We start from the raw sequence: 71,785 nt of genomic DNA on the forward strand, positions 1-71,785 counted from the left end.
TGTGTATATGAGAAATAAATAAATCTTAAAAAAAGAATTCAATAATTAGCTTTTAAAAAGCCCACTAACATGTATATTTCTTATACTTTATTTGCACACATGCACACACAATTTTTGATGGTCATTTCTTGATTTATGTAATTTCCTATGATATATATATTCAATAATCAGCTTTAAAAAAGCTACTGACAAATATATTTCTTATATTTTATTTACATATATGCACATACATTTTTTTGGTGGTCATTTCTTGATATATGTAATTAGTATCATATATATATATATATAAATTCAATAATTAGCTTTATAAAAATCCCTCTGACATGCATATCTCTTATACTTTATTTACAGACACTCACACACATTTTTCGGCCATATTCTGGGTGGAGCCCAGGGCTGAAGGGTGCTAGGCAAGTGCTCTATAATATTTCCTCAGTGTGTTTTGTTTTTGTTTGTTTGTTTTGGTTTTTTGAGACAGGGTTTCTCTGTGTAGCCTTGACTGTCCTAAACTTGCTTTGGAAACCAGGCTGGCCTTGAACTCACAGAGAGCCGCTTGCCTCTGCCTCCGGAGTGTTGGGATTAAAGGCGTGCGCCACCATGACTGGCCTCATTTCTCCTATTTTAGACTGAAGATGACTCTGAGATTAAGCAGCATTCCTGCGTCTTTCCTGAATGTTTATTTGGAATGTATGTCCAATAAATATGAACCACAGTTTATAGTAATAGATGTTATTCGATTTAGCACAGGACACTTCTGTACAAACAAGCACAAGCTTATCGTCTGCCTGATCCGATCTCAGGCTTACTAACGCCTGTTAATAAGTCAGAGAATCAGCATACGATATTCTCTGGAAGAAAGAGGGTACTAATCTGATTGTTTGATAAAATCCATCTTTGGAATTACAACATAATCCCTCCACTGGGAAGAATGGTCTCCCCCACACCCGCCCACCTCGGATCTCAAAGAAAATAATCAAATCAAAAGCATATGTTACTGCTTAAGAGCCCAGCCCAGCCAGCACATCTTTAATCCCAGCACATGGGAGGTTCTAGAGGCAGGTGGATCTCTGTGAGTTTGAGGCCAGCTTGTTCTACAGAGTGAGTTCCAGGGCTACACAGAGAAACCCTATCTCAAAAACAAAACACCAAAAAAACCCAGTCGATCAATAACATTTTAGTTTGTCCGATCAGCTGGGGAATGGATCTTTGTACTTAAAACTGGATCAACCTCCTATTTCCCCACAAACACAAATGAGTTTTAAGTGAAAATGCTTTTTCACTTGCTAATCAATTTTTCCAGGGTCAAAGTTCTGGTCACCACAAACGCTAGCCAGCAGGAGGCTGACTGCAGGCAGGAAGCTAATCAGTAGGAAAGCAAGCTAGGCAGCGGCAAGTTTAGGATGGGAAGAGCAAGGGGTTCTTGCTCTAAAGAGTCCAGTGGTGGTGGGGCACACCTGTAGTCCCAGCACTCAAGAGGCAGAGGCAGGTGGATCTCTATGAATTCTAGGCCAGCCTGGTCAACAGAGTGTGTCCCAGGACAGCCAGGGCCACACAGAGAAAGCCCGTCTTGAAAAACTCAAACAACAACAGGAAACAGTTTTAGGCCAGGTGTGGTGGCACACGCCTGTAGTCCCAGCATTCAGGAGGCAGAGGCAGGGGGATCTACGTGAGCAGCTCAAGGTCAGCCTGGTTTACAGATCCAGTTCCAGGACAGCCTGGGCTACACAGAGACCTTGTTTTGAAAAGCAAACAAACCGAAGAAGAAAAGAAAAAGAAACATCCTCAGGAAAGCCGAGTTAGGGGGAAGTTTATGCAAGAGATGGGTGATTGCTGATGGGTGAGTGCCTTCTCGGGTCTGCAGGTTTGTGGCCAAATGACTCAAAACTAACCCTCATCGGTCGGAGGATGATTTTCAGTGATGCAGATCTTAAGAACACAGATGCTTATTTCTTCATCTATTCCACCCCCCCAGCCCCCCAAGACAGGGTTGTAGATCAGGCTGGCCTCGAACTCACAGAGATCCACCTGCCTCTGTCTCCCTGAGTGCCGGGATTAAAGGTATGAGGCATCATAGCCCAGTTCAAAGATTTATTTATCATTCTTTTAAATTATGCGTGTACTGATAGATGCCATAAGGAGTGGACATCCTGCAGCAGGAGTTGCACATGGCTCTGAGCTGCCCGAGGCGATGCTGGGTACAGAACCCAGGTCCTCTGGTAGAGCAGTGAGCGCTCTTAACTGCTGAGTCATCTCTCTAGCTCCTATTGTCTTCTCGGTCGGTGATTAGTTTGCAGAGGTTGTTGGCTTATTACATTCTGTCCAGCTAGAGGGTGTAGCTAGCCGCTCCAGTCCTCTTGTTGGTCACCAAAGTCAGGCTAATGAAAGAAAACAAGCCTCCCCTAGTCATTGTGAAAGACAAGGTCAGGTGAGGTTAAAACAGTGGAGCAGAGACCTGGCAGCTTAGGAATGCTATTATCTCCCTAGGCATAGGGACTCCCAGGAGGCATAGGGACTCCCAGGAGGCATAGGGACTCCCAGGAGGCATAGGGACTCCCATGAGTGCCCTTTGTTATAACTCCTGCCTTGATAGCGGCCAGAGGGTTTTCAGAGTGGCAGGTGTGTTGTACACATTTTAATCCATCGACATTTTTTTTTAAATTTTTGGTTTATTTTATTTATTTATTTTGGTTTTCCGAGACAGGGTTTCTCTGTGTAACCTTGGCTATCCTGGACTTGCTTTGTAGACCAGGCTGGCCTTGAATTCGCACCTGCCTCTGCCTCTCAAGTGCTGGGATTAAAGGTGTTAAAAAAAAAAGAAAAGAAAAAAAAAAGAGAGAGAATGTAGCTGGGTGGTAGTGGTACATGCCTTTAATCCCAGCACTCAGGAGGCAGAAGTGCCTGATCTACAATGCTAGTCTGGCACAATCAGGGCTACACAGAGAAACCCTGTCTCGAAAAACCAAAAGAAAAAAAGAAAAGAAAAAGAAAAAGAAAAGAGGCTGTGAATTTAGAGGAGAGCAAGGTTGGGGGGTGGGAGAAAAGGGAAATCAGAAATAAATTAACTATAATTTCAAAAAATAACTGAAAAGGGTTTAAAAAAAAAAGCGCCTAAAGATTTGCCGAGGCAGAGGCAGAGGCAGGCGGATCACTGTGAGTTGGAGGCCAGCCTGCTCCACAAAGTGAGTCCAGGGCAGCCAAGGCTACACAGAGAAACCCAGTCTGGAAAAACCAAAAAAAAAAAAAAAGAACCCAAGAGCTGCTTATCACTAGCTTTTTTGCTTCACCCCGCCTGCCCCAGCAAGGTCACCTGTTAGCTCATCTTTCACAGGGCAAGAAGAACACAGCCTTTTTTGCGACCACGCCCCCTTTGCCCGTCGAAAGTGAGGGGTACCCGGTATTTCTATTCTCGGAGGTTCCATTTCCCAGGATTCCTATGTAGACTCAGTTCTTCCCTTCGTAAGCAGAGGTGGGGCGGGGAGGGGGGGTTCCAACCTGAAGCTTGTCTTGTGCAACCTCGAGGTTTAGGGGCTATCCAGGAGGGTGGGGCGGAGAGGCGGGGCGAGAGCCGTGACGCAAGAGGCTCGGGCCAACCAGAACACTCCGCGGCGCCGGCAGAGTGGCCCAGCTATAAAAAGAGAGGCGCGGCTGGGCTTTCCAGCTGGTTGCTGCCCTGGACTTGGTAGAGTAGTGACTCTCCGGGCTGAACTCCTGTCCCGGTGCCGGCCACACAGGCCACTGCCGCCGGCGAAGCCGAGCCGCTGTGCTTGCGGCACCGCAGTGAGTCTCCGGGTCCATGGAGAAGGGCCCGGTACCGGCGGAGAAGCCGCGGGGAGCCAGGTGCACCAATGGGTTCCCCGAGCGGGAGCTGCCGCGACCCGGGGCGAGCCGGGCTGCCGACAAGTCCCGGCCACCCGAGGCCAAGGGCGCACAGCCGGCCGATGGCTGGAAGGCAGGGCGGCCCCGCAGCGAGGAGGACAACGAGCTGAACCTCCCCAACCTGGCGGCCGCCTACTCGTCCATTCTGCGCTCTCTGGGCGAGGACCCCCAGCGGCAGGGGCTGCTCAAGACGCCCTGGAGGGCGGCCACCGCCATGCAGTTCTTCACCAAGGGATACCAGGAGACCATCTCAGGTCCGTAGTGCCCAGGGGTGTGCGGGGCGCGGGGAGGCAGGTTCGGGAAGCGGGGTAGCTCCGGGAACTTTCCCGAGTTGCTTCACTTTTGGCACAGGGAGCCAACAAGCTGTCAGGTTCCAGCCCCAGCTGTGGCCCCGGAGACTCCACCTGGTTGAGGCGAGGGCTCCTCCTGGGTCGCGTGGCTGGCACCCAAGGGTCGGAGGTCGGGGCTTGCGTGGGCTTAGCCACTGACACCGAGCTCCGGGGCGGGAAGACATGTGCGACTCTCTCACCTGAGCGCCCACAGCTTGATGGCGCACTTGAAGCACACACCTTCCCCACACAGAGATTCCCTGGACACCTGTTGAAGCGACGCTTCTTGGATCAGTCTGAGATCCACGCGCTTTTCGGTGAAGCCATGTTTCCTGTACATCCAGGGAGCCTAGTAAACTCAGGCACTAGTAGAGTGTTGAAGTTGGGGGTCTTCTTTAGAGTGTTGTAATTCGCATCCGACCACCTCAAGTTTACTCCAGGTTAGGACTTTGCCAACATTTGGCACAATTCTGGGTTCGGAGTTACGCAGATTTCAGGTGTGGATTTTCTTGGGCTGGTAATGTTGCTGAAGGCTTCCTTCGCTTGCTCCCTCGAAAGAAATAAAAGGGACGCCTTGCTGCTGCTCTGAGATTTGAGGTTTGATGGACCCGGGGCTCCATGCTTGTGTGCCCCCCTGCTCTAAATCCGCTACCATCGTCACCATCGGTCTGCGCTTGCAGGCACCCAGCGACGGGGAGGCAGTTGCTGTGGGTGGAGGCAGGGTGAAAAGGAAGTTAAAAATGACGAGGACCTTGCTGCCTATTTGGTAAGCAGCATTGGTCTTTATTCTACAAGAAGCTTCTGGTTCTTTCGGCTCAGTTCAAAGGTCTTATTTTCGGTTTGCATTGTGCGTCTCTACGACGTGTTTCCTGGGGAAAAAACCAGTGCTGCTTTGAAAGGTAGTCACCCTGTCTGTCCTTGTCATTTTCCTGAAGGTTTTGAGAGACTGAGAATCAGTCCTAGAGAACAATTGCTTCTGCCAAACCTTCGCAGATCTCAAAGGAAGGGTGGGAAATCAGCGCCTGAGAAGGGCGGGGCCCCAAAGGAAATAACAAAACGACTTCCTGATAATGCTAGAAGAGGATCTAGAACGAGTTCTGAGTCTGGCTTTCACTGTTTCACATTTTGGTGGTGAAAGTTTGGGTCTCAAAAGCAGTTTGAAAACGCGGAAACTGAAGACCAATCCCTGGGTTTTCCTGGAGTTCAGTATCTGGGATCGGTGGCTGGAGTCCCTCCCTTCTGCACATCTCATGCTCCAAGCGGAAAGGCGGGTCTAGCCCCATCCCCACGTAGGTCTCCACAGAGACGTGCCTGTTACCTGAGAACTGGTTGCCACAGGCTTGCTCTTAAGCTGAGATTCAGCTCAGGAGGCCTAAGGACTCCAAAGTTCCTCTCTTCCAGTTTATTAATGAAAAGTCCCTTGGCTTGTAGACAGAAGACCGCTCAGATCGCTGAGGAAGACGGAGGGAGGGACAGCTTAAGGGGTGTGGGGTTTCCTTCTCCAGTGACAGAAATGTTCTGGAACTAGTCAGAGGCGATGGTTGGACAACATCTGTGAATACCACTGAACTACACAGTTGATAAATGGCTAAAAATTAGAATTTTATAGGTATTAAAAACATTTTAAAATGTATTTACCTTAATTTTATGTGCATTGGTGCTTTGCCTACACGTATAGCTATTTGAGTGTCAAATCTTGGAGTTATAGTTGTGAGCTGCCGTGTGAATGTTGAGATTTGAACCCAGGTCCACTGAAAGATCAGTCTGTGCCCTTAACCGCTGGTCCATCTCTCCAGCCCTTTAATAGTATTATTATTATTATTTTTTTGAGACAGGCTTTCTCTTTTAGTCCTGACTGTCCTGGACTCACTCTGTAGACCAGGCTGGCCTCGAACTCACAGAGATCCACCTGCCTCTGCCTCCTCCCGAGTGCTGGGATTAAAGGCGTGCACTACCATGCCCGGCTCTTTAGTAGGTATTTTATCACAACAAAATCATGAACTATTTAAGATTATTGATTAATTGATTTTCTTTTTATTATGTAGCCTTGGCTGTCCTGAAACTGTATATGAAGACCAGGCTGGTCTAGAACTCACAGAGATCTGCCCGTCTCTGCCTCAGGCACGCGGGGATTAAGGGTGTGGGTGACCATGCCCACCTCAATCGAATGGTCTTGGCTAAACCTGAACTTTGCAATTAAGTATATTCTTTTATCCCCACAATGAGGAAACTGGGCAGCAGCTGATAGATGGTGGGGGCCAGGCAGTCCGGCCACTGGTAGGTTGGCACTTCCTTATGTTGTAATACAGCAAGATGAGTCAGGGCACACTTTTCCATCGGGTGCTTCAGACATGTGCACAGAGGAAGGCGTGGACTGGGGTGAGATCAGCTTGTCACATGTAATAAAGTATAGTGAAGATAAGAGTTTAATTTTAAATATAATGATTTGATTATTTCCTTAAGAATTCTACCCATAGCTTAGTGGTGGTGGCACACACCTTTAATCTCAGCATTTGGGAGGCAGAGGCAGGTAGGTCTCAGAGTTTGAGGCCACTGTGGTCTACAGAATAAGTTCTAGGACAGCCAGGGTCACACAGAGAAAACCTATCTCAAGCAAGCAAGCACGCACGCAAGCCCAAAACAAAAGGAATTACATTCATGTATATAAAATATTTTGATCATATTCACTCTTTCTCCTAATGACTCCTAGACGTTCCTTCCCCCCATCCTTCCCCTACCCCACCTTTCTGTCTTTTTAATTAAAAAAAATTTTTTTTATAAGCTGGGTGTGGTGGCACACACCTTTGATCCTAGTACTCAGGGAGGCAGAGGCAGGCAGATCACTGAGTTTGAGGGCAGCCTGGTCTACAAAGATCTATAGAGTGAGTTCTAGGACAGCCAAGGCTACACAGAGACACCCTGTCTCAACAACAACAACAATAAATTATTTTTATTTTATAACCTATGGTATCCAATTTGTGCTGCGCATATACTTATGGTTATATGGTCATCCATTGAGCTGTTTTTGATCACAGAGTTCAAGGCCAGCCTGGTCTACAAAGTGAGTCCAGGACAGCCAAGGCTATACAGAGAAACCTTGTCTTGAAAAACAAAACAACAACAACAACAACAACAACAACAACCCCAAAAACAAAAAACTGACTCCATGTCCCTAGGAGCCATCAACTGTCAGAATTTTCTCCCTTAGGACTGGGCATGTGAGCTTCTATCCAGGCCAAGTCATGCTGAATTGTTGACAAATAACCAAAAATAATTTTATTTCCAAAATAAGATTTTTATTTACCTTTTGTTTTTTTCTAGAAAGGGTCTTTCTGTGTAAGGTTCTTTTTTGCTGTCCTGGACTCTCTTTGTAGATCAGGCTGGCCTTAAACTCACAGAGATCTCTCTGCCTCCCAAGTGCTGATTTTAAAGGCCACCATGTCTGGCCTGATTTAATTTATTTCACATGTGTCAGTGTATTTGCCTGGATGTAAGCACACCACATGTATGCAGGAGCCCTTAGTGGCCAGAAGAAGGCATCAGATCCCTTGGAACTGGAGTTATAGACAATTGTGAACCAACTTGTGGGTGCTGGTACCCTAGCCCTGGTCCTTTACAAGATTAGCAAGTGCTCTTTATGCTGAGCCATCCTTTGAGACCCTGAAATGTTGTTTTTTAAAATTTGTGGACAAGTATATGGATTTATAGCTTTTGTATGCCTGATACTCTATTAATTTCTTGTTGACTTAATGTCAGAAATTATGTGGTATTTCATATTCTCCACATTTTCCTTTATCTTCCAGTTTCTTTTCTGGCTTCATTCTTGGCTCTGGGGAGTTTGTCATTTTCCACCACCCTTCCCCGTTACATCTTTCTCCTCTTCCCAGTCCCTGCCTTTCCATGGGAGTGGTTGTCGTCATCTGTGACAGGGCTGTGTGTGGACCAAGTCTCCCTGTGGCTGTCACTAATGGGCTGCAACTTGTGGGCCAGGAGGTAGGATGGAGGAGATGGCCTGCACCCCTCCCAAGGGTGTCCATGCTTTGGCTGACCCTTGGTCACACTCAGACCAAGTCCTCTTCCTCCATTTCTGTGTCCTTTCAGTTTAGCCACATTCCTCTTCCAGACCTATGCAAGGCGCCTTCCCTCGTGTGTCCAACCCTCCCGACCTCACCTGAGTGCTGGGGTTGGGAGCGCAACACGCACACTCTGTCTACCTTTCTTCCATTCAGAACCCTCAGTTAAGCTGTGAGGTCCACTACCCAGCCCCTGAGGCCCTTTTGATCGACTCCCTCCATCCCCTGTCTTCTCCCAGATGTGAACAGCAGCAACCCTCGTGACAGCATTAGCCACCGAAGGATCCATGCTGGATTCTGTCCCATCATCATCACCTGTGTCTTCTCCTAGTTTATGGGGGGTAGTTCTTCTGTCACATTTCTTCATGACTGTGTTTTCACTTTTCCTACCTGCACTGCCAAGAGTTGGGAAGCGTGGGTATAATCCAGGCCGAGCTGGCGGTACTGGCAGGGGCAGCAAGCCATGGCTGCCTGTGTCTCATCCATCCCCACTGCAGTCGATTGCTCCTGCTCCCTACTGCTACTATTACTACACACACACACACACACACACACACACACACACACACACACACACACACACACACACACACTTTGTTTTGAGATACTTTGTTTTTATAAAAATAGTCTTCACAGCCTGGTGGTGGTGGCGCATGTCTTTAATCCCAGCACTTGGGAGTCAGCAGAGGCAGGTGGATCGCTGTGAGTTCGAGGCCAGCCTGGTCTACAAAATGAGTCCAGGATTAGCCGCACCTCCTAATCCTTCTCAAACAGTCCCACCAACTGGGGCATGGGCGGGGGCGGGGTGAGGCACTCCCATTCAAACCACCACCACAACATTGGTGTTGATAGTAGTTCCCTAGGCTGCCATAGAAAAAAATACCATAGCTGAGGATTTAAGCAGCAGAAATCAGTGATTTTACAGCCCTGGAGGCCAAGTCTGGACTTGGCGGAACCAGCAAGCCCCAGCCCCCTGAAAGTCCTAATGCCGGGTTCTGGTAGTGGAACTCAATGCACCGTCCTTGGTTTGCAGCCACCACTCAACTCGATCTCTTTCAGTGTCCGTATTTTGTCTTCTGAGGACACTGGTGATGGAAGATTCGTGTTCTAGTATGTCTCCTCTGAATTTACCGAGTTACACCTGCAGCATGTCCAATAAAACCATGTTCACAGGCGCTGGGAGCTTCTGCATGATTTTCTTGGTAGGATATGATTCAACCTAAAGCAGCACTAAATATTTATTCCTAAGATTAACTGGGGTGGGGGGGAGATTAACTGGGGATTTTACTAGTGTCTTTCTATCTATCTATCGATCTACCTACCTATTTACCTACCTACCTACCTATCTAAAGACAAGGCCTCTCTATGCAACTCTGGCTGTCTTGGAACTCCCTCTGTAGTCCAGGATGGCCTTGAACTCACAGATCCACCGGCCTCTGCCTCTTGAATGCTGAGATTAAGGGCCACCCTTGGAGGCAGGTGTGATTTTTTTTTAAATTATTGTTTTCCAGTCATTGTGCTGAATGCGGGGAACAGAAGGAACAGAGATACGAACCAGCCACGGGGAAGAGAAGTGTGGTGACAACCACATGGCCCAGTGAGCACTTAGTGGGCAACGGCAGCAGGAAATGCTACAGCAGAGGCCGCGGCTCCATGATCTTTTTTCACTGACTTTGAGCCCTCCCTGAGCCCCTGGCAGATGCCACCTTTATCTTCCTAAGAGCCCTGTGGAGCACAGAATGAGCACATGTTGTAGATAAGGAAACTGAGGCACAGGTCTGGCATGCTCCTGATGGTGGCTGAAAAGCACCAGAGCAGAGAGGGTCGCGAAGGTCATGTGACACGAAGTCATGTGACGCGGCTTTCGGTTGACGACAGGGTCTTACTGGTTTTCTTGGCTCTCTTCTTATTCCTTGTGTTATCTTCTGCCGTTTGCTTTGTCTGGCTCTAGAAGCTCCTCCACTTCCTGGCATTTCCCCAGGTTTGTATTCACAGCATCCTTTGGACATTTGAGTTCAGGGCTTGGGGGGAGTAAGACTGCAATACCAAAACTGACCAGGAGAGGGCTGATGTCTAATTCCTGGTTTCTAGATTAGAAATCTTGCATTTATGGAATCCTAATTCCATATTAGTGAAGGGAGCTGTTTCTGACATCTGTAGGTTCTCTACGGAGTGCTGTGGCACTTGTATTATACTCAGGGGCTACCTAGAGTGAGTGAGTTGAACTGTCCTGTAATTCTGTTCTGCTCAAGGCTGTGGATACAGATTTTCTAGACTTTTATTTTGCAGTAGAACTCCTCTCTGAATTCTTAGCAACTTGCCCCACACAGGGGATGGACGTAGGGGATACATGGATTTGTTTCAGAAGGACAGTAGGCATTTGGTGCTTTGCCTTGTTAAGACTGAATTTAAAAGGCATTTTAGAGCTGGGTGTGGTGGCCAGATCTTTGAGTTTAAGGCTAGCCTGGTTTACAAATTGAATCCAAGACATCCAAGGCTACACAGAGAAATCCTGTCTCTTGAAAAAAAAAATATTTTGAAGATTTACTTTTTTGGTTGTTTTTTGTTTTTGTTTTTGTTTTTGTTCTGAGACAGGGTCTCTCTGTGTAGTCCTGGCTGTCCTGTACTTACTTTGTAGACCAGGCTGGCCTTGAACTCACAGAGATCTGCCTGCCTCTGCATCCCGAGTGGGATCAAAGGTGTGCGCCACCATGCCCGGCTCAGATTTACTTACTTTTATGATCTAGTGTGTAAGTGTTTTGCCTGCTTATGTGTCTGTGCACTGTGTAGGGCATTGGATGACATGGAACTGGTGTAACATGGGTGGTTGTGAGCCACCCTGTGGGTGCTGGGAACCTAACCCCAGTCCTCTGAACGAGCAGCCGGTGCTCTGCTGAGCTACTCTCCCACCACAGAGCTGCGGATTTTAAGTCCTTTCTTGTAGAAAGAAGAGTTCCAGTGTGTGTGAGAATCAGCTATGTCCCATCACGTGGCCTCTGTGACTGTGGACATACATACAGGTCTGTCCTGCTCTGCCCCTTCCCCTGCTTCTTCACTGGGTCATCTTGCAGTAAGTCCCTGAGGGGTCATCTCATTGGTGAACATTCTACTGACCTTTAAAATACAAGGATTTGAGAAGAACAGACCATGCATGCTCAGCTGCCTCCTAGTACCAAGTGTTTGCAGTTAGATTCTCTCACAGGTGTCTTTGCATTAAGTGATCTTGATTTAAACAAAATTCCCACGTTACACTAGGAAACCCTCCTTAAGGATCTTGTAAGCTGCTCACTTTCACTTTTTAGATTCTAATAAGTTGCTGAAGAACCGGGCCATTTGCTGTGCAGAATTTCTCACATTCTAGGCTTTGTTTATTTTATTTCCAAGAGTTAGTCTAATGTGAACCTTTATTTCTCATATATTTTGAATGCACTAGTTACCAGATAAACAAAACCTTTTAAGTGTAGGCAAGACTGATTCATAGAAGGAGGCCTGTGATCCTGTCAGGGGAGCTAAATGTCTTCCTTTTCTGGCCTTAAGCTCAGTCAGCCTTAAGGGTCCCAGCCTAATGTGTCAATTACAGAGTTTTCCACCAGCCTTTCACCTTCTGATTTTGGAGCTGTTGGTGACTGCCTAGATCAGTAGTTACTAGAAGTGACAGACTAATGGTTTTTGGTCCTTCTTTAATTAATTTAAAATTTATTAGTTGGAGCCAGGTGTGGTGGTACACACCTGTAATCCCAGCACTAGGGAGGCAGAGGCTCTGTTACACAGAGAAACCCTGTGTGTAACCAAAATCAAACAAACAAATAACAAAAGCAACCCCCCCAAACCAAACCAAACCAAACGGGATCATATAAAGTATATGAAGCTTTAAAACAAAGAAATTGTAATTTATTTTGCTTTGAGACAGGGTTTCTGTGTAGCCTTGCCTATCCTGGACAGATCAGGCTGGCCTTGAACTCACAGAGCTCTGCCTGCCTCTGCCTCCCTAGTGCTGGGATTACAGGCATATACCATTGTGCCTGGCCACAGAAGTTCTAATTTTCAATGCATTTAATTCTGTAATAGAAAACTACTTAGTTATGTATATGGTTCAATATAGAAGCCATAAAATATGACTAACATCACAAAGAGTTTTTAATTTGTTGAATACCAACACAAATGGAGTCATGTGACAAGCTGGGAAGGGACATTTACCGTTCATCCTGGACAGTGGGTTTACTAACGTAGAGCTGCTGGGAAGTGATGGGAGAGATACACAACTGGAGATTACAGAGCATCTGAAGAGAGGTTCTTAGTCAGGGAAATCCAAGGGCTCCTCAAACGCCAGGGGACACCATTGACCTCACTCTCCACAAGAGTGGAGTCCTAGATAGAGACACAGTCTTTGTTGGATTGACAAACATGCAGAGACTTGATACTATGTTATTGAAATGATAAGAAAACATGATGCCTACTCAAGGTTAGGTACTCTGTGGAAATGACTTCTTACACACCCGGTGTCTTACAGTGGCTACATATTGCAGAGGTTGAATTTTGTGTGAAAATGGGGTATATAGAAACAGAATGTTGGGGGTGGCGGCGGGAGGCTGGAGAGATGGCTTACTGGTTAAGAGTACTGCTCTCTCAGAGGACCCACGTTCAATTCCCACACGGCAGCTCACAACTGTCTCTTAAGTCCAAGACCTGACACCCTCGCACTGACATATATGCAGGTAAAACACCAATGTACATAAAATTAGAGAAATAAATTTTGCATATTATAAACAACAGAATGTTGTGTTAAGTTGGATGATCACACAGCAGTTACCTGTTAGTAAGGGATGTGGCAAGAACAGAAATGCTCAGCAGAACTCCACAGCTGTCAGCCGGGCAGCTCCAGCGTCGGGCCACCAACCCCTGTAGAGCTAGCACATCGCCGATAATCTGGGAGGCCTTACTAGCAAAAAACCAGACTGACACACAGGTCATGGTTATATGTTCTATATAGTAAAAACGTTTCTGAACTGAGAGATCATCTTTACTGGGCTATACAACTTACTAGAGAGTGGAACTGCTCAAGAAAAGACTGGCGGATAAGTGAGCACGAAGTTGGCGCAGCAGCAGTGGGCTGTCTGGATGGGGCTCTGTGCATGCCTGGCGAGGGCCCCACCAGCAGCTAATGCTTTTCCAACTGTGACTAAGTACTGAAATGTTTCCATTTGACTACAGATGGCACAGTGCGGGCTGTACTTACACAAGGCTCTCGGGAGTTTCGCTTTGCACATGTGTGTGCGTGTGTATGCATGTGTGTGGAGGCCAGAGGGCAGCACCGAGTGTCTTTGTCAGTCTGCTCCTCCACCTGGTATCTGGGACTGTGTCTCTCCCTGAACTTGGAGCTGACTGATTGGCTAGGTGGCCAGCAAGCCCCTGGGACTCCTCCTGCCTCTGCCTTCCCAGTGCTGGGATCATGACCACAACACCCAGGCTTTTTTTGTTGTTTGTTTGTTTTTTTTAAATGTTGGTTCTAAGAGATCCAGATTTGGGTTCTCTTCCTGGTACAGCCAGCAACTCTACCAACTGCGCTATCTTTCTAACCCAAAGTGCTTTAAAAATGGATTTGTGTATCTATTCAAGGTAGGAAACGATTAGAGAGACTACTGTCAGTGGATATTTTATATATACCTTAATTTGTATAAACATTGCTAATCTGCATGATTCTGATATCCCCTCCCCCAAATTGCCACACCTATCCTAAGCCACCCATATATAAATTAATTAACATAGTTTAACTTCATGAGTTAGCTGTACTTTACTGTTTTTAGTTTCCTAAGTGTGTGTTTAGATTTTCAAATAAGTTAAGACTATAACGACAGCCACTGTGTGTAGCTTTAGCTCAGTGTACGAGCTATGCCCAGCTCTGACAGCTAGCCTTTCCTCAAGTCACTCCGTGGCAGCTGTCCCAGAGACTCCGACGGACTCCCGTTCCACACAGCCCTGGCCGAGGCTGTTCAACCCAGACCAGCTCCTCACTGGACTGCTCAGGGCCATCTGCCCAGCTTCCTCACGGGTTGCACGAGCCATGCCAACACATGTTGCTAACACAACACAGACAGTGGATCCAGTCACACAGCAGCTAGTGCTGTGGCAATTCCTGCTTTGCCCGGTCTCCCAGTAAAAGGATGCCTGAGAGGTCCGTGGGCCACAGCAGTACCTCAGTGCACAGTTAGCGTGCAACTGCCTGCTGTTCACGGCCAAGGCCAAGAACCTAGTACTGCTTCCTTGTTGGTGTCTGCACTCCATGGGCGAACAGTTGTTTCTCTAATTAAAGCCACACGCCCCACCCCTGCTGGTAAGGTCACTGGCGTGTTGTTGGAGGTTGATGACTCAGAACTGTCTCATATGCTCCTGTCTCCAGAGTCTCCAGCCTGTGGCGGATGGCTACACCGCAGGCCCTTCAGGCTGAAGCTGCTGCCCAGGAGACAGTTAGCAGTGATGCACACTTCACCAAAAAACATCTAAACACCAACATTTAATTATTAGGAAGGCTTTGCAAAATATAAAAGAAAAAAAGAAAAGAAATTTTGACTGTTAAAATCCCAAGCAAATGCCAGGTCTGGGAAACATCTCCAGTCCCAGGTTACTTGACTTAAAAACAATTAAAGTCCCACAAAAAGTAAGAAATATAAAATTTTATATACTCTGAGAAAAATCATTTTCATCAAAATACAAAGTTTTAAAGCATTCCTTTATTCAACTTTATTTATTTACTATAGAATAACTTAGTATGGCATTTCTTTTCCTTTTTTTCCCCTCTCCCTTTTTGTTTTATTTTATTTTATTTTTCCAGAAAGGGTCAGGTTGGCCTAGAACTCATAGAGATTCGCTTACCTCTGGCTCTTAAGGTGCTGAGATCAAAGGCCTGTGTCACTAAGCCCAGCTCTTTTCGTTGTTTTTTGTTTGTTTGTTTTTGTTTTCTTTTTTGAGATGGAGTCTCAAGAAATGTAGATCAGTCTGGCCTTAAACTCAGACCTACCTGCCTGTGCCTCCTGAGAGCTGGGACTAAAGGTGAGCGCCACCACATCTGGCAGCCATCTGTTTCAAGTAACAGAGATGATAGTAAGGACATGTAGTTTGGATTATAAGAATTCTTGCTTTCATAAAAATTTCTCAGTATAATAGGAGCCTGAGGCTGGGACAACTTCCCCTTAGGGTCCCTGATGAAATTAGGAGGATGATAAAAATAACGCGGGGAGCAGAGGTGGGTAGTGATAAAAGGAGACCTGTGGTGCTGCCCAGACTCAGGCATTGGATGCTGGGAGAGAGGGCAGACTGGGGCCGTGCCCAGTGGGCTGGGTGCTGCCCAGACTCAGGCGTTGGATGCTGGGAGAGAGGGCAGACTGGGGCCGTGCCCAGTGGGCTGGGTGCTGCCCAGACTCAGGCGTTGGATGCTGGGAGAGAGGGCAGACTGGGGCCGTGCCCAGTGGGCTGGGTGGGTGACCTGGAAGGGGCTTGGCAGCCTAACTCTAAGGTTTTAAGTCAGTTGCTTTTTCAAAACAAATGCATTGAGGTGTCACCCATGGCCAGCTGGCCGTTGTGAGGAAACAGTCCAGTGTGAGAAACACACACTGACCAAGCTCGCTCAAACCTAAGACTAGCAGGACCGCGGTTCTCTCTGATGGCCACTCAAGCAGTCACTCTCCTAATATTTTAGTCAGCATTGCTTGCGTATATGGGGTAACCCCATGGGATTGTAACAGACCAGAACCCCCTGCTGATCAGGACAACCCATAAAGGACGTGTGTCAAGTTCTGGTGCTGCCACTAGGTTAAGTGCATAGTAACCAATACTTGACTAGTAATGAACCACCGAGTTCCAGGACGGTGCACCTGCTACGCTGAGCTTTGTTATGTCAGGATGTGCTTCTACTTATTTGAAACGCTATGGAAGCCTGTGTCCGTCCTACCCCCAGAGCCTCTCTGCCCCGTGTTCACCATGCCACTCTTTTGTGCTGTTTTCTCTATGCTTGCTTTTACCTTCTGTTGTTTGTCATGGCCTTAAAAACGCTAGACTACATGCATAAGTACATAGACACACAGACACACACAGAGACACACACCATGGAGAGTGGGTCGTGTGAGCGTGTTCCATGGCACGCATACAGTAACAGACTGCTTCGTGATTTGTTTCTCAGAGCAAAGCCCCATCATAGCTAGGCACAGTGGCATGTCCTTGTCATCCCAACATTTGGGAGGCAAGCCCTGGCTTACACGAGATTCTGTTTCAAAAAACAAAAACATATCCCCATCATTAATCAATGCAAGTTTGACTTTGTTTCTTTTGGTTTTTCACAACAGGGTTTCTCTGTGTAGCCTTGGCTGTCCTGAACTTCCTTTGTAGACCAGGCTGGCCTTGAACTCACAGAGATCGCCTGCCTCTGCCTCCCCGAGTGCTTACACACGGCTCTGTTCCTCAGTTAGCTGAATGCTTAATGGCATGTTGATAAACTTTTGCTCCATTACAATCTTATGGGGTGTATATGAGCACATACACAAGTATATACAAGTGATCCTGACTGAAGCATTAGGAAGCACAGAACTGCACAATTATATATGCATACACATTACATAGGGATGCTTTTTACATAAGATGGCAATGCTGCCTCACCTGACTTCTTACAAAACGCACCGGATGTTTAACATAGTCCCCACTTCATGGGAAGGGAGAACCATGGGATTGGCTTAATTGGAAAGTGTCTTAAGAGTGTGAGACACTTAGAGGCCTTGAGCCACCATATAAAAAGCCTAACAACCTTGAGGCCTTTCCTCAGTGGGGACATCTTGACCATGTGGAGAGACCACTTGCTGAAACACTAGACACATGGTAAAAAGCTCCTAGTTGGCTCTAGCCCCAGGTGGAGAAGAGTAGTGGCCAGACACCTGCTCTGGGTGGTTCCTGTCTCATTCTGGTTCATAGAATCTGTGGGCCTGTGAGCTGTGCTGTAGGACACTCACTTGGTTATGTGACAGAAGCAACTGGGCCAGATTCTGAGACAAGGGTAAGTAGACTTTGCATTTGTACAGAATAAGGGGAGAGCCTGGGATATGTAGGCTGCAGACTTAGCTTTGTGAACTGCCAGTGGAAGGCTACCACTTTTCTTTTTTGTTTGTTTGTTTTGTTTTGTTTTATCAAGACAGGGTTTCTCTGTGTAGCCTTGGCTGTCCTGGACTCACTTTGTAGACCAGGCTGACCTCGAACTCACAGCGATCCGCCTGCCTCTGCCTCCCAAGTGCTGGGATTAAAGGCGTGCGCCACCTTGCCCGGCATCCGAGCTCAATTCTGAAGGATCCTTGTGTTTAGCTTTGTCTTGGTGCATGGGTTACAAGGGCACTGTGGACATGCCAAAGCCCGCAGATGCAGCCTTTACTCTGGAGCCTGTTAGTGACCTCAAGCTCTGAGTACAAGTAAACTGGGAGGGTGTGGACCTGTGATACAAACATTTCCCCTCAAACAGGGACAGGCTTACCGTTGGCACCTTTAGATGATTTAATTCTGGGCAAGAGCAGAGTCCCCGTGCCCTGGGTTGTATTGCCCCTCTCCCTGCACTCACGTTGTTCCTCCCTCTTCTCTTTCTCTCGCAAAAGCTGTAGGCTGATGCGGTTATATCCAGCCTGCCATTGGATGGGCCAGGTTCTGACACCATCTTTCACCAGGTTTGCGTACTGTTCCCGTCCCAGAGCAGTGAAAACAGTAAAAACAAGTCCTGGCTGATAGAAGTTTCCTGTGGGGGCAGAGTCCTTCCCTTTCACCCCCTAGCAGAAACAGGCCCGTGTTTGCCCTAAATGGGCATGGGCACGGGAGATAAGAAGGTTCTGTGTGGCAACGCAGATGCCTCAGACCAGGAGCTCTCTGGGTGTGGATGGGCTTGGCCCTGAGGTGTCTGGGACCGCAGCATTGTGTCATGGGCTATGTTGTGTTTTCAGGTGGGGGTCCTAGCAGGCAGAAAGCCGGAGGGATGGCTGCTCAGCTGTGTCCTTCAGTGCTTAAACACTGACAAGTGCAGCAGTGATGTGGACAAACCTTCAGGAGTCTGCTCTGGTTTCCTTTGTGGCTGTGACTAACAGACAGTAGGGAGGAGAGCGCTGTGAGCCCTGTTTCCAGGGTTACCTTCTTGCTGCTGATAACAGGCAGGAAATTAAAACAATCTGTGATAGAGCTTTGTTCTTATTATCCACAGATGGCAGCTTTGAGATAGGAGGGGGCAAAGCATAAGTAAATATAGCCAGGAAACTTCATTATAGAAGAAAAATGACTCGGTGAGGTCAAGTTTACAGTCTGAGTTCATTTTGATGAAATGCGGTTTAGGCAACATGGCTGGTGTCTTCCGTTCCACACCAAGCATTAAGCCTTGTGAGGACAGTTCAGTTTCTTCTTGGTTTGATTTTGAGTATATAAACATTTATATCAACTCAAAGTCCAAACTCCGTGACATGGGCTGGAGAGATGGCTCAGTGGTCGAGAGCATTTGCTGCTCTTCCAGAGGACCTGGGTTCAATTGCTCCCCAGCTCCAGGATATTCAGTTGCTGTGTGGATGCCACAGGCATCTGCATTCACATGTGCACATACCCAGTCCCCATACTTTTAATTAATTAAAAAAAAAAACTATCTAAAACAAAAAAAAAAAACAAAAAAAAAACCCAGCAAAACAATCTGATCAGTAAATGAGGAAATGAAAAAAAAAATTAAAGGTGCAAAAAAAAATCTATCTAAAACTATGACAAGTCATATTTAAAAACAGTTTATTTCCAGCTGTCTCCCTTTTGAAATTCATAATCCTTTTATTTGTTTTTTGTTTTTAGAGATAGGGTTTCTCTGTGTGGCCTTGGCTGTCCTGGAGCTCACTCTGTAGACCAGGCTGGCCTCAAAGAACTCACAGAGATCCGCATGCCTCTGCGTCCCGAGTGCTGGGATTAAAGGCATGCGCCACCACTGCCCGGCCTGTTTGGTTGTTTTTAAGACAAGGTTTCTCTGTGTAGCTCTGGCTGATCTGGAACACACTCTATAAACCAGGCTGGCCTTGAACTCATAGAGATCCTCCTGCATCTGCCTCTTGAATGCTGGGATGAAAGGTGTGTGCCACTGCCTGGCTATCATCCTTTTATAAGTAATTATTTTATTAGCTTTTAAATTTAGCCTTCCATTTTTTTTTTTAGTATAAATGTTCACATTTCACATGAGGCCACATAATGTATTCCAATGAAAAAATAGTTTAACTTTATTAAGGCACAACTAACATCTAACTCTACAATGACAGTGTGAGTTCAGACAGACAGACAGACAGACACACGTCATCTAGCTGCCAGGGCGATGATAATATGGGCCTTTTCTGTCACCCCACAAAAGTTTCTTCCTGATATTTTGCAACCAAATCCTCCCCCACTTCTCTGTCCCCCACGAACCTTTTATTTTCCTCTACTATAATTTCACACCTGCTCTTCAGACTGCACATAACTGAGCTGAGAGGACTGTTGTGCTGGGAGGTACAGCCTTCTCAGACCACCACTGCACATGACATATGACACTGCTTTTGTGGCCTGTCGTGGGCTGAGTGTTGCTGTGTAGCGCGCAGAGGGGCCTTCATGTTTCCATGTGACTTTGTGTCGCTCAGGGACTCAACGTATCTTTTATGGTTTTTCAGAGTCATGCTTCCTTGTTTATACATTGCAGTTGTTGGATATTATTTTTACGTTTTGAAGTAATTCTAAACTTACGACAAAATTACAAAGATGGTTTTCATATACCATTTCATCAACTTCTACCAAAAAATAGAGTGTCTCATGCATATGGTACAGTTGGTAATACTTAAGTCAATATTTGCACAATGCTGCAAACCACATACTTTACTCAGATTCTGATTTTAGGCTTTTTTTCTCTCTCTCTTTTTTTTGGTTTTTGAAGACAGGGTTTCCCTGTGTAGCCTTGGCTGTCCTAGATTTGCTTTGTAGACCAGGATGGCCTGTAGAACTAACTCATAGCAATCTACCTGCCTGTGCCTCACGAGTGCTGGGATTAAAGGCATGCACCTCTATGTCTGGCTTGATTTTAGTTTTAATTGCACTTATCTATTATATTTCACTAATCTCCTCTACTCTCACAATTACACAGCCTTTTCATATATTTTAAAAACTACTTATTCATTATTATGTATACAGTGCTCTGGCTGCACATACACCCGCAGTCCGGAAGAGGGCATCAGATCACATCATAGATAGTTGTGAGCCACCATGTGGTACTGGGAATTGAACTTAAGACTTATGGAGCCACAGTCAGTACTCTTAAACTCTGAGCCATCTCTCCAGCCCTTTTTCATGTTTTTTTTTTTAATGACCTTAATGATTTTTCAAAGGAATAGCCATTGATCCACGCCTGATGACACACCCTTACCACTCCAGCTACTTGGGAAGCTGAGCTGTGAGGATTAGGAGTTCAAGACTAGCCTGGATAACCTAGGGAGACCTTATCTCTAGCAAAACAAACAAACAAACAAACAAACCAAAACAACAAACAAAAATAAAAACAAGCAACCTCCCCCCCCAAAAAACTCTACTGAAGTGTTTTTTGTTTTTTGAGACAGGGCATCTCTGTGTAGCCTTGACTGTCCTAGAACTTGCTCTATAGATTAGGTTGGTCTTGAACTCAGAGATCCACCTGCCTCTGCCGCCATGCCTGGCAGAAAGTGATCTTACAGTGTAGCACAGTCCTCAGATTTTCTGGAGATTAGACTCCACATTTTGGGAATACCACCCAGGTGGTAGTATCCACGGTCATGATGTCCTAGGAGTGACTGAATCTCCCCTGATCCGACAATCTCTTTTCTGTAGAGATGCTGTTTCCCCCACTGGGTGCCTTGCCTAAGGTCCAACAGCCAGCTGGGGAAAGAACCATGTTCCTACTTAGCCGGGCTGGAGGCTGGCTCTCCTGTGTGTGCTGTGTAGTTGTGAGAACTCTGAAAATGTCCTTTGCCAGAGAAGACAAATGTCTAATACCCCATGATTCCCTTCGGTTCACTTAAAAACGATGTTTGGTTTTTACCTTTATTTCTCATGTGACTAAGGATTTTAATGAGCAGTACATGGCCTTATGATATTAATTCTTAGAGATTCAGGGTGCTTCTGGGAACACCAAGGAGCTATATTTAAACTGCTTTCAGAGATACAACCAAAGGTTAGGGCAGGATACTCATCGTAGGAGACTGGTGCCAGAAAAGGGTTGTTTGCTTAGAGAGTGGCAGGCCTTGTCCCTGCCCCATCTTATCCCTGTTGGTCTGCGCGTTTAAACCCTACACACGTCCATTCTTGCTGGCCACACTAGAACTCTCCTACCAGATAATCCAAGTGGCCTGAAGAGTGCAGAGACTTAGCATGACGCATGGCTCGGAGGCAGAGCTCCTGAAGGTCAGGCAGTGGGGGCGGGCATTTGCACATCGCCGTGACTCATGGCCTGCCTTTCTGAGGGGGAAATAGCTGTGGGTGGCTGCAAAGCCAGCCTCATCTGGCCACACTTGTCTTATTTACTGTGTTGAATGGGTATTCCCAGAATCCTTGAAGCCACACACGCACATTAGCGTCCTGGTTGTAGTTTGGTCTGCCAAGCTGTGAGATCAGAATTTTCCTGTGCATGAGTTTGTTTTATAAAAGTTAGAACACACTCTTTATGTCAGTGACACATGACACTTACGTACAATATTAGGACACCCACCAGTTTGCCAACGTCATGGCTATATCGCAGCAATGGCTGTGGCTTCTATCCCTTTATCTTTCTGCAACCAGGACAGGAAGCTCTTGGTGTCACCGGCTGTTAAGTGCACTCAGTGCTCCCTTGGGCATCCTCTGGTTAGCCTTCTCCTTTGCAGATGAGGAAGGGACACTTACTGAGTGCAGCATTTTAGTATAAAGCATTTTGTTTGAAATCTCTCTCGCCTGCCTGGCCCTATGTCTTTGGAGGGTCACTGCTGACACATGACTGCTGCCCCCTAGGGAGGCAGAGGCATACTCATGCAGATTTATTTCTTTGGGAAGGCAACCATTAGAGTAAACCCGAAGCGACCCCACAATAACTTTGGAAAGCTTTGCAAAGTGTAGAAAATTACTTGGATATAGCAGAGGCGAAGTTTTCAAGGGTATGGATCAGGTCTCAGAAGCCAGAGGATTAACGCTAAATGTTTTTCTCATAGGTGGCTTTGTACACCTATGGCCTGTCATTTTGTCATATGTCCTGGCTCCCTTCCTCCAGCTCAGGATAAAACCCATTTTGACGTTTGCGTTTCTCATGAAACATTGTCCCGAGGGATGTTCATATCAATTAAAGAAAAAGGCCGCTCACTTAGGGAAAGTTAACTGACTTTTATTTCTATTTTCTTAATGTTTTAGTAAGGGCTTAAAAAAAAAAAACACTTACCATCTTTTGTGTTTAACCCAAGTGGCTTTTCTGTCTTTTGTGTTTTCCTGATTTCAGATGTTCTGAATGACGCCATATTTGATGAGGATCATGACGAGATGGTGATTGTGAAGGACATAGATATGTTCTCCATGTGTGAACATCACCTGGTTCCGTTTGTGGGAAGGGTAAGGTTCTCCTTGTTGCCTAATAGTTTAAGAAAGTGGGGGCTGGAGAGGTGGCTCAGCGGTTAAGAGCACTGACTGCTCTTCCAAAGGACCCGGGTTCAATTCCCAGCACCCACATGGCAGCCCACAACTATCTGTAACTCCAAGATCTGATACCCTCACACAGACATACATGCAGGTAAAACACCAGTGCACATACAATAAAAGTAAATAAATTATTTTTTTAAAAAAGAAAGTGTAATGAAAACCTCAAATAGGATAATTATAGTATAATTATATGTCAAACTATGGACTTATTCATTCATTCTATCTGTCTGCTCTATATCTATCTATCCATCCATCCATCCATCCATCCATCCATCCATCCAGAGTCCCACACGAGACCAAGCCACACAGTGGGGTCTAGCTCAGTCTCTGTGAGCTCGTATTAGCTCAGGTTATCAGCCGATTCTCAATGTTCTCAATATGTACAGTTTACACAGGTAATTTTTGACTCTACTAATTTTGGCTAAACTTATTTATGCTGGGCAGTGGTGGTGCATGCTTTTAATCCCAGCACTTGGGAGACAGAGGCAGGAAGGTCTTTGAGTTTGAGGCCAGCCTGGTCTATAGAGTGAGCTCCAGGACACCCAGGGCTACACAGAGAGACCCTGTCTCAAAAAACAACAACAAAAAGAGGAAATGGAAAAAGGAAACCAGCCAGGTGTGGCGGCGTATGCTTATAACACGAACACTCATGAAATGGAGTTTGGGGCAGCCTGTGTTACGTAAGAGGCAACAGAACAATCCCCAGAGATGCACCAGGATGGGCCTTTCGTCTTTGGCACCCTGTTTATAGTTCGCTACAGCCAGGCTCCTGCCGGTCTGCCCTGTGTTTTGAATGAACTGTTTGAGCCAAGGTCCACGTATGCGGAGCTGGACATGGTGACATGAGCAGGGTGACTGCAGTCTCTGCAGCCAGAGGTTACGGTATCAGTGGATTTAATTGGATTCCGCCCCTTTTTATGTATGTTGGGAGAAGAGAACCCAGTGCAAACTAGATAATAGGCCGTGCAGTTGGCATTCCATACACCTTTGAGAGCACGTGTGTCTGCAACACAGAGAGATGCCCTTATGCCCGCTCTCACGGGTTAATTCTATTTTGACTTTCTGTCAGGAAGTCAGAAAGCTCTCCAACCGAAAACCAACAGTAGGGGGTCATATGAATAATCTACACATTATATAAATTCAATAAGTACTAAATTTGCTTCACTTTTTTGTTAAGATTTTATTTTTCTTATCGGTTTAAAGCATAGAAATAGTCCATGTGTGTGTGTGCTTTCATTGATACACACTTTTGAATTGTATAAACTACAATCTCAGATGTTTGCATTATTTTCTTTTCTTGCTACTAAAAACATTATGGTAGAGCTGGGCGTAGCAGTGCACACCTTTAATCCTGATCTGCTCTATGTGCTGAATTCTAGGACAGCCAAGGCTATTATACAGAGAAACCCTGCTTTGAAAAGCCAACCAACCAACCAACTAACCCACCAACCACAAACAACAACAAGCAAACAACAACAAGCAAACAACCCCCACCTCTGCAAACCCACTATGGCCACCAACTTCTTGGCACGCACAGGCATCCATTTCTGTTGGGGCTGTATCTAAGAGTGGGATTGCAGGGCCATAAGGTACGCCCATATTTGCCTGACTCTCTGCTGACTTTGGGTTCTGGAAAGTGGTGGAACCAATTTACTCTCCCAGGAGCATGTGGGAGTTAACCAATATTTAATATTGTAGCTGGGCATGGTGACACATGCCTGTAATCCCAGCACCCAGGGAGGCAGAGGCAGGCAGATCTCTGCGAGTTTAAGGACAGCCAGGGTGACACAGAGAAACCCTGTCTCAAAAACAAAACAAAACAAAAAAATTACCTTCAAAAAATATTTAATATTACAACAGCACTTGGCACTGTCCTCCGTCTGTCTGTCTGTCTGTCTGTCTTATCTATCATCTCTGAACACTTTATAAAGGAAAAAACTGAACGTATACAAGAGCGAGAAGACTAGCCAGCGTTATTGTGTTCCATGTTCCCGTCAGCCAGCACCAGCAGTTATCCATATGGGAGCAATCATATACGTAGTCACTTATGGTGCTACATTAAGGCAAATCCCAGACTTTATTTCTTCCATAACATCTAGTATCTGTAAGAGATAAGGATTAAGAAAAGAAGAACCAATTTGGTGAGACAGCAATTAGTCTTTCAACATATTAAGGGATATGGCAGGCATTATGCATAGCACTGATTATTAACCGGCATCCCTGAAATATATACCAAGTCATACTAGCAATTAATATGCACCTCTAATATAGCTCCTTATTCATAAACCACCACAAAATTAATAGAACATCCTAAGTAGCGTTAATAACACAAGTCTAAGCTCTTCCACTTGTTTCAGGAATTTTCTAAATTAATTAATTTACTTTACATACCAGTTATAGCCCCTTCCCTTTTCTTTTTTTAAAGAATTTATTTAATTTTGTTTTATGTGCTTTGGTGTGAGGGTGTCAGAGCCATTGGAACTGGAATTACAGCCAGTTGTGAGCTGCCACGTGGGTGCTGGGAATTGAACCCAGGTCACCACTGCCTGGCTGCTTCATAGGTCCTGAAGATCTACTGCCACTGTGATGAATTTACACGTGTGTACGCTATGGTCTTCCTCTATCCATTTGTGCTGTCTGTGTCTTTATTATCTCACATCTCTCTCTTCCTAAAGGTCCATATTGGTTATCTTCCTAACAAGCAAGTCCTTGGTCTCAGCAAACTTGCCAGGTAAGTATGAGGTTTATAGAACTGTTCCTCTCTGCTGAGATTCCTGCCTCAAGATTTCTAACTTCTAGTCTGGAGAGATGGCTCAGCACTGAAGAGCACTGACTGCTCTTCCAGAGGACCCACATGGCTGGAGCTGACTCTCTCTCTCTCTCTCTCTCTCTCTCTCTCTCTCTCTCTCTCTCTCTCTCTCTCTCTCACACACACACACACACACACACGCATACATGTAGCTAAAAACCCAACGCACATAAAATAAAAATAAGTAAATTGTAAAAATTACTTCCACATATATGGATCTAGCTTAGAAGTTACAACCTAAAGGCCTGTGCTTGCATAGGCAGGCCTACTGTGGCGCTCGGAAACAACGTCTCTGTCTTCTACTGCCTGTTTCTCTTTCCCAATGCCCCTCACTGACATGAGATCCAAGGTCACCCCCCGCCCCCACCATCCCCTTGTCCCATTAGCAGTGAGGGTTGAGGAGGAAACATGTGCATGAGTCTTAACTGCACCATCTTTCTATTTGGGGGGGGGCAGGGAACAGAGGAACACTCGCATATATGGAGAGCAGTAGGAAATGCTTTGTGTTGATATAGGTCAGGCAGGCAAAAAAACAGATCCTGGAGTTGGCTTCCTTCACGCACGGTAGTGCCTCGTCCTATGAAGACACATCACGTGCCTCCGAAGCCTACGCCGACTCCCAGCGAGCGCACTTTTCATGCCCATGAGCTGGACAGAAACAGCTAGAGACTGCATGCTTGTTGTTAGTGAGCTCTCGCCATTGTATGTTCTCAGGGGTGCTAGAGAGGGCTTGGGGTGCTGCAGCCTTCATATGTTCTTGATTGGAGTTTCTCCAGTGTGAATCCTTCTTGTTTTCTTTCTTTCTTTTTAAAGACTTATTTATTTGTTTTATGTATTTGAGTGCTCTATTCTCATGTGCACCTGCAGGCCGGAAGAGGCCGCCAGATCACATTACAGATGGCTGTGAGCCTCCATGTGGTTACTGGGAACTGAACTCAGGACCTCTGGAGGAGCAGACTGGGCTCTTAGCTGCTGAGCCAGCTCACCAGCCCCCTTCTTGTTTTCAAACAGCCCTGGACTTTGTAGCTTTCTTCTGGAGTTTGTATAAGTTACTGTAATGGCCTTTCTGTTGTTTTCTGGGTTTTTTTTTCCCCCCCAAGACAGGGTTTCTCTGTATATAGCCTTGGCTGTCCTGGACTCACTCTGTAGACCAGGCTGGTCTTGAACTCACAGAGATCTGCCTGCTTCTGCTTCCCAAGTGCTGGGATTAAAGGCTTGTGCCACCACACCCTGCTCCATTGTTTTCTGCTTCCGAGCTTTTAGAGTGTTCTGGTATCTTAACTAGGACTCCTGGAGCTCACACAGTAATGGGAGCCGAGCCACTGGGGGAAGCGGAGGTGATGTGTTGTGCATGCATGGCAGTTTGCATCTCCCTGGAAGTTAGTGTGAGGGTTTCTGCTCCTGTATCTCTGTTAGGCTCCAGCCTTCAGTGTTCTATTGCCCCTAAGTGGTCTTTTGTGTTTTAGTTTGTTTTTATGGAGTTAGTGAATCCTGGGTTATCAGGGGAAATACTGGGAGGTGTGTGTGTGTGTGTGTGTGTGTGTGTGTGTGTGTGTGTGTGTGTGTGTGTCCAAATGACGGAGTAGGTAATGAATGTGTGGTGATTGCATTTAAACCTACCTGCAAACATCACTTGACTTCAGTCACATGGGAACACATGAATTGGACCAACCAACCGGCTGTTGTGTGGCTTTGGTGGGCGAGAGTGGGATTTACCACAGCCCTGAAGTCCCTCGCCTTTTCCCTTTCTTTCCTGGAATCTGTATACTCTGAGGTGGTTTGAGTGAGAATGTTTCTCATAGGCTTACGTGTTTGGACACTTGGTCCCCAGTTGGTAACACTGTCTGGGGGACCTAGGAGGCGTGGCCTTGCTGGAGGAAGTATGTCATTGGGGGCGGGCCTTGAGCTCACAGCCTGGCCTACTTCCGGTTAGCTCTTTTCTGCTTCCTGCTTGTGGTTCAAGGTGTGAGCTTCCAGCTTCTGTGCCTGCCCGCTGCCATGCCTGCCCACCATGACTGAAGAGCCCAAGAGCCCGGACACAATCTTCCTTTATATAATCATGGTCATGGTGTTTTATCACAGCAACAGAAGAGTAAAGGCAGCCTTCCCCCAGCTACTCACTCCTAATAGTAAAAACCAATTTATACTGACTGTGAAAACTAGTATCATCAACATGCTTATTGTAGGCCCAGTTTTCTCATTTTCTCTTTCATCAAGAAGGTTAGCTGTGCCTGTATCATGGGAATTGTGGCACTGTGGAGACTGTGACAGACTGTCTGTATAGGGAAGACGGGAGTCGGTGAAAAGTTTCACCGAGCAGTGTAAGCTCAGGTGTGGTCTTCTTACTTCCCTCTCATTGGTGCTGAGACTCAAGCCCAGGGCTTCATTCAGTCTCGGCAAGTTAGCGGCTCTACCACTGAGCCATAGCCCAGAGCCCTGAAGACCTCGAAGTCCACCCTCTGCTGGGCATGACTGATCGTGACAGTATGAGAAATGGATTTTAAGTGACCCCATGGGGTCACCTAGAGGCACAGGAGGGCAGCCTTGAGTGGGCCCTTTCTTGTGTGAAGCCACACAAAGAAGCCACTTGTTAGCATGAGGATTTGCCGTTGCTAATAGGATTAAAATGTAAGAGCACCAAACCAAGGCATAGCGTGTGTGTTACCTTTCATGTTTTGTAAAAGTTGTGAAGAAACAGTTTGTTAAATAGAAAAGCCAACTGAGGTTTTTATCCGGCTGCCTGCTTCTTTTGAGCAGCAAGGATGCTCGCAGAAGGAGGAGTAAGAGAGAGGCTGCGTCTTAGCAAAACCTTACTGTTCGTTTTAATCCTGTGTGTGAAGTCTGTTGTCGGCTCACCTTTAAATGCATGACCTTTCCATCCCAGGAAAGTCAAATATCAAGCAGGAAAGCCTCTAGTCAGAGGAAGACACCGCCAGTGAGGTGATTTGGTTCTAGTGGAAGTCACATCAAATAATGGAAATTCTCTCTGTTGCTAAGAAGCTGAATGTTTTCTTAGAACAGTTGAATGAATATAATTAAACCTTGAATTTGGAATTGTAGTTCCTGAGGATAGACTTGGCTGTCCTGGGATTACCTGGTGTGGAAGGGCTCACTAGGCCACTACTGCAATGGTCAGAGAGAAATAACAGCCTGCCTCTAGTGCATATGTTTTTACTCCATTTTATTAGAGGTTTTTGTTTTGTTTTGTTTTGGTTTTTTGAGACAGGGTTTCTCTGTTTAGCCTTGGCTGTCCTGGATTCACTTTGTAGACCAGGCTGGCCTCAAACTCACAGCGATCCGCCAGCCTCTGCCTCCCGAGTGCTGGGATTAAAGGCGTGCGCCACCATGCCCAGCATCCTGGTCCTGGAAGCCTCCTGCCTCATACACTTCTCCTCTTCCAGCTGGCACATGCTGTGTCCTCTGCTGAGCCTCTACCGTCCTCCTCCTGGATTGTGCATTAAGGTCCCGACTCTGCTGTGCCTCCTCTGAGGGCCCTTGAATCCCAAGTGATGCTGGAATGTTCTTTCTCAAGTGCAAATTTAATCATGCTGTCCCTTTTTGTGACTACCCATAGCTTTTAAGACAAAGTTCAAGTTCTTTGGAATAATTGATCAAACTCCCAGAGAACAGAAGTTAACCAGAGATTGTTGGAGGTTTAACTGACTGAGGGGCCCATGATAATATTTAGGAACGGGAGTGTATGTAACAAAAAGAGACCCTTAAGATTTACTTATTATGTAAACAGTGCTCTGCCTGCCTGAGTGCCTGCCTGCCAGAAGAGGGCACCAGATCTCACTATAGATGGTTGTGGGCCACCATGCGGTTGCTGGGAATTGAACTCAGGACCTCTGGAAGAACAGACAGTGCTCTTAGCCGCTGAGCCATCTCTCCAGCCCATCTTTTTTTTTCTTTTGACACAGGGACTTACTCTGTAGTTCAGGCTAGCTTGGAAATCATGGCGGTCTTCTTAGATCAACCTCTTGAGGGCTGAGGTTGCAGGGGCCAGCCGCCGTGTAACCATTAGGAATCAGTTTTCACAGGTGAGGTGAGAATGCAGTTTACTGAAAGCTAGGAATGCTGCACGTGAAAGTGGCTATAAAGGAATTCAGGTCAGGGCTTAGGTGGGAGGGGTCAGAGGCGGTCAGTTTATGAATATCCCTTCCTCATTGACTAACCAATATAATCACTCATTTTTAATGTATTAATAAATTCATAGTGTTGCACTTGCACGCCTTTAATCCCAGCACTCAGGCTGGATGATCTCTGTGAGTCCAAGGCCAGCCTGGTGGACATGGTGAGTTCTAGGGCAGCCAGAGTTACACAACACTGTAATGCCTTATTGACCTGCTCAGTGTACATCTTATTACTATTCAGGGTCACCTGCCTGAAGATGACCCTGGGCCCAACGACAACAACCATTAACCAAGAAAATGCTCCATGGACTTGCCCACAGGCCAGTCTTACGGCGACATTTCCTTGATTATGTTTCCCTCTTCCCAGATATACCCAGGTTTATGTCAAGTTGACAAAAATCAAACAGTATACATTGTTCCTTACCTGAAAAACAAACACACAAACAAACCCTTTCTGAGCACAGGGAAGATGTTTGACACACAACCACATAGATACTCAATATGGTCCAACCCCTGCTTCCCAGGGCTGGGGACGGAACCCAAGGCCTTATGTGTGCTAGGCAAGCGCTTACCACAAGAAGGCAACAAACATGTATTCCTATTAAAGTGTGGATGAAAGAAACAGACATCCAGTGTTACCACCATTTGTCTAAGATTACATTCTCCATTCTACTTAAGGAAAATAAATAAGCTGGAGTTTTAATCTAAGATTACATTCTCCATTCTACTTAAGGAAAATAAATAAGCTGGAGTTTTAAACTATAGATAAATGACATCTCCTACACACTTGACAAACTAGTCAGCTAAAAACCTGCCAAAAGTAATAAACACAAAAATTTAGCTCACTAGTTCCTATCTGGGGTCTTAAGAAACCATTCTTCGGTGAGCTGGGCATGGTGGCACACACTTTTAATCCCAGCACTGGGGAGACAGAGGCAGGCAGATCACTGTGAGTTCGAGGTCAGCCTGGTCTACAAAGTGAGTTCAGGACAGCCAAGGCTACACAGAGAAACCCTGTCTCGAAAAACCAAAACAAACGATTCTTCTTGATCAACCAAAACAACATTATATCTCTTTTACACTTTATAACTACTGGGCCCGAGGAATAGTCCTGCCATAAGGGATCCCCAGATTGGGCCGTGAATGTGAAGCTAGTCTGCAAATGTTAGCTAAAAAGGAGCGATTTTCCAGAGAGGTGTACAGGTATGTGTGTCATAAAATGTCTCATAGAAGTGACTCTTAAAATGGAGTCTAAACCAAGAATAAGCAGTAATGCTTTAAAGAAAAGTTGTGTATCACCAGTTGCCACCCTCACGTGGGCTGCCCACACGAGCTGGCAGGTCTCACTGTAAAGCCAGGAGCTGCCTGTTTGGGAGAGCGTCAATCCCGTGAAATACTTACACAAACCTTTCCTAAGGAAAACCCGAGAACTCTGATCTGCTCTAATCTGATTACTCTAATAGATTTAGCTGGTTCAGTAGCTGACCTACTATTAATTAACAAATAGCCTTTTTATTTTTAACTTGAACTTTAAGCTCCGGTAAAACAATATGATTAATTAGAGCGCCCAAGAGTTAGCCTGAAGTTGATGCCTGGGGAGCGTCAAGATTTGTTTCTCCCCATAATTATGTTTTCCCTAAGTGAATGCTACACTTGGGGCCTTATTAGGTCTCCTTCCGAGTGCCTCTTTGGGGACTTAGGGAGCAGAGCTGAGGTATGACCGGGGGTCTCTGCTTGAGTGCATCTTCTGGGTCCACATCTCACCGTCACTGCCACAGAGTCCTTGTCTCATGAGAAAGCTTTGCTGAATCCGTTTCAAACACGCGACTAACCAACACATCCGTCTCTTCTAGGATTGTAGAAATCTACAGTAGAAGACTACAAGGTAAACACGTACAATCTTTATCTACAGAAAACTTTCCCCCCTAGAACAAATAATGGTTTTATCCTGTTACAAGTGTAATAAATATGATGCAGAAATGAAACCCTCTGAGGGAGGTATGAGTGTTTTAAGCCGGTGTCTCTGTGTGTGTCATCATTTTCAAATTAGACTTAAACAAAAGTGGCTCATATATGATTGGCCTCACGTTCCTCCCCACACACACCTCACACCCCTGACCATCTGCCTCCCTTCTGTGGCTGTTTCGAATTCCACCGTGTGAGTTAATCTGCCAGCCAGTCTCTGCTCTAGTTGACATTTGGGATTTTTCCAGCATTGGCAGAGTTCTGAGAACACCTTTGTATGTGTTCAAAGACAAATTTTTGTCAGCATAACAGTTATTAGCCAGGCGGTGGCCACGAATTCCATTAATCCCAGCACTTGGGAGGCAGAGGTAGGTGGATCTTTGAGTTCAGGGCTAGCCTGGTCGAGTGAGTTCTAGGACAGCCAGGGCCACACAGAGAAACCCTGGCTCAGAAAACAAAACAAACAAACAAACAAACAAGAAAGTGAATGATTTAGGTAGGTTCCAGCATTGGTTTTCCACAGTTCAGCAGTTAGCTTTCATGCTAGTGACCCTGCTGCAAGTTAATTAATTTGTCAATCCAGTTTGTATCACAGAGATGCTGGTGAGCATCTTGCTGTTCTGGTCTCTTCCCTGCAGAGGTGCTGGAGGCCAAGGTTTCTTCAGGGCCTGTAGTGCTTATGAAGTCTGCTTCATCAGACCACAGCTGTTCTAGAGGCAAATAAAGAGAAAGAAATGAATAAACAAACAAACAAACAAACAAATAAATCTCCCAGCTGCCTATTTCTGCTTTAAAACCCACCTCTTTGTCACATCCACAGTCCAAGAACGCCTCACCAAACAAATTGCGGTGGCCATCACAGAAGCCTTGCAGCCTGCTGGCGTTGGGGTGGTGATTGAGGCAACGTAAGTCCAAACCCGACTTCCACATCCACACTGGCTTGCACCTTAGAGCCTCTCAGCTCCTCTAGGACCAAGCCTGCCGATGCTGGTGACATGCCCCGCTCCCCACAAGCTGACTGAGAAGCTAGGGCGTAGAAAAGATTTTGTCTTGTTTTTCACCTTACTTAAGTCCTGTGTTTTGTGTCTGTGCACGTGTGCGCTGGTGATGCTGGTGGAGGTTAGAGGTAGGTAACAGGTAGTTGTGAGCCTCTCAAAGTGGGTCCTGGGAACCAGATTCACGACATTTGATGTTTCCTAACCACTGAGTCAACTGTACCATGTGCAGTCAGTAGTGTGTTGTGTCTTGTCTGTTTCCTTAGCTTTTTTGTGAGGGTATGTTTCCCAAATAGAAAAAAGTAAGAGTTGCTACACAGGACAAACCAAGGTATTAGTTTTTTGTTTTTTGTTTTTTAAAGAACAAAGTATTTTCAATTTTTCAATTTAACTGTTAACTGAGGTTTTAGTAAACACAAAACAATCGCTGCCGATGAGGTATAACATAGTGTCTTGACAGCTGTGTAGACTGCAGTGTGTAAATACGGGTTCAGTGTGCCCTATTTCTCAGATATTCCTCCTTTCCCTAAGAGTAAAAAAAGCGCAAATGTGCCGGGTGCAGCAGTGCACACCTGCAACCCCAGTACTCTGGGAGGCAGAGGCAGATGGATCTCTGAGTTCGAGGCCAGCCTGGTCTACAGAGTGAGCTCCAGGACAGCCAAGGCCACACAGAGAAACCCTGTCAATGTTTCCTTTCTGCCTTTAGAAATTATGCAAACAGTGTTGTCATCTCTGCTCACCCCACTCTCTCACAGCAGGCCAGGGTTTCTCACTGGATTTAGCTGTAACCTCAAACCCACCTGCCCCGCTCAGTGCTTTCAGCCCCTGGGAGGCGCTGTTCTGTCCCGTGTGCTGCTTGCCTTTCTGTGTCCAGACTTTGAGTTGCACCGTTGTACAGGCAGTTCTCCCATGCGATGACAGTGCCCGAGCTCTGCCCTGCAGGCAGTTCTCCCGTGCGATGGCAGCCCCCGAGCTCTGTCCTGTGCAAACTGTCTTGCTTCAAATTTGTAAGGGGGAAAACAAAACAAAACAAAACAAAACTTACTTGCTTCTTTATCTAGGAAGAAAATTCTGCCTTTACTTTCTGATTGGAGCTGGGTGTGGTGGCGCACACCTTTAATCCCAGCACTCGGAAGGCAGAGGCAGGTGGAACTCTGTGAGTTCCAGACCAATCTGGTCTACAAAGCGAGTCCAGGACAGCCAAAGCTACACCGAGAAACCCTGTCTTGAAAACAAAACAAAACAAAACAACAACAACAACAAAATACTTTCTGATTGGATGTATCAAGAACTCAACCACAAATAGAAACAAAAATTGGATGACATAAAATGATCCAAGAGAAAGCTTAGTGTTTTCCTAAGAAGGGATGCTTTCATACATGTGCTAACTGAACTTGGATTAGTTTTTCCCCCCCTGCTTTTTACTTAACTGAAAACAAGACAGCCCTGTCTATGCCTTTAAACCAGCTCTGTTTGTCCTGCTTTATAGACACATGTGCATGGTAATGCGAGGTGTGCAGAAAATGAACAGCAAGACTGTCACCAGCACCATGCTGGGCGTGTTCCGGGAAGACCCAAAGACTCGGGAGGAGTTCCTCACGCTCATCCGCAGCTGAACTTCCGTGCGGGGAGACCCAGTTTGCAGACCTCACTGCTCATGGGCGTTTTCCGTCTCAATCGTGCATTCCCGTTTCAGTTGGTACACATGTGAACTTTGTTTCTCACCATGAATTGTATTTAATAATTATTTATAGATGTGTCAAATAAAAGTAATCAACTTAGGGGTGAGCCTTTGGCTTTTCTTCTCGTGGCATCGTTAAAGTGAACTGCCAAGAGTATGGGTTTGCTTCCATTCAGATTCCCCGAGGATGCTGGGAAAAGGGAAGACCCATGCATTGGGTTGAAGTCATAGTTGACTCATTAGCAGAGGGCACTGGACAGTCAAGGAGCTGTGGCCACTGTGCTGGAGACACGGATGGACAGAGCGCAGTGCTCCCTGTATTCAGAGACCCCCAGACTCCACTACTCTGCTTTGATTGTGTTTGAAATGACCAGTGACATTTTATTCTTGACTTTTCTTTTTTGGTTTTTCGAGACATGGCTTCTGTAGCCCTGGCTGTCCTGCACTCCCTCTGTAGATAAGGCTCTCACTGAGATCTACCTGCTTCTGCCTCCCAAGTACTGGGGTCACAGGTGTGTGCCACCACGCCCGGCTTTTATTCTTGATATTTATTAACTGTCCAGCCATAACACTAGTCTCTGAGGGAAGGTGGGATATCTGTCTTTAGTTTTGCTGTGAGTTAAAAAGGCACATTTTCCACCTTCTATATTTCACAATTTGAGTACAGGGAATTACCTCCTACGGTTGCTTAGGAGTTTTATTCTCACGTCAGCATGCATGGATTTCGAGGGTTGGATTCTGCCTTGATGGATATGGCACCATCTGGAGTGCTGGTACTCTTGCCATCTTTTAGGAAACCCATTATGTCATAAGTTCCTAAGTGCCAGCCCTGCATGTTGCTGATTTTCTGTTAGTTCTTGGGGTTTGCTTCAAAGCATCTTCAAAAACTCTTATGAAGCATTTTTCTAATTTATTTCCAGCATCTTTGGAAACTGCCTGTCTTGCCAGCTCTGTAGACTCCCAGCCCCTCTGTAGTGGAAGGAGATAGAACTGCCTGAGGGAGGGAGGCCCACATGGGGCTGTGCCCACTGCTCTGCCCATGCCACGCCATTGCTGTTGGAGTCTGAGCAGATGCACTGGGGACTTCTGTCTAGTTCCCTTCTTGTCCGCTTGTGTCTTGTCTTCAGTACAAGTGTTCAGAGGTGTAGCTGTTCAGGATGCTTGGCTTATGACCACTTACTACATTCTCCACAGGGGCAGTGAGGGCCAGGCTGTCACAGCACTTTTGCCTTCTTACACAGCTGTTCCATGAAGGTTTCTCTCACCGGCTGACCAGTGCTCTTTAAAAGGAGTCCTGTGGTCCTGTCACTGCCGCCACCTAGACATCAGCTTATGATGAAGCAAAAACAGGATTTTTTACTTTATTTTATTTTATTTTTTATTCTCTACTTTTTATTTTTTATTCTCTACCTTTCCATGGCACTGTCTGAATTTAGAGTTTCTAAAGTATAGTCAGGCTGCTTTTGAGTTCCCTTTGAAATCTAACCTGATAGCAGTGTTAGTCCGATTGGTATTCAGATGTTTCTGGGTAGAATGCTAAGTACTTAACTCATGTTTGGTATTTCAAAGTAAAACAAAAACCAGTGTGACTTGACTTAGAGGACCAAAGAAATTGTTAGGTCTACCTTTGTCTTCTTTGTGTGGTCATTTGTGTTCCTTCTGAATGGCTGGTGGGTTGTTCTCTGCAAGTGTTCTTAACAGGTGCCTGACACGCCCACAGGCTGTGGTCTCCCCAGTGTCCGGAAAGTGCCAGCCTTGTCTGTCTCACTCTGGTGTGTAGTGCTTCGAAATTACCATTTCACATCAGTGACACCAAGTCCATTTGGGGGGATTTTTAAGAATTTGATGTATTTAAATATACTGTTCAATTATGCGATTTGGTTTTTCTGTATGTATCTGTATGCTGCTGAAGTTGGTTCTATTTAAATGATTAAAGTGTTATAATTTTGTTCTTGTGAACACTTCTTTTTTCAGTCACCAGTATGAATACATCGTATCAACTAATCTGATTATTTTAGTTCTGTTTAGCTAAAATGCCTGTCATGAAGCTTTTCTTCATCCAGTAAAGGATTACAGTGGGCTGGGGAGATGGCTTAGAGGTTAAGAGCACTGCCTGCTCTTCCAAAGGTCCTGAGTTCAATTCCCAGCAACCACATGGTGGCTTACAACCGTCTAAAATGAGATCTGGTTTCCTCTTCTGGCCTGTAAGCATAAATAAAATTTAAAAACCGGGGCCTAGAGCACACAGCTCACAGTGTTATCAGAGGCATTGGTAGTTCCGTGTTAGTAATCCAGCCTCTTGCTGGTGATGGGGGGGAAGGGGCTGGGACAGGCACTGCTTTTCGACCCTGATGAGAAGGAAGGGGCTGGGGACAGGAGGCAGATGCTCCCCTCCTTAGGAGGTCTCTTGCTAGGCAAAGCCAGAAGTGAGGTGCAAAGGGTTTCGCTGGCTTTTTTCCCTGCTCTGTGCCAGCGTGTGCCCTCCTACCCATGGTCTTCCGCATTGCTTTTCCCCGGACAGTGTCTCCAGCCCTCACTGGTCATCTGTGTACCTAGGTGCCGGGCACTGGAGTGGGCCGCTGCCTCTCACAATACCCTGCGGATTGAGCGCTGGATCCTGCCATTCTGAGGAATGCTCGCCCGTACAGAAAAACTCCCAAGCCAAAGTTCCAGGTGTCAAAACAGAGCTGCTCAGCTCAGCCCAGTCTGTGGGTTGGTGGGAGCCTTTAATCCCCGAGCTCAGGAGGCAAAGGCAGGTGGGGCTCTGAGTCAGAGGCCATCCAGGGCTACACAGTGAGGCCCTGTCTCAAAAACAAAACAAAACAAAACAAACTGAAACAAGGCTTTCTACCAACCTCTTATGACAGGTGTGGGCCTTTCACAGGCAGAAGAGGAAGTCTTGGGAGATGAGTTCAAGGGAAAGCAAATCCCTAACCATCCCCACTCCCACTGTACCCAAAGGCATGTGGCTTATCTTATTTTTAAGTTGTTATTGTGCAAAATAAAACACGCAGCAGGGGCTGGAGAGATGGCTCAGTGGTTAAGAGCACTGTCTACTCTTCCAGAGGTCCTGAGTTCAATTCCCAGCAACCACATGGTGGCTCACAACCACTGCAGTGGGATCTGATGCCCTCTTCTGGTGTTCATGAAGACAGAGCACTCACACATAGAATGCAATAATAAATAAATCTTTAAAAAAAATAAAAAAAATAAAACATGCAGCAGTAGCAACCAGCACATGAACCCCCACGTACCCCCCACCCTACTTGACTGTTGCAAAACAGTTCTCAGGCACCTTTTCCTCTTCCTCCTCCTTTCCCCCCCCACCCCCCCCTTCCCCCCCCTTCCTCCTTCTTCCTTCTGTCTTCTCTGGTTCTGTCCTTTTGAAACAGGCTTAAGTTTTAAAACATCTGGCACATGGCTTCTTCCGCGTCATCTCAGAGCGTTGGCTGGCTGCCAAGGTTTTGATTCAGGTGAAAGGTAATGCCAGAACCGGAAGGGATGAGCCCTTCGTCTCTTCAGGGCTTATCCCTGGGAACTCCCGAGAGTTGGCTTGGGCGCTACGGGTCCTTAGATTTCCCCACTCCTGTGTCCTGTCAGTGGCCCGAGTGGGTGGGAGGGAGGATGGTGACATTTCAGGTCTTGAACCCCTGTCTCTCTTCCCCTCCCTCTCTCTGAAGCACTGTGGGGTTGAACCCAGGGCCTCTCCGATACAAGGCAATCACTCTAGCTCTGCTCTAGGGCCCAGCCCTGCAGTGGTCGCTTCTGCCCCCTCATAGCAGTTTCCTCGCATGTCCTGGTTGGATGACCTCTAACATGTTGCGTGGGTGTTCCTACTGGTCTGCCTGCTCCCTCGTTTCTCCGTTGCAGGCTTGTTATGAGCAGCACATGCGCAGTCTGACCTGGGCAACCCAGGTCTTCTGGGTTTAGCTTCTGGAACTGACTGTGCTGCCCAGGAAAATGTGGTTTGCTGGTTGGTGGGCACCAGGAAGGCTGGGCTGGGGATCCTGTGGTGCAATGACTCCGTACGGGGAGACCTCCAGGGCTTGTTGATGATTTTTCCCCTGACTTTAGGAGGCAGGGTTCTTCTCCTGCCCTTTGTCTGATCGCCACATTTGAAAATCCCCTGGATGGGTAGACAAGTAAGACAGGTTTCTGATTTGGCTTTTTGTGGGGTTTTCTACTACGTACGTGGTGATGCTAGTGTTTATAGCCTGATCTGTCTCGACTATAAATTTCTCTGTGGAGTTTTCCTTATTGTTGTTTGTTTTTCTCTTGGAGGGCTTAGAGAAAAGCTGGGGCCAGGGAGCTTTTGTGCTTTTGTGAGTAAAGTGCTTGTTACATACTCATGAGGGCCTGAAGTTTGGATCCCATCACTTACACACACACACACACACACACACACACACACACACACGCTTAAAACAGTTCTGAGTAGCAGGGATCCCAGAGTTATTTCTGTCAATCATTTGGTAAATTCCCTTAACCAACCAAAGGTGACTATCTCAGATGAAAGTTTCTCACTAGAGTCTCAGCTGTGGCTTCCGGAAGGTTGCTGTGCACATAAGCATCTGAGAGCCTCTTGCCCAGTTGTCAACATCACTTTTTTCCTGAATCAGGGAGAGGGGGCCGACTTCTACAACAGTGTTAACTGTCCTCGGAGAAGCTCCGCATTAGTTTAATGTTGGAAAACCAATCAAAGGCTGAGTGTGATGTGTATATACGGTAACAGTGTGATGTGTATATACGGTAACAGGACACTGGGAGCAGGAGGATTTCACATTCAGGACCTGCTTGGGCTGCACAGTGCCCCCTGCTGTGTAACAGCAACAACAACAACAACAACAACAACACACAAAATGTGTGCCCATCACCTTGGACTTCATCTAGTCTGAATTAAATGCTCAAACTGTCTTTTTCTTTTTGTTTTGTTTTTTAGTTTTTCGATACAGGGTTTCTCTGTGTAGCCTTAGCTGTCCTGGAACTCACTCTGCAGACCTGGAACTCAGAGATCCGCCTGCCTCTGCCTCCCAAGTGCTGGGATTAAAGGTGTGCGCCACTACCACCCAGCACAACTTGTCTTAATATTTTGTTTAAGCAGGGGTTTCTTGTGCTTAGCACAAAGTCAAATAAACTGTACTAGTGGTGGAATGTGTAACTCTAGAGTGAGGCTTCTATAAGTATCAGGGTGTAAAACTCATCGTGACTACTTTTATGGAGTTCTTTTAAAGTTAGTGGATGGTAACTGTGAAAAATGGAAAAGCATAAATATCTACACAGCTGGCCTATAAAAATAAAACCACTGTTTTCGCCAAGTGTGGTAGCGCACACCTTTAATCCCAGCACTTGGGAGGCAGAGGCAGGCGGATCACTATGAGTTCAAGACCAACCTGGTCTACAAAGTGAGTCCAGGACAGCCAAGGCCACACAGAGAAACCCTGTCTCGAAAACGCTTTGCGTAGCTTTGAATGAGCATCCTGGCTAGAGAGAAAAGAGGGTCTGGGGAGCCGAGTGCCAAGTGCAGCCTCTTGAAAATTTGCTTTCCTTTCACCGTCATTTTATTTGATCGTATAACACACACTTGCACTAGCTTTGAAAGAAAAGATGAGAGAACTGCCTTCCCGCTCTCTCTGACACCCCCCCCCAGCCTCCCATCTGACCCCCCTGGCCTCCCAGCCCCCTCTGACCCCCCCACCCCCCTGACCCCCCAGCCCCTCTGACCCCCCCAGCCCCTCTGACCCCCCCAGCCCCTCTGACCCCCCCAGCCCCCTTCCCTGTCACCGCATTTTCCTATGTACCCTTCCAAAGGAATCTCTAGCATATCCACACACATTTATTTACACCAGGGATCCTCAGCCGCGTGTGCCTCCCCCAAACCACCTAGGAAGCTCTTGTCAATACATACGCCTGCACCCTATTGAGAACTACTCTACTCTACTAGAAAAAGAAAGGGAAGGGAAAAAAAAAAAAAAGCCCTTGTTTGTTCCAGTGAGCTCCTTCAGTTGAGAGCTACTAACTAAACACGCAATCCCTCCGGTCACGGAGACCACACCACCGGGAACCCAGTGCTCTTCCTCCTGGGGGGTTTGGGCAGAGAACAGGGTATATGGACTATTGTGGGGTGGGGGTGGGGGAGAGTGGGCTCCCATATCCAGTTAAGGCAATTAAGAGCATCTGCAATCACAGGGCTGATAAATCTAAAGGTAAATTGCCCCTTAAGAGATGAATACAGTCAGTGCTACAGTTACCTGGGTGTGAGTAATTCATTTCTCCAGCCTGATTTTCCAGAACATAAAACACTCCCATCCCTTGATTCGGGAGTGGAAAACTTAGAACATAGAATTAGGGGAAAAGAAAGATACAAGTTACTGAACTGTGTAACCCAGAAGTAACTACTCTGTTAATATATGTGGTTTTCTTTCTTTCATTTTATTAGTTGTCTAAATAATATACAAAACCATGATGATTTAAAACAATTTCACCCAGACATCATTTTACCTGTATTTATCTCTTCAGGACGGATTACTGATGGATGAGGAGTCAAGAGTTAAGCAAAACCTAATTTGTAACGGTTAATTCCTGTCTGATTCTAACCTTTTTCCCAGACTGTTTCAAGCTTCTTTTAGAGCCAGACTTTGGTGTCTAGTCCTCAGTCTCCAACCTGTCTTCCTTGATGTAACCCTCGCGTCCACACTGCTTTCCCTCTCTTCCTTGGCATCTTATCTTTACAGCTTTGTTTAAGGGGGTTCCATGGAACTCCATGGTGTAAATGACACAGCAACAACCGCTTTCACATCGACAAACTTTTCATTGTTCCCAGGTCCTTGTGGCAAATAATGTCACAGTGAACATCTCCATTTCCAAAGGGTAGGGCTCTGGTGTGGAATCCTTGAGACAAAAGAACTCATTCCCTCAAGTAGCAAGAACGGATGGTTCCCGAAGAGCTGCCGGCCTGCCTGCCTCCGGCTCTTGCACGGTACAGTTGACCCCATATATCTTAACTGTCTTACACCTAAGCTTTTAATGGCACCCAAATTAACTGGGGCCATATACCAATACCGAGAGCCACTGATTTACTTGAGCCTCCTTTGCGCGCACGTGTGTGTGTGTGTGTGTGTGTGTGTGTGTGTGTGTATTAAGTTCTGTGATTGAACCACTCTGGGTAAAGTCATACATCCACCACCATAGTGCATACACTGAGCAGTTCCAGTCATGGGACCCACCAAGTTGCCTCACTGCACCCACCACTCACACCCCCACCCCTCCCCCAACTCCCTTCACACGTCAGAGATGTTCGGTACATATTTCAAACTATTTCCTGACAAGGTACTACTGAGTCCGTGCTGCCCCTCCAGCACGGAGCGTGCCATTTTTAAAGCGTACTATGTTATTAGACAGGTGTATGCACGCATTTCAGCACTAGGCGTATGTGAGGGGGCGCAGTAAAGAAACCGCCCACATGATCGCTCCAGAGCAGAGAGGAAGAAGCAGACTGGACTCGGCGGCCAGGGTTAGGGAAGTGGGACTTGGGGGTGACTAGTAGATCGTGAACTAGCAGCAGCTAGAGAGATGGGGGCTGGAGAGGGCTGCTGGGGCGCGGGTACAGTAGAAAACAGCTGGCTATAAGGAGTGGCTGTGAAGAGACTACTGTGGACTTGGAGTGCTGGCTTTTTTTATCTTGCCCACCAGAAATCTTTCTATCATCCAGGTTGAGGTCATTTCTAGATACGTGGACCACTTGTGAGACCTAACAGTAGGTGATGGCAACGGTGGCAGGGGCAGAGGTGCAGCTCCATGCTGTCAATCATGGCAGACTTTGCTGTAGCTACCTGGGCATCCCGGACAAGACCTCAGTGCCCATGTGTAAGTAAAGGGCCCGGGGAGGAACCACTCCGGAGACAGCTTCACGGAACAGCGGCTGCTGTATTGCACGTGACTAACCCCGCTCCTTTACAGAGTGGAATCCTGTCGACTGTGATTGGTTAGCTCTCAGGGAGCTCTCGCACCACCAGGGTAGGGTCTCTATGAGGACAAAGCGCAGAGAGGGAGACGTGCAGAGTGTAGACCCCTCAGCGGGCCAGCTACCTGGCTGCTTCGCTACTTCCAAGTTCAGTGTTCCAACTTCTGGGAATTCTTGGATGCCCGCTGTGCTGTGACTCTTATTTGGAAGCACAGTGTGCCAGGAAGTCTAGCTGCTGGCTGCTGGCTGCATTTCCCCCCTACAAAGTTGAGGAGTCTCTTTAATCTTTTAGGGGCCTCGAACTCAGGTGAAACAGAATTCTTGGCTTCGCTGCAGAAAAACTTTTTGGGATGAGCCAGTATGAAGTAGAGCTGGAGGTCATTAATAGGCATTTCTGACATGGGTTTTAAGGATGAGGGTTAATAGAAAGGTGCTCAGGAAGAAAGCCAGGCATTCGAGAGAATGAGTCTTCTCAGGGACGCATCAGCCATGCACCTATCTTGGCGGCTCTCAAGTTACACCTCAAAGGGTGATAAGAAAGTCCACGCCCATCCCCTTTCTGAGAAATGAGATTATAGTGTGTCTCTGGAGGTCCCTTGGATGGGATCAGATAAGGCGAGAGGAGGAGACACCAGGATTGCAGAAGGCGTGTAGGGCATGTCAGTTCACCGCTAGTAAGTTTCAGGTGAGATTTTACTAGAAGGCCACAGGCTTTCTGACAGGAAAAAGAAAGGCTGTAAGTAAATGTTGGTTTTGACCTGTAACTCCTGATTCTCAGCAGGCAGGAAGCTTCCCCCGGACTTGTAGATGACGGCTTCTTCCTTTCCTGCGTCTTCACAAATTTCCGCCTTTCTGTCCTGTCTCAGAAGATATGACAACTTTGAACTTCGTGTTAAGGTTCTGGATCACGGACCATCAGATCTGCTTCCTGAGTGTGTTGCAGCTGTTCTCCTATGAGGAAAAGGACAGATGCTTCACCTTTCTAGCAGTAAAAATCAAAGTATTGAAGCTGCCAAATGCAGTAGCACGTGGCCTTTTACTTTAACAAAGCTGCTGTACAATTAGCAACACTGCTTGGGAGGTTGAGGCAATATGTGTGTATTTCATTTTTTTGGTGCTGAGGATCAAAACTAGTGCCTTGCACATGCTACAGATGTACTAAGCACATGCTACATACACACTAAGCACATGTTAAACTCTTGCTAAGCATGTTCCACCAAATGACATTAACTCTTCCTTCCTCCCTTCATTCTTTTCTTTCTCTTCTTTTCTTTAGGCCTCATGGAGCTCAGGCCGGCCTCACTCAACGTAGCTGAGGATGACCTGGAACTTCTTCTTCTTCTTTTTTTTTTTTTTAAAGATTTATTTATTTATTATGTATACAGCATTCTGCCTGCAGGCCAGAAGTGATGGTTGTGAGCCACCATGTGGTTGCTGGGCATTGAACTCAGGACCTTTGGAAGAGCAGTCAGTGCTCTTAACCTCTGAGCCATCTCTCCGGCCCCCGACCTGGAACTTCTGATCCTCCAGCCTTCGTCCCTTGAGTGCTAGAACTGTAGTATGTACCATTTCCTTGTGGGGAAGTACTTTGGTCCAATATTTCTGTTAGGATGAGTCAGTCCCCAGTTGACCTGGAGGAATTGATTTACAAGTTGCATTGAAGATACACTTTAATTTTAACCATGTAGTTACACACATTTTTATAATAAAATTATAGATGGAGTAGGAACAAAGATCAGAGCATAAAAGGATGTTTATACATACGTGTGTGTGTGTGTGTGTGTGTGTTTGTGTGTGGTGTGTGTATGTGGTGTGTGTATGTGTGTGTGTATATGTGTATAGTGTATGTGTGTGTATGTGTGTGTATGTGTGTGTGTGTGTGTGTGTGTGTGTGTGTGTGTTAGAACTGAGGGATTTTTCCTTGCCTGCTCTGGCTCCCACATAATGATGTGGAGACCTGTTATATTTATCAATAAGCTTCAAGCACTATAATGGAGCAGATACCAATCTATTCTAACTCCACTGTGTTAGCTTGGCCTACTTCCCAGCCATGGGCCCAGTTACCTGTCCTCTGGTCTTGTCCTGTCTGCCTCTGCTCTATTCTTGTCCCCATCGCCACCTCCATGGTGACCTCCTCCTCATGGTGAGGTGACATTTTCCTCCTTGTCCTCTCTCTCCCTGGGACCCCCTCCTGCCCAGACTGGGAACGGAAGTCCTGCCTACTGTGTCTCTTCTGCCCAGTCATAGGCTCTTCAGCTTCTTAATTAACCAATCAGAGATAACTCGGGAGTAATTTTTATTCAACATTGAGGCAAGAGATGCCTCAATAGCAAGGACAATACCAGAATCTGTTAGCATTTAGCTTACGGCTGGCTCAGCAGTTAACAATGGAATATACACAGACACACCTTAATACAATGTGGTGAAGGTCACCTAGTTGTATATACACTCCATTAAAATATATATATATATATATATATATATATATATATATATATATACATATGTATATGGGCATGGTGGCACATGCCTATAATCCCACAATTCAGAGAGGCAGAGGAAGGTGGATTTCTGTGAGTTCCAGGCTGGCCTGGTCTACAAAGCAAGTCCAGGACAGTCAAGGCTACACAGAGAAACCCTGTCTTAAAAAACTAAAAACTAAAAAACCAAAACAACAACAATCAAAAACCCAAAACAAAAGAAAAGCAAAAACAACAAAACCCACAAAAACCAAAAACCATATATACTTTGCTCCAACAATTCTATTTTTGGAGATTAAAAAAAATTCTCTCCCTCCCTCCCTCCCCCTCCCTCCCCCTCCCTCCCCCTCCCTCCTTCTCTTTCTCCCTCTCCCTCCTCTCACGCCCCCTCTTCTCTCCCTCTCTCTCTCTCTCTCCTCTCTCTCTCTCTCCCCCCCCCCTGAGCCACCTGCAATGGGCTCACAGCCACCTGTAACTCCACCTCCAGGAGCTCTGAAGCCCTGGTCTGGTCTCCAAGGGCGTCTGCATTGCTGCTGTGTCTCCCATGCCAGCAGCAGCATTGAACACCGCCTCCCATGCCAGCAGCAGCACACCGGGTGCCTTTACTTAGTTAGCAGTGAGACTCTCACCTGGCCTGGATGCTTCCGTCTTCATTTCCCTGTGACTCACAGGCTCTGAGTACTCTAGATCAGAGGCTAAGAACCTTTTTCTGCAATGTGTCTGGTAGTAAATATTTTTCACTTTGTAGGTAAAATGTTTTCTGCGTTCTGTGTCATCACAGTGTGAAGGTCACCATAGAGAGTGTCTTAGTCCCTTTAATCCCAGCACTCAGGAGGCAGAAGCGGGTGAATCTGTAAGTTCGAGGCCAGCCTGGTCTACAGAGTGAGTCCAGGACAGGCAGGGCTACACAGAGAAACCTCATCTCAAAAAAACAAAAACAAAACCAACCAAACCCAAAATAAGAGTCTTAGTCACTGTTCCATTGCCACGAAGAGACACCACGACCAAGGCGACTCTTATAAGGAAACCGTTTAACTGTGGGCTAGCCTACGGCTTCAGAGCTTAGTCAGTTAGCACCATGGTAGCAAGCAGGGCAGCGTGGCGGCAGACACTGGAGCAGTAGCCGTGGTACATCCTCAGACACAGGCAGCAAGAGGGAGACTGGGCCCAGCCTAGGCTTGTGAGACCTGAGTCCATCTGCGGTGACACCACTTCCTCCAGTAAGACCACACCTCTTAATGCTTGTAATCTTTTCAGACGGATCCACCCCCTGGTGACGAAGCATTCAAATAGATGAGCCTGTGGGGTGTGGGGCAGGGCGGGGGAGGGGGCCATCCTTACTCAAACCACCACAGAAAATCTATAAATGAAATCAGTGCGGCTGTGTCTTGATGTAACTTTATTTATGGTTATCTGACATTTGAATTCATATAGTTACTTTTAGATTTACTTTTTATATGTGTATTTGTGTGTGTGTCTCTGTGTATACCGTATGTTTTCAGGTTCACAAAGAGGCCAATGGAGAGCATAGGTCCCATGGAGCTGGAGTTACAGCTGGTCGTGAGCCACCTGACATGCGTGCTGTGAACTGAATTTGCATGCTATGGAAGAGCAGTAAATGATCTTAGACTCTAACCATCTCTCCAGTCCTTTATATATATATTTTTTATGTGTCATGAAATATTGGGGGTTTTTTTCTTTTCTTTTCTTTTTCTTTTTGGTTTTTCGAGACAGGATTTCTCTGTGTAGCCCTGGCTGTCCTGGATTCACTCTGTAGACCAGGCTGGCCTCGAACTCACAGCGGTACACCTGCCTCTGCCTCCCGAGTGCTGGGATTAAAGGTGTGTGCCACCACACCCTTAGGCTTTAAAAGAGGCTCCTTGAGTGTCAGGCCCTGTTTCCGCTCACGGGTGAAAACACCAGGTAAATGCTAAGAGTGCGGTGCTACCTTCCCAGAGAAATAACACCAGAAGTGGTTTTGTAAAGGCTTTGCTCCCTTAGGCTTGACTGTGCTGTATATAGGCGCACAGAGGTGAGGAAGACAGTCCTGTCTTTAGGACTGAGGCAAGGCCTGAGCAATGGAACACAGATAGAGCTCCGCTGCTGGAGACAGAGCTGGAGAGCTAGCTACTCGGAGGGCCAGAAGACCTCAAAGGTCTTTTCACAGAAGCAGTGGAAATCCATGAAAAGTCAGTAGGAGGCTTTTAAGCGCGGAGAGACGAGCTGCGCTTGCTCCGTGGTGGAGGATGGGCATCTTAGGGGCTACTACGCTAACTCAGGACGAGTTGGTCAGTTTGCGGGCCTGAGAAGAGGAGACAGACCACAGGTTTAAAAGGTAGAGCCACCTGTGCAAGGGCTCGCCCGGAACAATCCTCCTGCTTGGGACGTTGCGTATCTGGGGATCACGGCAGCACGGACCACGACCATGAAGGGAGCGACAGCAGCAGAAGTGGGTGGCGTAGCCCCTGTTCTCATTATTGAGATTAATACTCCAGGAGAAGCAACTGAGGGAGAAAAGCTTTATCCTAGCCCACCGAGGCTGGGAAGGCTCTTGAGGACCTGTGGCAGCAGAAGTGGGCAACAACTTGCTTAGATCTCTGTAGATTGCAATTTAGAATGCCGGAGGTGGTGGCGCACGCCTTTAATCCCAGCACTTGGGCGGCAGAGCCAGGCAGATCTCTGTAAGTTCGAGGCCAGCCTGGTCTACAAAGCGAGTCCAGGACAGCCAGGGCTATTACACAGAGAAACCCTGTCTAGAAAAACTAAAAACAAAACAAAACAACAACAACAAGGCAACTTAGAGGGGGCAGGCTGGAATCTGGGCAAGCTATAAGCACAGAGGTCAGCCCCCGGGGTAGAGGGAACATGAGGGTGGGACTCCTTAGCACATGATATCTTGGAAAAACAGAAAACAGAACTGGGTCAGGAGGGGAGTCTGGGCCATAAACCTAAATGCCCACGTAACCCAGAAAACGCCCATCTCCCCAAAGTTCCTCAACTTTCCCAAACAGTGCCAACAGCTGAGGACCAAGTAGTCAAACACATGAGCCTCTCAGAGGCATTTCCCATGGAAACTACTGCAGTGGGCGTCAAGGAGATGCTGGACAGCAGTGGGCAGTGGCGTCAGCTTCAGACCTGCTCATTGAGGTCTCTGTGGGACATACCGGGGCTATTTGCAGACCAACTCAGGGTGTGCCCCGAGGTCAAGTCAGCCAGGAAGAGGATGAAGAGCAAGGAAAGTGGAGAAAAGATAACACCCCAAAGATCATACAGTGAAGGCTCAGGACCAGTGGCAGATGGACTCCTCTAAAATCAAGGGTAGGCTTCCAGGGAAGAGAGAGTGTGGGAGACTAAAGAGCTAAGTGTGAGTGTGTGCACAAGTGTATGAAGATGTTCATTTTGAAGTTTATAATACTAAGAGCTTGAAATAACAAAAATAGTCTACAATCAAATTCTCATAGCACCAAGTCATCAAAATGTTTAAAAAAAAAAAAAAAGAGGAAATGAAAACACCCATGAAGCCCGGCTCAGTGGCGCATGCCTGTAATCCCAGCACTTGGGGAGGCAGAGGCAGGCGCATCTCTGTGAGTGCAAGGCCAGTGTGGTCTACAAAGTGAGTCCAGGACAGCCAAGGCTACACAGGGAAACCTTATCTCAAAAAGCCCCAAAACCAAAACACACACACACACACACACACACACACACACACACACACACAAAGAAAACAATTTATAGAATATTTATATTACTTTTGTCAGATTCCACATTAATTGGCTTTCTGCAAAATATCTAAGTAATAGAAAATATTACTTTAATGTTCATTTATAACCTAGTAATTATTAGTCAGTTAACTTTTCTTATTTCCTTTCTTTCTTTCCTCAAGATCTGTACAATAATTTTGTATGGCTGTGTTAGCTTTCTGTTGTTGTGAGAAAAAAAAACAACTGAGAAAATTCACTTAAAGGAGAAGAGATTCAATTTGTCTTGCTGTTTCAAGTTCCTGGCTGGCTGGCTCCACTGTTTTGGGCCTGAGGCAAGGCAGGGTATGGCAGCGGGGGTAATGTGTGGTGGAAGAGGCTGCTGTCCGTGGCAGCTGGCAAGAAAGAGGGTGGGAGGAAGGGAGTGCGGTGGTGGCAGAGGGCAAAGAGAAGAGCTGGGGAGAAAGTTAGGTAAAGACATAGCTCCTGGGGGCTGGAGAGATGGCTCAGCGGTTAAGAGCACAGACTGCTTTTCCAGAGGTCCTGGGTTCAATTCCCAGCAACCACATGGTGGCTCACAACCATCTATAATGTGATTTAATGTGAACTGTATACATAATAAATAAATATTTTTTTAAAAGTTGCAAAAGCCATAGCTCCTGGTCAAATAGGGGGGCACCAGAGTTCGTGTCAGAGGCAGTCCCCACTCTCCCCACAACCATGAGAATGCGCTGTCCATTGGCTAGATCTGAATAGGGGGTCTGAGTTTACTGCATGCATTGTCCTTGGTTGGTACAGTAGTTTGTGCAGGCCCCCCCCCCCTTGGTTCGATCTGCCAGACCTGGTGGTCTTCTTGTAGGGTTCTGGGACCCTATGGGTCCTTCTATCTCCTGATTTGTCCATACCACTCTCACCTGGAGTCCCAATAGCAAGTCCCAGCATCTGTCCCGATCCCCTACTGAGTGAAAACTCTCAGAGGACATCCATACTGGGTTGGTATCCAATTATAAGTGAGTATATACCTTATATGTCTTTCTGGGTCTGGGTTATCTCACTCAGGATGATCATTTCTAGTTCCATCCATTTGCCTGCAAATTTCAAGTTTTCCTTGTTTTTTAATAGCTGAGTAGTATTCCATAGTGTAAATGTACTGCAGTTTCTTTATCCATTCTTGGACTAATGGATATTTGGTTGTTTCCAGATTCTGGCTATTACGAATAAGGCTGCTATGAGCATAGGTGAGCAAGTGTTCTTGTTGTGTGTTGGAGCTGGTGGGGAGGCCTGGTGGCACTCAAAGGAAGGGCTATCCAGATGAGACCTGATAGGCTGTGATCATATGGTGGGGGAGGAGGCCCCTTCTGTCACAGGTCTAGGGGAGGGGAAGATGATGAAAGAGGGAGGGAGGGGGGAACGGGAAGATATAAGCGAGGGGGTAACAATCGGGATGTAATCTGAATAAATTATTAAAAAAAAAAAAGACATAGCCCCTAAGAGCACAGGACCTCTGTGGAGGTCCACAGACCTGAGTTCTCAATAGGTTCTGCCTCTTCAGTTTCCATCACCCCTGAACCTGTCAGTAGATAACCCCTCAGGGAACACAGAGAACTCATGGTCCATCACTTTCAACACTCCATCTCTAAACTGTATCAGGAGCCAGGTCTTCAACATGTGAAGAGCCCACGGTGAGCAATCTGATCAGGCGGGATGCCAGAAGTGGGCCGATTTGAACTAGTCAGGTGGGCATCATCAGCCAGTTAGTCGAGCGATTCATTGTTTTCAAGATGCCGAACCATCCGTACATCCCCAGGACAAACACTACCCGGCTGAGTTTGGGTTTTGGCTAATATATATGTAAAATCAGTAAAGAACAATAGAATTGAGGTTTTTGGGTCTATATTCTTCAGGGATACAGGTCTGTAGTTCTTTTTCTCTTGAGGCATCGCCATCTTTTGTGTATGTGTATGTGTGTGTTATATGTATGTTTTCCACCTTTTTTTTTCTGTTTGTTTTTGTTTTTCGAGACAGGGTTTCTCTGTGTAGCCTTGGCTGTTCTGGACTAGCTTTGAAGACCAGGCTGGCCTCCAACTCACAGCATTTCCCCTGCCTCTGCAAGGGCTGGGATTAAAGGCGTGCACCACCACTGCCTGGCCACCTTTTTTTTTTTTTCCTGAGACAGGGTTTCTCACTGAATCGGGGAGCTCCAGCTTAGCCTGGCTGGCTGGTCAGTGAGCTTGTGTGATCCACCTGTCTCCCCGGTGCTGGGGCAACAGATGTGTGCCGTGGCACCCTGCCTTTACATGGGTGCTGCGGTCTGATCTCGGCGTAGCAAGTGTGTTACCTACTGACTCAACTCCTGGCTCCCTCTCATTTTTTGAAGAATTTTTTTGCTGAGCTTAACCATTCTTATGTAGACAGGGGTCTCTTGTTTTGTTGTTGTTGTTGTTTATCTATCACTTTGAAATCATGGTTTTACTCCCTTCTTGCTTATAAAGTTTCTGATAAAAAATTGACTGGTGTCTCACAGAACACTTGCCGTGAGAAGAAGGAAAGCACCTCTGGCTAGAACTTAGCTGAGGCCACGAAACAAGTCCTCACAAGCTAAGATTAAAGTTAAACCAAGTGTCTTTTCTGACCACCAAGGGACGGCACTGGTGAACAGGACAGGAAACTAGAACAATTTAAAGACCCATAAAAATTAACACACCAACAACCAGTTGTTGGATCTAAGGGTGACAAGGCATTTGTAGCTTGTTGCTTCGAAATTTTCTACAGTTTGATTACAATGCGTTTCCACAAAGAAAGGTAGAGTTTTTAAAAAAAAGTATTCATCTATTGTCGGATCTTTGTGTCTTCTTTGATATGGGCATTTTCTTCTTTCAGCTGTAGGGAGGTTTTTATGAGTAAACTCTCAGGACACGTCCCTGAAATCCTCTGACAACGTGTCCATTGGTCTGTGTACTAGCGTCTCCTAAATACCTTCAGCTTCCTCCATTGCTTCCCACTCTTCTCTTTTTCTCCTGATTGAATCAGTCTCAGAGATGGACATTTGCATTTATGGTTTTTTTTTTTCCTGCTTGATCTGGTCTCTAGTGAACCTCTCTAGTCAAAATTTCAATTCAAATATTTTGTCTTGCTTTAGCTACGTTTGATATTATCCATTTCTTTGTTGAAAATTTCACCTTACTGCTGGGTGTGGTGGCGCATGCCTCCCAGCAGTCAGGAGGCAGAGATAGGTGGATCTCTGTGAATTCCAGGCCAGTCTAGTCTAGTTTCAGGACAGCCAGGGCTATGTAGAGATCCTGTCTCAACAAACAAACAAACAAACATATGTTGTGGTTAAATTACCAGTATGGCCTAGTAATGTTTATTATTAGGCTTATACTTATTATTATTATGGCAACATTTTCTAGTCTATTAACAATCAATCAAGACAGACACTTGTTGTATTTTAAAATAGCCTTAGGTTAACCTGGGGCAGGGCAGATATTAATCCCCTAAACTACTTCCCATAGTGGGGCAGGTGTAGGATACTTGTCTCAATTCCATGCCATCTGCTTCTAATAATTTCTATCAAGCTACCTCCTACCCATAATCCCATATATTTGTTAATGTTCTTCATCTGGGCCAAATCTCCATCCACACCGGCCATGTGTTTCTCCTCCACCTAACCCATGGCGGCCTTCCTTCCTTCTTTTCCCTTCTCTCCTCCCATCTCTCTTCCTCCCAAGAGTCTCTCTGTCTCCCCAAACCCAGGAACCTTAGCTACGCCTGTCCCATTTGCCCTGCCCAGGTATCATGGCCTTTTATTGGTCAGACAGGTTAGGCTCTTAGGCAAGGTGGGTCACAGAGACAGCAAGCAGGAATTAGCATCAAACTACATCAGACCAGCTGCATGGCACACACCTTTAATTCCAGCACTCGGGAGGCAGAGGCAGAGGCAGAGGCAGAGGCAGAGGCAGGTGGATCACTAAGTTAGAGGCCAGCCTGGTCTATAGAGCGATTCTAGGACAGCCAAGCCTACACAGAGAAACCCTGTCTCAAAAAACCAAACCAAAACAACCAAAATTAAAAAAAAAATCTGACCAACCTCCAACACAAACAAACAACCCCCACCCCCACCCCCCGCCGCCCATAAAAAAATGAAATGAAAGAAAATTCCACCTGTTTGTGCAATTCCCCTTGGCCCGAGTCTTCACTTCTTCCTTGGCCTTCTATGCTGGTGTCTGAGTTTTAGACAAAGCAGGTACTGCCCTCGGCTTCTACTGTGCATGTGAAATAACAGGACCAGACTGTCCATCATACGTCAACCTGACCAGAGACTCCCGGGTGCTCTGCACCACGTCCCCTTCCTAGGGCCCAGCAGGCAGCCATAGTTCTGTCTGTCTGCTGTGTGCTGAGCAGGCGTGGCAGAGGACGCTGCTCCCGACCACCATCTTTGCTTGCTTCATGTGGCTGGAGTGTGCCAGGCCCGGGAGAACTCAGCACTGGCAAGAGAGATCCCTGAGGCAACAGAAGCACTGGCTGCACGGCTTGATTATTTTCTTTCTTAGGGAGAAGCTGATAACTGGGAGTTTTTTTGTTTTAAATTTTTTTAAAAATTTAATTTATTTATTTTTGTCCACCCACTCAGGGCTGAGCATGGAGGAAAATCCATGGCTTCTTCCAATCCAGCCTGCCTCCTCTCTTTCCCCCTGGACTCCAGGGTCTAGATAGAGTCTAGATAGTTTTACACCTGTTAGAACTGAAGCCTGTGAGACAGATCTTTTTTGAGACAGACCTCTGGCCTCCTCAGAAAAACTGGAGCTCAAGAAACACCGGAGAGACTGCTTTCCTGCTCTTGGGGAAACGGAGAGGCCCCTCCTAACCCTGTGGCTCTGTGCGAGGTGCAGAGCAATCCCCTCACCAGCGTGTGGTGCACCTGATTTCGCTTTCACCCGGTGTAGGGCACCATCTCAATTGGCTTCCCGTTCTCGCCGAGGCCATTTATCTGGGAAGCGTTGCTAAACCGGTGTGTTTGTGAAAAAAAGAGAGGCCACGGCTTGTTATTCTGCCACCTTGCTGTTGTCCTTATGGCTTAGATGCCCTTAAGTCTATGACATGTATCTCATGCCATAAATCACACACACACAAAAATGCCTTTGCCTTCTGCTTCTAACATGTGCCCATCTGTCCCCAAACATCCCTCTTCATAATTCAAGCTCACCTTTCTCTGTCAGCCTCTTTTCTCCCATGCATTCTTCTATTTTGTCCCTTGATTTGTCTCTCTTTAGGAAAAAAAAGAAAGAGAGAGAGAGAGAGAGAGAGAGAGAGAGAGAGAGAGAGAGAGAAGACTGTTCCCTCTTAGGCTGGGGAATTACACAGGCTGTCAGTGGACACTCCCATGCTGGCTTTCTGTCACATCTTCAGAAGAGAGAAGTGGAGGGCGAGAAGCAGCGGTGACCATGAAGGGGACTCTGGTGAAGGGGACAGCCAAATCAGCGTCCTTGAAGGACTATATTGACCTGAGAGCTAGTGACAGTGACAGGATCTGAGAGAGCAAGAGCGGAGTGACAGCGCCCTCTTCACGCCCTGGGCTCCTCAGCAAACAGCACACGGCTCAGTCCTGTCTATCACTCCCTGGCCCTTTGAGAAATGGGCTGTGTCTCTGTCTGCGCCCCCAGCCTTTTCTCTCAGCTTCAGGGCTGCATCGGATGGAAGCCCTTCTCTCCTCTTGCAAGCATATGTCCCCCCTGTCCCCCCTCAAGACAGGGTTTCTCTGTGCAGCAGCCCTAGCTGTCCTGGAACTAGCTCTGTAGACCAGGCTGGCCTCAAACTCACAGAGATCCGCCTGCCTCTGCCTCCCAAGGGCTGGGATTAAAGGCGTGCGCCACCACCGCCCGGCTTGCAAGCATATGTCTTAATGGGCTCTCCTCATGAGGAAGCTTCAGCACTGGGCAGGGCCCTCCTGCCACTTTGCTTTACCTTGGTCAAGGGGACTTAGTGGCCAAGAAGAGTGATCATCGCATACAGCTATCAAGGTGAGTCCTGATCTACACAGAGGGCCATCTGGACTGTGTGGAGCTGACCACACCATGCTACCTGCAGGAAAACACGGCATCCATGGAGGAAACCTGTGCTTAACCCTGTGGTTCTAGCTAGACATTTTTTTGGGCACCTGGATGGAGTTAGGATCATTTAGCCCATTTAAAAATATGTCTCTGTTTATGTGAAAGAAATACTAAGGTTGGACTGCATCTATCTTCCTGTGGTCTACCCATTAGCTACATTCTATTGTAATAAAACACCAGGATCAAGGTGACTTATAAAATAAAGCATTTAATTGGGTTTACTGTCCCAGAGGGTTTGAGTCTACCACAACGGAGCAAAGACACAGTGGCAGGAGCAGTTGTGAACTCACACCTCAAACCATGAGCAGGAGGCAGAGAGGGGCACTCCAGGAATGATGAGGGTCTTTCGAACCCTCAAGGCAGGGACACACCTCCTCCAACAAGGCCATAGCTCTTAATACTTCCCAAAGGCACCAGGGACCAAGGACCAAGTATTTATACATATGATTCCATTGGGTCAATTCCCACAGAAACCCCCATAGTACATACTTGTTCAAGTAAAAGTACAAAGATAAGGCCAACAGTGTTCATATACAAATTCTATAGATAAACGAGGAAAGCACCTTTATCTAGTTACATAATCAAGGATGAAAATGTTCTACCCTCAGACAAAACCTCCATGTCTCATCATGACTAATTATGAAATTAATCAACATCATGACTGAGCTATTGTGTGGTTCATCCAGGGCAAGGTGCACGCATGCACACACACACACACACACACACACACACACACACACACACACACATTACAGGGTGACTCAGCAGTTCCTTGTCCTTTTTCAGATGGTGATCTGTCGGGCATGGAACACTGAGCTCATTTTGTTAAGTTAGTGACTGTGGTGCAGATGTTGGTAATAATAGCCAGAGGACAGCGTCCCCCTCCCCCACCCCAGCTTCCCCCTCCCCCACCCTAACCTCCCCCTCCCCCACCCCACCCCCATGTCTCAGGAACCATGTCTCAGTGAAGAGATCAAGGTGAGGCCAGTGTGTGTGCTATCCTCAGGGAGTGTAATAGTGCATCCAGTGGGAACGTTCGCTCTCTCATTTATTCAACAAATATATCTGAGGAACAGTGTGTAGGCACCAGGCCTGCTCGTAGATACTGGGAATATAGCAGAGAATAAGTCTAACTCCCTGCTTTTGTGCTGTCATTGGAAGGCAGATAATATGAACCAAGGAGACGAGGCAGGCAGCAGTGAGAAGTGGCAAGGGTACACTGTGGGAAGACTAAGATTGCTATGCCCTTAAATTGTCCAGGTAACTGTTTCTAACTTGGCAAAGACTGGACAGAACAAGGAGATGACAGGAGCCCAGAGGGTACACAGATGAAGGCTCCCAGGGGAGTAGCGAGTGCCTAGGGCTTGAGGCCGCTGGGTGAATGACAAGAGCCAAGAGGAAGTACCATGTCTGGGGTTCAGGAAAGATGAGTCTCTGCAGGTGGGATGTGGTCACCAGGGGCCTTGTGGCCTTTTAGCTTTCCCTCAGCAGGACAGGACCAGTAGATAACACTGAGCAGAGGATCTGGGCCAGATAGGTTCAACAGGGACATCCGGGCTGTTCTGGTGGGACCAGAGTAGGGGAGAAAATGGGGCATAGTTGTTGGCTTTTGATATCCAGGCCAGAGGCGGTGTTGGCTTGAAGCAAGGTAGTCACAGTGGAGATGGGAGAAACAGACCGACTGTGGCTCTGTGTTAAAGATAGAGCAGATGGGATCCTGTGAGAACTTCAGTGTGAGAGAGACAAGGTATTAAGAATCTTGGCTTACCCCATACATCACTCAGGAAGCAAGGAAAACTGGCCCTGGTTTCAGGAGCTGTAGGTAAGCTGGCCCAGAGAACATGAGTGTGGGAGAGCTGGCTCCATCACTTGTCTGCTGTGTGGTGACATGGACAAAGTAGAGATACCCTCCTCCCGCTTTGCCCATCACTACCTGAGGCAGGAAGGAGGCCTGGATCTAGGATCATGAGAGCAGAAGAGCTGTCCCTGCCCCTCACCAGCTATAGCACTTGGGAGAGCAGGCCCTGCATCTCTCTTAAGCAGCACAATAATGCTGACCCTGGTGGTGGAGGAATGGATGAGCTGGCCCCAGGGAGTGAGCATGGGCGAGCTGGCCCTGTCCCTTGTCTGCCGTGTGATGACATGGGCGAGGGAGAGCGACCCCTCCCTCTCATTCCTCACCACCTATGGCAGGCAGGAGAGCTGGTCCCAGGGTTACCAGAGTGGTCTGCCCCTTGCTGGATACAGCACAGGAGAGCTTTCCCTGGTGGTGTGGGTGTGCGAGAGCTGGTGGGCTGACCAGCTCAGAGACCTCTCAGGTCCAGATCCAGGGCTTTGAATTGGCCCACCCCAACAACCACCCCACCGATGAACTGCTGGAGTCCTAAAGGGGCCAGTCCGACAGATTCAAAACTACAAAATCTCCATGACACAGGGCAACAGCAGGACATCCAGGAGGAGTCCCAGTGAGGTCCCAGTACTGACAGAGTAGCAGAAGCCAGAGGCCATCTGCCAGCCGAACGACTCAGTGCAATGAACATTTGCAAGCAAAGAAGTGTGGACAAAAGGGCACAACGTGGGACACACTGTGACACGCTATAGCGTCCACATGAGATTTTTTTTTCTCCCTCTGTTGTGGGCAGGTGCAAGGGTGGAAGGCAGGTATGAGGGGAGGGAGGATGAGTGGGATTGGGGTGCATGATGTGACAGTCACGAAGAACCAACAAAAAGTTAAAAAAAAAATCTTGGCTGAAGCCCCTGAGGATGAGGCTACACTGAAGGGAGGGGGCAGCCCAAAGGCTGGGGCACCAGACGCTCATGGAAGGAAAATATCTCAACTTGCAGCGGGTCTTTTGATGAGCACACGTGCTTGCTATAATGAGAAGACTGTACACAGGTGTGTGTGTGTGTGTGTGTGTGTGTGTGTGTGAGAGAGAGAGAGAGAGAGAGAGAGAGAGAGAGAGAGAGAGAGAGAGGAGACAGATAGACAGATAGACAGACAGACAGACAGACAGACAGACAGACAGACAGAGACAGAGAGAGACAGAGAGAGAGAGAATTTGTCTGGCTGGCAGACATGTTGAGTTTATCCAGCTCGGATAATTTTGTACAAAAACTTGGTTTCCTGATCCCTGGGGAACAGTGAAAGGCATGGTTGTGCTGGCAGGTGTTGAGTGGCAGGCCATGCTCTGTTCAGTGGGTAGCGTGTCCCCTACCCTCTATTGTCTCACAGCTGGTTGTCAACCTCTGAGCCCTGCTTTCCTCAATGGAAAATCAGAGTCACAGGATTGCCTACTGGGGTGGGGCATGGGGAGGGTAGAGGGGAGGGGGGGTGGGGCGGTGCCTAGAGGAGAGCGGCAGAGATGACTTAGGTACAGCACCTGCACAGTGTTTACCAAGTACTGAAAATATTACTGCTGCTGCTACTACGCCTGTGTTGTCACTCTTGTCGTCGCTATTACCTTTGCTGTTTGGTCTCACCGAGCTTTGAGCTTTCAGGCAGAGACCAGAGAGCTAGAAGATGGTTGTAACAGGGGTGTGAGAGCTGAGCAAAGCTTCCGTTAATGAGTGATGGCAACAACCCGGCCCGCAGGAAGGGGGGGGGGCTCGTGAAGCAAGCTCCCAGACACCTGGAAAATCGTGTCTGCCTCAGCGGTATCAGCCCAGGCGGATCAGAGCTCAGATCTCTTCTTCCGCAGAGCCGGGCACGGTGGCCTGGCTCACCCACTGACTCATCTAATAACCCTGCGAGTGTGCCCAGCTTGCAGCCTCACAAATTACGTTTGCAGCCTCCTTATCAGGCAAGCTAGGAAATTAAACCTAAACGGCCACGGTGCTGCTAAGTCATACGGCAGAATACACAGACACCCGAGGCGGAGGCCATCATAGCCCCATTAAGGCATCGTTCCCCACTGCGGCTAATGAGGTTCAAAATCATCTAAGGAAACCTGCTGTTCTTTTTTGAGGCCAGGAAATGGGATAATTTGGTTACAAGCAACAGATAGAGTTTCTTTTCCTAGATCTGCGTGTGTGTGTGTGTGTGTGTGTGTGTGTGTGTGTGTGTGTGTGTGCAGGTGCACGTGCATGGGTTTGTATCCGGCATCTCCATCTTCCTGGTCAATAGAAACAGGAGATCAGAGATGCCTGTCCCACCATCCACGTACTCTGGGCTCTGAACTGGGAGGGCCTGGGTCTAGTCTATCTCTGGGCTCTGAACTGGGAGGGCCTGGGTCTAGTCTATCTCTGGGCTCTGAACTGGGAGGGCCTGGGTCTAGTCTATCTCTGGGCTCTGAACTGGGAGGGCCTGGGTCTAGTCTGTCTCTGGGTTCCTCACCTGGCGCGCAGAGCTGTTTGTTGAGTGACTGCTGCCTCTCCTGAGCCTGAGATTCTTTTGAAGAAAATGCAACACTGGGGAATGAAGACATTTTAGGCACTTTCTGCCTCAGGATATATATATATATATATATTTTCCCCCCCTCTTCTTCAGGGGCCCTAGACACTTGAAGAGCCGAGCTGGATTGGAGAGTGGCTTTCTTTCCCCACATCTCTCTAGCCAGGGCCTCTGTGTCTATTCTAGGGCTTGACTCCTTGTGGGCACAGCGTTCAGAACCTGAGGGTTCACCTCCAGAGCGTAGGACAGAACCTGAGTGCGTGTGACAATCTGTGGCCCCAGAAGTTAGACTTCACAGGCAGTCAGAAGTCAGGACATTTGGGGCCCATGGGTCTTTCTAGCTCAATCCCCTGGGGGGAAAAGTTAATATATCTAACCTGGGCTCCAGGGATAGCCTGGGAAAGCAAAATCCTGCCTCTTTTAAATTTTACTCTGCGTGCGTGCGTGCGTGCGTGCGTGCGTGTGTGTGTGTGTGGTGTGTGTGTATGTGTGTGTGTGTGTGTGTGTGTGTGTGTGTGTGTGTGTGTGTGTGTGAGATGTCAATGTCAGCTGTCTTCTTCCTCAATACTTTTTACCTTATTATTTGATATAGGCTCTCTCCAAGAAGCTGGAGCCGGCTTGCCTGGCCAGTGAGCCTGGGGATTGGGACTCGGCATCCAGCACCAGGAAGAAACACAGATGCTCCGGTCCTGGCTTCTCCGGGTGCTGGGTGCCTGCGTTTGGGGCTGTGCGCTTCCGAGCCAAGTATTTCTACTGACTGAGCCATCTCTCTAACTCCTGAAATTCCGCGTAGCCAAGGACTAAAGATGGGTTGGGATTACAGGTGTAAACTGCCGCATGTGTTTTATCAGATTGGACCTGGGGCTTTGCACATACTGGGCAAGGATTTTACCAACTACTTTACATCTGTCTTTAATCGCATCTTGTTTATAATACTGAGGATTAATTTTCAAGACTCAGGCAGGTTGAGTGCCATAGGGTTTATAGGAACATGCCATACACACACACATACACACACACACACACACACACACACACACACACACACACACACACACACACACACACCTCACAGGGGATGTACTTGTCCTGCCCAGACCAGGCCAGATCTGAGCTCCATCAGTTAGTAGTTCTCAGTAATTTGGCCCATAAGTCCCAATCTTTACTATAGAAGGCAGAGGAGATTTCTAGAACTGCCCGTGACACTTGCATGAAGGGGGACACAGTGGCAGCCAGAGAACACACGGCCTTTCAGAGTGAGAATGTTTCCAGATCAAGCTGTGCAGTGTGTGGCTCTGATGCAGGCCTGGGCATCTCTCTAAGGATTCCTGTGCTCTGCTGGGGCTGATCTGACCTGTGGGACCACGCACACTGGCCACTCATTCTGAGAGGCCCCCCCACCCCAACCCTGTCTCCAAGCCATGTTCTCACAGCCGGGATAACACATGCCATGAAGCAGAGCCAGCAAAGGTCAGATTTCAATGGTCCCTTTTGTCTTAACTACTCATTCAGTTTAAATACTGATACTGAGTTGTTAGGCCACCAAGGCATCCATCCCACTTTGTTAGAACTTTGCACATGTTGAGTGGGTGTGAGTCATGGTTTGGTTGTGCCCACGTGCCCTGCCACCTGGGCCCTTAGTGGCCACTTTTCACGTGGCTGTTTCTGACAGGAGTCTCATTCTTCAGGGAAGAGTTGCAAGGTCCCACTTGTATCCAATACTGTTACCATGCAAGGATTATTTATTTATTTATTTATTTATTTATTTATTTTTGTTTTTTTGAGACAAGGTTTGTCTGTGTAGCCCTGGCTGTCCTGGACTCACTTTGTAGATCAGGCTGGCCTCAGACTCACAGAGATCCATCTGCCTCTGCCTCCCAAGTGCTGGGATTACAGGTGTGCGCCACCACACTCGGCCATGCAAAGAATTTTGATGACAAAACATCACTCGTTTTCTTTCTCTGGAAGGCCATCACTTGCTTGGTTGAATATGTGCTTTCCTTGGATTGATGCTACAACCCATGATCTTACTGTTAAAAAGACTTTCAAAGGGTGAGTTTGCCTTACACCCAGTGATTCAGAGTGTGGGTGCCTGTCAGGCCTCTGCGCTTGCCTGCTTCTGAGGTGGTCAGCTCCACTGCACGTCTTGGTTGGGGTAGGAACAGCCGTGTACCGGTTTTCTGAGGGAGAGGGTTAACATGGCCTGCACAGACTGTGTGCCCTGGCAGGTAAAGCTCAGGGTACTATGATTATTTGAAGGGCACAGAAGGCATAGCTCTCAGGTTAGATTCATGGCACTTTGTAGTCATATGTTCTTGGCACATTCCCACCCCACTGAGACTTGCTTTCATCTCTGCCAACTTAACATGTCCCGGATATGTCTACACATCCTCCTTTATTTCCTGCAAAATTAAGAGTGGTGAGCAACTCAGATCTGCGGGTTTGACTGTGAAGGGCACTAGATAACAAGAATGTAAAATTCTGATCAGAAATTGTTGTACATTCAAGGTGGAAAGGCTGACAGTAAAGAAAAGATGCCACATAAATAAAATAAAATAAACCAAAACAATGCTGGGTGTGGTAGTACACACCTGCCAGCAGGTGTGAGGCAGAAACAAGAGGATCACAAGTTCAAAATCAGCGTCAGCTACATAGCACATTTGAAGCCTAGATTACATAACATCCTGTCAGTCACCAGTCACACACACACACACAGAGGCACACACACACAGAGAGGCACACACATACACACACACACTACATATAGACACTTATACCACATACAGACACGCATACAGACACACACACACACAGACAGACATACACACACACACACAGAGGCACAGGCACACACACACACATACACATACACACACTACATATAGACACTTATACCACATACAGACACACATACAGACACACACACAGACAGACAGACATACACATACATACATACATACAGACACACACATACATACATACACACACACATACATACAGGCACACACACACACACACCACATATAGACACTTATACCACATACAGACACAGACAAACAGAAACACACAGACATATATAGGTTACACACACACATACAGACACACAGACACACACACACACACACACACACACACATGGACACACATACAAGACACACACAGAGACACATATAGACACACCCATACACCACATTCAGACACACACAGACATACACACATACCACATACATACAGAGACACACGCAGACATACAGACATACACATATACCACATACATACAGAGACACACGCAGACATACAGACATACACACATACCACATACGGACACACACATACATAGAGACACACACTACACATCTTCCATACCCACTACTAACTGGTTGATAGTCATCGCTTTCTGGAACATCTGTTTCCAATGGACAGACTCTTTCTTGCACATATTTATGTGCGCATGCATGTATCTTCTTAAAAGTGGGACTAGCCTATTTTATAAACTGGTGTTTCCATTTCGTATTGTATTATAAGCAAAGTTTCCATGTCATCAATGCTATGCCATCATCTTGGCTGCCTGGCACTCATGATATGGAAGGTTCTAGTCTATTCAGTCAATCGCTTTTATGTGACGTCATCTGTAAGCAATCGATGTGATGGATATATAAATGACTGTATTTATGTATTTAGTCTGTGTGTGTATGGCATGTGTGTGCTGTGGGGTGCATGTAGGGGCCAGGGGACTTTGTAGGAGTCAGTTCTCCCCTTCTGCTATGTGGCATCAGGGGTTCCAATGCAGGCTGTCATGCTTTGCAGCAAGCACCTTTACATGCTGAACAATTTTTTGCTGACTCTAGAATCCTTTCCTTTTTTTCAAATGTATGTTGTGTGTGAGTGCATGTTCCCATGTGTGGACATGTGTATATGTGGGTGTACATGTATGTAGAAATTGACACTGGATGTCTTCCTAAATTGATTTCCACTTTATACATGGACATGGGATTTCTCACTTGAGCGCAGGGCAAGGCAATTGTCTAGTCTAGGTGGCCAACTTGCTCCGGTGGTCTTGCTGCCTTGAGGAACTGGCATTACGAGGGGACCACCATTCACACCTGGCATTTATGTGGGTGCTGGGGACCCAAAGTCCAGTCTTCACCCTTGCTCAGAACCATCTCCCAAACCCCAGGACTTAAAAGCCAACCAAGCCTTGTTTGGTGTTGATAAGGCCATGTGCATTTCTTTCGTCTTGTGTTGTTTCTTGATGTCTGACCAGTGCAGCCCCAGCTAACGTCTAACACCAGGGCCCAGTCAGAGCATCAGGCCATCGCTCCTGATTTGTGTGTGATGCTAGCCAGCTGTACGCGGTTCCCTTTAGTTATAAACAAACCATTTTGTCTGTCAGTTTGAAAGGTGAAAATGGGCATTTCATTCTTAATACCCTGGACTACATGAGGTTGAGCATGCTCCTTGTGGGTAATTGGCTGACAGGGCTGTTTCAGGATCCCTGGTTTCCAGAAGGTGGCTGGCGTTTAAATGCTATTAGTTAGCACTTAGGAAGATGAAACTGGGGAGTGCTGCCAGGCAGCGGAGGGCTGTTACAGTGGTCACTATTAGTCTTCAGAGCCTCAGACTCACCTTTCTGAGCATCTGTTTTCAATCATCCATGAGGGGGCCTTTTAGCCCGAGGCTGCCTTGCTGGGCTGTGCCTGTAGCTGGCAGGAAAAACAGACTTGGTGGTTGGGCTGCTTTGGCCACCTCAGGGGTGGGTTTCCTATACCTCTAGCCTTTGTTCCTCCTCCCCATCATGCGTGCAGACAACCAGATAGCCACAGCTCTCACTGGGTTTTAGTGAGTCTGAGGTTCCGGGACAATTGGCTTAGGAGCGTAAACAACTACTGAGTGTCTGGTCTGTCGTTTTGTAGGGGAGAGGGCAGATTGGGAAAGCCTGACTTTGGTGTGAGCATTGTGGCAGGAATATGCCCTAAATTAGATGTGCACATACTCACTGTTTTGAGAGTAGCAGCTGTTGGGGCTGAGCTTTGAGGGCAAATTGGTGATCTGTGCATCTTTGATGATAATGTGTGAAAACGGCCTTTAGTGTCACTTAAGACAACAGTTGAGAGACCCCGGGACGGATCTGGCTATGGGAAGTCGAGGCAGGTGTGTTTAGCCAGTTTCAGTGACTGAGATGCCGAGCAAGAAAGAGCTTCAGGGCCAGACAGCCTGAGGGTTACTGGCTTCTCCCTAGCCAGGGTAGAAACGGGGAGCTGCTGCCACAAAGGCATGCCTAGGTAGTTCCTTCATGACCCCCAAGTGGTAGGTGCTTCCAAAGAGTTCCATGGACTGAGAGAAACTTTCCTGGAGTTGGGGTGGGGGGTAGCTAGAAGCTTATACCTACCCTTTCTAGTTCTTAGAGTCAGGTCTAGGCAGAAACACCCCAGAGAGGCAGCCTGCAGGAGAGTCCAACCTGCCTGTTCATCCTTATGAGAGGCCAGAGACTGAGGAATTCATACTTTGACCTCTGACTCGGAAGTACCTCAGCCAGAGCCAACTGAATTAAATTGATTTAAAAGGCTTACAAGACCCCACAATGCCCCAGGGGAAAACTCAGGTTGGCGAGCCCCACATTCTTCTGAGGTAAAGCTCTCTAGATTTCGAGGCTGAGACTGTGGGAGCACTTCAGTAGGGAAGCACCACAGGCCTCCTCTGCAAAGTTTGTCGTGGCCAGAGGAGAGGTGGGGAGAGAGAGCATGGCCCTGAAGTTGCCTGCCATGGGGGGGGGGGAGCTGGGGGGGGAAGGGGGGAGGGAACCATCCTTTGGAAGAATTTGGTTTAATTTACAGTATGCTAACACATTATTAATTACAGTGAAATGGCTTGTGCGGTTTTCATAGTGATTTTTCATAACCTGATTGATTTTCGCAAGATGTTTTCCACTGGTTTGTGTTGAGCTTAAGTTTCGCAGTATTGGGACAACTACTCAGGGTTGCGGGAGGGCGCGTTTTATCGTAGGTATGCAGCAAAAGCTAAACAGCACAGGCTGGAGAGGCAAGGTTCTGGAGCTGGGTGTAGACCCCAAGTCCCAGCGGGACACTGTGGAGTCACAGATGGGCTGGCTGCACCAGGCAGAGTCTCAGACCACGCACGGTAGGCGCCACCGCAGGGGCTTGTCTCCCACCCCGCCTCAGCGGCTTCAAGGCTTTGCTTTCTGTCTCCAGACATGTGTGTAAAGCTGTTGTCTTTGCTGCATGGGCTGTAGCAGGCCATCTAAGCTCTGTAGGCCATATGGATAATAATAGCATCCATATCGAAAATGGTGTGGAGACTCATCACCCCATTAATAAAGCCGCGCTCGATGCATGTTAATCATTCCGCTGACAGCGATGCTGACAGCCGCCATGAATTTCAGAGTTCCCAGACAGAAGCAGCCTCGGGTGGTTAGTTTCCCTGCTGCCCCTGGGACGGCTGCACCTTTCTTCTCCGCCTTGCCAGGAAGGTGTGATGGACGTGATGGAGAATCGCATTGCTGTGTTCCCAGGACTTCCTTTTGGAAGAACAGCACAGCCCGTGGCTTTTATGACACAGGCCAGAGTGGGAAAGTGGACCAGGGGAACCTCCCCATCAACCAGCTCCCTCTGGCGTGGAACTCCAGGAGCAGAAGACCCCAGCACTGTCTTCTACTTCCCTGCTGCTGTGCCATAGCTGTGTGACCTGGGCCAGTTCCTTAACCTCTCTGAGCCTCAGCTCCCTTACTTGTGAGAGGAATAAAAGCAAATCGGGTAGTGATGATATCTGTGGAGCACCTAGCAAGCTAGTTTACGGAAACCTTGAGAAAGATTAATAACTGCTGGGCGGGTGGTGGTGGCGCACACCTTTAGTCCCAGGATTCAAGAGGCAGAGGCAGGTCCATCTCTGAGTTCCAGGACAGCCAGGGCTACACAGAGAAACCCTGTGTCCAAAAACCAACCTCCCCCGTACCCCACGCGCCAAAGAAGAAAGGAAGATCAATATAAGGCCACTATTATGTTTATTATTATAAGTGCTCTTATTGCTAGAACCCGCCTTACAGCTTAGAATCTACGACGTGCGAGGGCGGAAGTGGGTAATCTATGCCAAAAGACAACGCTCCCAGGAATCCCCCACCCGGCTACACATTGCCTTTGGTGATTGTCTCTTTGTAGTATGAGGAAAGGTGATCCCCCCCTGGCCCGCAGCTTCCCTCACAGCCCCCTTGCAGATGTTCAAGTCCCGCCTAGCTGCTGAGAGCCTGTCCCCATCGCTCTGGTGACAGCACCTAGGCTTTCCTTGTGGAGGAGGCGGTGAATCAGGAAAGCACTCAGCCTCACGCAGGCAGAAAGCTGAGTGCGGTGGCTGTCACAGAGTGGTTGTTTCACTCACAGGACAGGACGTCTGAAGATGGATGGGTGCTGTTCTTCTGACAACCTCCCTCCCTGCCCCCCCCCCCCACCTCCCCCTGTGTCTCCGGTCTGCTGCTCACAGCTCCAGGCAGGGTGAGTGGAAGAAGGAAGCACACCTCTCACTTGACCTTTCCCCTTTCTCCTTTTCTTCTTAATACCGGAAGCCCACGGTTTTCCTAGTTACCCCAGCACTTCCTAGTCATTCCCCTAACCTCCACTTGTATCTCACCAGCCCAAAACACATTTCCTCAGCCTCTAAAAAATGGAGACCAGCGAGGGAAAAGGGGGCATTGAGTTTGGTTGACTTGCCTAACCCCGTCTCCTGCAGGGCTGAACTGTTCTGTTTTCCTTTCCTGACTACTTTTGTTAAAACTGGTTTTCCTCCTTTAGCACCCCACCCCCGACTTTGTTAAGATATAGTTGATGTTAAACCTCACATATTTAAGACACCCAGTTGGGGAATTTTGACTTCTATAAAGACCGTGAAACTATGACATCCAAGATAGGCAATGCACCCTTCTCTCTAAACGGCTCTTCTCTGTTTCCCTGAAAACCCCAAACTAATCTCGCTTATTGTCACTGGGTGAGCACACACGTCCTGAAATTGCACAGAAATGGAATCACACAGCTGTGTTCTTTTTTTCCCCCAATGCCTTTTGCGTACCTTAATCATTTTGAGATTCATCTGTGCTCCTCTGTGTATCTGTAGCTTGCAGTCTTTCTACTGCTGAGTAAGATTTCATCGTGCAGGCGCACCATTGCTTGCCAGTTTGACCATGGGTTACCTGTGCCTTGGTTTCACTCAGTTTGGGGACTTATGAAAGAGGCTGTTATGATACGGACATTGGGGTGCACAGTTTTCTACGGATGCGTGTGTTCATTTCTCCAGACAGTGGAGACTCCTGGGAATGAGATGCAGGTGTAGGGCATGTGCGTACTTAAAGGTTTTAGAAACCGCCAACTGGTTCTAATGCACTTGTATCATTTTACATTCCCACCAGTTCCAGTTACATAGCCTCCCTGGCCTTTTCTGTTCTTCCTCATGTATTAAAATCAGTGCTTTTAAAATCTAAATGTTTCTTTTCTTTTCTTTTGGTGCAGGATCTCACACAATCCAGGCTGGCCTTGAACTCATTATATAGCTGAGGGTGACCTTGAATTTTTTTTAAAGTTGAAAATAAATTTTTATACAGTATATTTTTTTTTTAACAAAATAAACCAAAACCCATCACATTGAAGTTGGTTAAGGCCAACCAGCAGGAGAACAGAGCCCCAAGAAAAGGCACACGAGGCAGAGGCCCACTCACTCACACACTCAGGAGTCTCATAAAAACACAAAGCTGAAAGCTATATGTATATGCAGAGACCTGGTGCAGACCCCTGTAGGCCCTGTCCTTGCTGTGTCAGACTCTGTGAGCTCATATGACCTTTTCTCAGTTGGTTTAGGGGCCCTTGCCCTCCATTGCCTCTGGCTCCCATACTTTTCCACAGGGTTCCCTAAGCTCTGAGGGGAGGGATTTGATGGAGACATCCCATTTAGAGCTTTCTCTATCTGTCTCTGTCTCTCTGTGTCTCTGTCTCTGTCTCTCTTTGTCTCTGTGTCTGTCTCTGTCTCTCTCTTTCCCCCCCTCTCTCTGCATAATGTCTGGCCATGGGTCTCTGTATGTGTTCCCATCTGCTGCAGGAGGAAGCCTCTCTGATGATGGCTGAGCAAGGCTCTGATCTATGAGTATAGCAGAATGTCATTAGGAGCCATTTTATTGTTACTTTAAATAAAAGATCATTAACGCTTGGCTTTTCCCTAGTCTCTGGGCTGTCTAGTCTTTGGTCTTAGCCACCCAAGTGTAGTGGATGTAAACATGTTTTTGTTTTGATCCCAAGTATGGGGCATGAAACAGACTTGTGTGAGGGTGTGCAGTGTTTGTCCTGAAAATAGACTTGTGAAGGGGCATGTGGTGTTTGTCTTCTAGCCGAGGAACTGCCTCTTTCAGAGGCATGGTTTTTGCCAACTGATAAACATTCTAATATTGACTCTGAGAGGATATATATATACTCAAAACAAGAGGCTTGGCATTTTGGTTTTGGCGTGGCTTCCTATTGTCTGTATGTTCATCGCTCAGCTTCCAGACACTCCTAGAAAGAAATGCTCCAGAGAACGCTTCAAGGTTCCAGGCTCTGGCTGCTGCTCCGGATTCCAGCAGCTGCGGTTGCTGTCACCTTTGCTGAATTGCTGGTTTGCTGGTTAACGTCTGCTGGAATCCTGCCAACCACACCGGTGGAATTCTCCAAGTAACTGAGTCTAAAACGGTCTACTTCTCCCATTTCCATTAACCTCTTTTCTTTCCTATTTGGGGTAGGCGGGTTGGAAGGGAGGTCCAAGCATTAAAGAACCCCAAATAAAGTAGATTTGAAGAAGTTGAAAGCCTACACCCAAGCAGTGTAGGGTATGGATTCCACCTTGGGAAGTGAACCTTACGTTTTGGAGTAGCATTAAGTCAATCCTACAAGCTTTGTGCCACTATTGACCTAGCATATTTTTCGGGCAAGACAGATTGTAGATCAAAGGTTTTGTGGCTGTGTTGATGTTTACACTTCCCTGTCGGTAGCCCACGGAGTGCCTTCCTGTAGCAAACACAGGAGGACCTGAGAACGGAGGTTCTACGTATGCTCAGTGAGTTGCTTGGCTGTTGGCTTCACAACAGGGCCTTGCTTCTCTCATTTGTGAGAGCAACATATTGTCTTGGCAAACAGCCTGGGTGTCTTGACAATTTCCAGGAGAGTCCTTTGGCCAACAACTTAACTGGCTACAACCCAGTCTCAGTACTGGCAGCTTCGTTTGGTGACAAGAGATGGCCACTTGAGACTTCATCTCCTTCACTGTCTGGAGAGTTCATTAATACTACTTTCATATATTTTAGGAAGTTTCTACTGTACTAGTTTTTTTTCCATATCACCCCTCAAATGCCCCTCAATTCTGTCTCTTCCCTCTAATTCCCTCCCTCAACCCCATCTCTTCTCCCTCTCCCCACGTGATCCTCCTGGTTCTGAGGCCCCCTATGTCCAGTTCACCCATAAAATCCATTCTATTTCCCCCTCCCTCAGGGACCCATGTGTCCCCCCCTTAGTCTCTATACCTAGCTGCCCTGGGTCTACAGATTCATACCATATATTCGCTGGGTACAGTAGTCTGGCCTGGCATCTGTGGCCTCTTAGGGTTTGCAGTACCTCTGCCCAGGCCCTTCTGCCTTTTATGGTCTCTGCTGAGAAGTCAAGTGTAATTCTCATAGGTTTGCCATTGTATGTTACTTTGCCTTTTTTCTCTTGATGCTTTTAATATTTTTCTTTGTTGTGTATATTTCATGTTTTTATTATGTGTTGGGAAGATTTTCTTTCATACCATATATTTTAATCATGGTTTCCCCTCCTTCATTTCCTCCTAGATCCTCAGCTCCCCAACCATCCAACTCCACGCTTTCTTTCTATTTCTCTGTAAAAAACAGACAAACAAACAACAGAAAGCATAATAGAAATAATGGTTATAAATAGAGAAAAAGCACCAGAAGCACACACATATCAAATAACAGAGAGGCAAGCCAACTAGACACCTCTTGCCACCTCCCGTACCAGGAATGGGTTACATCTAATTGAGTTATTGGCCTAAGGGCTCCTATGGAAAACCCCAAATATCTCAGGCTAGTGCCGAGGTTCTTGGTTGCTCTCCACAAACAGATGATAAGGTCCTATTGCTGAAGGCAAAACCCCTGCAAATCTCATTGAACACAGAGAAGTTGAGCTGGTCCCTAACTAGGGCCTTCACTGGTACTGACTAGTGTTCACGGTACTGGAAGGTACTTTGCACACCACCAGAGGAGAGAGGTAATCACCAACAAAGTTACACACCGTCCAGTTTACAATGGTGACCTGCCTGAGTGATTCCTTTGTGCACGGACACTATGGGAGCAACCAACCACTCTCTGATTAGACTGAAGTCCCACTTTATGAGCTGGAACCCACGACTGACACTGCTTGGGTGGCCAAGAACCTGAAGGCCGCGGGCTGGGGGAACACCGAATACTGTGCTCTGCCAGGGGACACAACAATAAAATGACTCCTAAAGATACTCTGCTATTCCTATAGATCTGTGTCTCAGTCATCATCAAAAAGCTTGCTCCTGCAGCAGATGGGGACCAATTCAGAGACACACACACAGGTGAACAGTGTGCAGAGTGTGAGGGGCTTGGAGCACTCAGTTCTAAATGGGCTGTCTCTCAAGCCCCTCCCCTCAGCGCTCAGGGAACTGTGTGGAAGAAAGGCTGTAAGAGCCAGAGGGGACGGAGCACACCAAGGAAACACTGTCTTCCCGACTGTGAGCTCTTGGCCTTCCCGACTCCACCCCCTGGGATTACAGGCACACATGATATACTCAGCTTCAAGAAAAGTGTGTGTGTGTGTGTGTGTGTGTGTGTGTGTGTGTGTGTGTGTGTGTGTACACAGGAACGCATGCACATGTGCCACTGCACACCTGTAATTGCACCACTAGGGAGGCTGAGGCGGGAGGATGACTAGTTTGAGATCAGCCTGACCTACACAGTGAGAGGCAGTCTTAATAAAAACAGAGACATTAAAAACAAAATTGAAACCAGGAAAAACTCTGGGCTGGAGAGATGGCTCAAAGGTTAAGAGTACTGTCTGCTATTCCAAAGGTCCTGAGTTCAGTTCCCAGGAACCACACAGTGGCTCACAGCCATCTATAATGAGATCTGGTGCCCTCTTCTGACGTGCAAGTGTAAATGCAGGCAGAGCACTATATAGAATAAATAAATCTTAAAACAAAACAAACAACACAGAAACAACTTTAAAATGTAAACGTGGTGATTCCCAAACCACCTCAACAGATAAAGGAGATAAGAAGGCTCGTGCTGGGTTTGAAGGGTTGGGAGCTTTGTGAAACATGAAGGCCTGCCAGAGGTGACAGCTCTCCATTGAGGTCCTGTTGGACCACGCTAGTTTTAGTAGTAAGGATGCTTAGGAGGCTGGGATTCCCCAGAGCACTGTAGCAACCATGCAAACTGGTGAGGCTGAGCCGTGTGTGTGTGTGTGTGTGTGTGTGTGTGTGTGTGTGTGTGTGTGTGCCCTTCTTGCTGGATGGAATGAATTTCTTAGGAAATGAATTTCTTAGGAAACTTCAT

The 71,785-nt window shown here is 47.1% G+C and overlaps 1 protein-coding gene across 1 annotated transcript; it reads left to right on the forward strand.

Annotated features, from left to right (window-relative positions):
* The first annotated feature begins 3,637 nt into the window (after positions 1-3,637).
* Positions 3,638-34,652, forward strand: GCH1 (GTP cyclohydrolase 1). Its single transcript, XM_084797076.1, has 6 exons — positions 3,638-4,130; positions 22,773-22,882; positions 25,645-25,700; positions 31,765-31,796; positions 32,697-32,781; positions 34,361-34,652. The coding sequence occupies exons 1-6, from the start codon at positions 3,794-3,796 to the stop codon at positions 34,485-34,487; spliced, it is 747 nt and encodes a 248-aa protein (XP_084653202.1). The 5' UTR covers positions 3,638-3,793; the 3' UTR covers positions 34,488-34,652.
* The last annotated feature ends 37,133 nt before the right edge of the window (positions 34,653-71,785 follow it).

Source organism: Acomys minous (genome assembly GCF_964271855.1).
Source record: "Acomys minous genome assembly, chromosome: 9".
Taxonomy (NCBI): Eukaryota; Metazoa; Chordata; class Mammalia; order Rodentia; family Muridae; genus Acomys; species Acomys minous.

What these genes read in the sequence shown, in the direction of transcription:
- GCH1 (XM_084797076.1), top strand. Translation starts at nt 3,794, where the DNA reads ATGGAGAAGGGCCCGGTACCGGCGGAGAAGCCGCGGGGAGCCAGGTGC. An exon ending in ATACCAGGAGACCATCTCAG is followed by an intron (nt 4,131 to 22,772) that starts GTCCGTAGTGCC and finishes TCCTGATTTCAG; the next exon opens with ATGTTCTGAATGACGCCATA. An exon ending in GGTCTCAGCAAACTTGCCAG is followed by an intron (nt 25,701 to 31,764) that starts GTAAGTATGAGG and finishes CGTCTCTTCTAG; the next exon opens with GATTGTAGAAATCTACAGTA.